Raw genomic sequence first — 72,089 nt, forward strand, 5'->3', positions numbered from 1 at the left:
TCCACATCTGTTTCATTGACCAAACCTGAGCATTGACTTGATGTTCAGAAACAGTAAGTGCTTCTTGTTGGGGCAGTCGTACAGACACAATCTACATGACCATTAATGTAAAACTTTCAAAGGGACAAAATGTCGATACTCGTAATTGAACATTTTTGGAAACGTCACCTTGAAATCACCTCAAATAGAGACGCTGATGCTTGGGCAGTCCATAAGTGCTTCTCTTTGGGGTTGTTTCGGGTGTGGACTCTTACAAAACATTTGCCCTTGTGTTTAATGCTCTGAATTGTTCACCAATACTTCCCAAACAAAAGCGCTGACTTGATTTTTACTGCAGTAAGTGCTTCTTGTTGGGGTAGTGTTCTTGAGTACCTCATCAAGATAATAACCAGTCCTCAGTCCACGTCTGTTTCATTGACCCAACCTGAGCATTGACTTGATGTTCAGAAGCAGTAAGTTCTTCTTGTTGGGGCAGTCGTACAGACACAATCTACATGACCACTAATATAATACTTTCAAAGGGACAAATTGTCGATAATTGTAATAAAAAATTGTTGGAAATATCCCCTTGAAATCACCTCAAATAGAGACGCTGATGCTTGGGCAGTCCATAAGTGCTTCTCTTTGGGGTTGTTTCGGGTGTGGACTCTTACAACTTATGCAATTGTGTTTAATGCTCTGAATTGTTCACCAATACTTCCCAAACAAAAGCGCTGACTTGATTTTTACTGCAGTAAGTGCTTCTTGTTGGGGTAGTGTTCTTGAGTATGTCCTCAAGATAATAACCGGTCCTCAGTCCACGTCTGTTTCATTGACCCAACCTGTGCATTGACTTGTTGTTCAGAAACAGTAAGTGCTTCTTGTTGGGGTAGTCGTACAGACATATTCTACATGACCACTAATGTAATACTTTCAAAATTATACTGCTAATGCAAATCTGGCCAGAGCAGCTCGGTGGAAATGTGTCTATTCATAGGAAAACAACCACATTTTCATCGGTCGTTAACACCCGGGAATTACCTATAGAATTGATGGTTGTTGTCCAAAAATGGAGAAGGGGGATGTAGAAAATTTTAGACCATTCCAAACCAATTGAAACTACTTGACAAAGAAGGTGGAGTCAAGTTTAAATGGAAAAAACATATTTAAAAGGACATTTGTTCCACTCGGTAGCACTTCGCCGTCTCACAAGACAGAAGTAAGAGGGAGGACTCATCCATGCGCTTATGGGAAATAAATGGACGACTCCCAGTCCTCGTCTGTTTCATTGACTCAACCTGAGCATTGACTTGATGTTCAGCAACGGTAAGTGCTTCTTGTTGGGGTATTTGGACATACATATTCTGCATGAACACTGATGTTTTTCAACTGACTGCTGAAAAACTTTAGAGACAGTTTATTGATACCTGAAATTATTTTTGATCTGTCTTGATTTCAGACAAGCAAAATGTGATGGTTTGCCAGTCAGACTACCTAAACATCAGCACTGACTTGTCTTTGTATAGAGTAAGTACTATTTGTTGGGGTAACCTTGTTGAATTAATAAATTCCTATTAACTTTGTTTTGAACATCACATTAAAATCCCCTTAAATAGACACTGATACTTTGGTAATTCATAAGTGTTTCTCTTCGGGGTAGTTTTTGTTGTGGACTCACATAAGTTATATGCCCTTGTGTTTAATGCTCTGAATTGTTCACCAATACTTCCCAAACAAAAGCGCTGACTTGATTTTTACTGCAGTAAGTGCTTCTTGTTGGGGTAGTGTTCTTGAGTATGTCATCAAGATAATAACCGGTCCTCAGTCCACGTCTGTTTCATTGAACCAACCTGAGCATTGACTTGATGTTCAGAAACAGTAAGTGCTTCTTGTTGGGGCAGTCGTACAGACCCAATCTACATGACCACTAATGTAATACTTTCAAAGGGATAAATTGTCGATAAATGTAATGAAAAATTGTTCGAAATATTCCCTTGAAATCACCTCAAATAGAGACGCTGATGCTTGGGCAGTCCATAAGTGCTTCTCTTTGGGGTTGTTTCGGGTGTGGACTCTCACAAAACATTTGCCCTTGTGTTTAGTGCTCTGAATTGTTCACCAATACTTCCCAAACAAAAGCGCTGACTTGATTTTTACTGCAGTAAGTGCTTCTTGTTGGGGTAGTGTTCTTGAGTACCTCATCAAGATAATAACCAGTCCTCAGTCCACGTCTGTTTCATTGACCCAACCTGAGCATTGACTTGATGTTCAGAAACAGTAAGTGCTTCTTGTTGGGGCAGTCGTACAGACACAATCTACATGACCACTAATGTAATACCTTCAAAGTGACAAATTGTTGATACTTGTAATTGAAAATTGTTAGAAACGTCACCTTGAAATCACCTCAAACAGAGACGCTGATGCTTGGGCAGTTCATAAGTGCTTCTCTTTGGGGTTGTTTCGGGTGTGGACTCTCACAAAACATTTGCCCTTGTGTTTAATGCTCTGCATTGTTCACCAATACTTCCCAAACAAAGGCGCTGACTTGATTTTTACTGCAGTAAGTGTTTTTTGTTGGGGTAGTGTTCTTGATTACCTCATCAAGAAAATAACCAGTCCTCAGTCCACGTCTGTTTCATTGACCCAACCTGAGCATTGACTTGATGTTCAGAAACAGTAAGTGCTTCTTGTTGGGGCAGTCGTACAGACACAATCTACATGACCATTAATGTAAAACTTTCAAAGGGACAAAATGTCGATACTCGTAATTGAACATTTTTGGAAACGTCACCTTGAAATCACCTCAAATAGAGACGCTGATGCTTGGGCAGTCCATAAGTGCTTCTCTTTGGGGTTGTTTCGGGTGTGGACTCTTACAACTTATGCAATTGTGTTTAATGCTCTGAATTGTTCACCAATACTTCCCAAACAAAAGCGCTGACTTGATTTTTACTGCAGTAAGTGCTTCTTGTTGGGGTAGTGTTCTTGAGTATGTCATCAAGATAATAACCGGTCCTCAGTCCACGTCTGTTTCATTGACCCAACCTGTGCATTGACTTGTTGTTCAGAAACAGTAAGTGCTTCTTGTTGGGGTAGTCGTACAGACATATTCTACATGACCACTAATGTAATACTTTCAAAATTATACTGCTAATGCAAATCTGGCCAGAGCAGCTCGGTGGAAATGTGTCTATTCATAGGAAAACAACCACATTTTCATCGGTCGTTAACACCCGGGAATTACCTATAGAATTGATGGTTGTTGTCCAAAAATGGAGAAGGGGGATGTAGAAAATTTTAGACCATTCCAAACCAATTGAAACTACTTGACAAAGAAGGTGGAGTCAAGTTTAAATGGAAAAAACATATTTAAAAGGACATTTGTTCCACTCGGTAGCACTTCGCCGTCTCACAAGACAGAAGTAAGAGGGAGGACTCATCCATGCGCTTATGGGAAATAAATGGACGACTCCCAGTCCTCGTCTGTTTCATTGACTCAACCTGAGCATTGACTTGATGTTCAGCAACGGTAAGTGCTTCTTGTTGGGGTATTTGGACATACATATTCTGCATGAACACTGATGTTTTTCAACTGACTGCTGAAAAACTTTAGAGACAGTTTATTGATACCTGAAATTATTTTTGATCCGTCTTGATTTCAGACAAGCAAAATGTGATGGTTTGCCAGTCAGACTACCTAAACATCAGCACTGACTTGTCTTTGTATAGAGTAAGTACTATTTGTTGGGGTAACCTTGTTGAATTAATAAATTCCTATTAACTTTGTTTTGAACATCACATTAAAATCCCCTTAAATAGACACTGATACTTTGGTAATTCATAAGTGTTTCTCTTCGGGGTAGTTTTTGTTGTGGACTCACATAAGTTATATGCCCTTGTGTTTAATGCTCTACATGACCAATACTTCCCAAACAAAGGCGCTGACTAGAATTTTACTGCAGTAAGTGCTTTTTGTTGGGGTAGTGTTCTTGAGTACCTTATCAAGAATATAACCCACAGTCCACGTCTGTTTCATTGACCAAACCTGAGCATTGACTTGATGTTCAGAAACAGTAAGTGCTTCTTGTTGGGGCAGTCGTACAGACACAATCTACATGACCACTAATGTAATACCTTCAAAGTGACAAATTGTTGATACTTGTAATTGAAAATTGTTAGAAACGTCACCTTGAAATCACCTCAAACAGAGACGCTGATGCTTGGGCAGTTCATAAGTGCTTCTCTTTGGGGTTGTTTCGGGTGTGGACTCTCACAAAACATTTACCCTTGTGTTTAATGCTCTGAATTGTTCACCAATACTTCCCAAACAAAGGCGCTGACTTGATTTTTACTGCAGTAAGTGCTTTTTGTTGGGGTAGTGTTCTTGATGACCTCATCAAGAAAATAACCAGTCCTCAGTCCACGTCTGTTTCATTGACCCAACCTGAGCATTGACTTGATGTTCAGAAACAGTAAGTGCTTCTTGTTGGGGCAGTCGTACAGACACAATCTACATGACCATTAATGTAAAACTTTCAAAGGGACAAAATGTCGATACTCGTAATTGAACATTTTTGGAAATGTCACCTTGAAATCACCTCAAATAGAGACGCTGATGCTTGGGCAGTCCATAAGTGCTTCTCTTTGGGGTTGTTTCGGGTGTGGACTCTTACAACTTATGCAATTGTGTTTAATGCTCTGAATTGTTCACCAATACTTCCCAAAAAAAAGCGCTGCCTTGATTTTTACTGCAGTAAGTGCTTCTTGTTGGGGGAGTGTTCTTGAGTACCTCATCAAGAAAATAACCCATCCTCAGTCCACGTCTGTTTCATTGACCCAACCTGAGCATTGACTTGATGTTCAGAAACAGTAAGTGCTTCTTGTTGGGGCAGTCGTACAGACACAATCTACATGAGCACTAATGTAATACTTTCAAAGTGACAAATTGTCGATACTTGTAATTGAAAATTGTTGGAAACGTCACCTTGAAATCACCTCAAACAGAGACGCTGATGCTTGGGCAGTTCATAAGTGCTTCTCTTTGGGGTTGTTTCGGGTGTGGACTCTCACAAAACATTTGCCCTTGTGTTTAATGCTCTGAATTATTCACCAATACTTCCCAAACAAAGGCGCTGACTTGATTTTTACTGCAGTAAGTGCTTCTTGTTGGGGTAGTGTTCTTGAGTACCTCATCAAGAAAATAACCCATCCTCAGTCCACGTCTGTTTCATTGACCCAACCTGAGCATTGACTTGATGTTCAGAAACAGTAAGTGCTTCTTGTTGGGGCAGTCGTACAGACACAATCTACATGACCACTAATGTAATACTTTCAAAGTGACAAATTGTCGATAAATGTAATGAAAAATAGTTCGAAATGTCCCCTTGAAATCACCCCAAATAGAGACGCTGATGCTTGGGCAGTCCATAAGTGCTTCTCTTTGGGGTTGTTTCGGGTGTGGACTCTTACAACTTATGCAATTTTGTTTAATGCTCTGAATTGTTCACCAATACTTCCCAAACAAAAGCGCTGACTTTATTTTTACTGCAGTAAGTGCTTCTTGTTGGGGTAGTGTTCTTGAGGACCTCATCAAGAAAATAACCAGTCCTCAGTCCACGTCTGTTTCATTGACCCAACCTGAGCATTGACTTGATGTTCAGAAACAGTAAGTGCTTCTTGTTGGGGCAGTCGTACAGACACAATCTACATGACCACTAATGTAATACTTTCAAAGGGATAAATTGTCGATAAATGTAATGAAAAATTGTTCGAAATATTCCCTTGAAATCACCTCAAACAGAGACGCTGATGCTTGGGCAGTCCATAAGTGCTTCTCTTTGGGGTTGTTTCGGGTGTGGACTCTCCCAAAACATTTGCCCTTGTGTTTAATGCTCTGAATTGTTCACCAATACTTCCCAAACAAAAGCGCTGACTTTATTTTTACTGCAGTAAGTGCTTCTTGTTGGGGTAGTGTTCTTGAGGACCTCATCAAGAAAATAACCAGTCCTCAGTCCACGTCTGTTTCATTGACCCAACCTGAGCATTGACTTGATGTTCAGAAACAGTAAGTGCTTCTTGTTGGGGCAGTCGTACAGACACAATCTACATGACCACTAATGTAATACTTTCAAAGTGACAAATTGTCGATACTTGTAATTGAAAATTGTTGGAAATATCCCCTTGAAATCACCTCAAATAGAGACGCTGATGTTTGGGCAGTCCATAAGTGCTTCTCTTTGGGGTTGTTTCGGGTGTGGACTCTTACAAAACATTTGCCCTTGTGTTTAATGCTCTGAATTGTTCACCAATACTTCCCAAACAAAAGCGCTGACTTGATTTTTACTGCAGTAAGTGCTTCTTGTTGGGGTAGTGTTCTTGAGTACCTTATCAAGAAAATAACCCACAGTCCACATCTGTTTCATTGACCAAACCTGAGCATTGACTTGATGTTCAGAAACAGTAAGTGCTTCTTGTTGGGGCAGTCGTACAGACACAATCTACATGACCATTAATGTAAAACTTTCAAAGGGACAAAATGTCGATACTCGTAATTGAACATTTTTGGAAACGTCACCTTGAAATCACCTCAAATAGAGACGCTGATGCTTGGGCAGTCCATAAGTGCTTCTCTTTGGGGTTGTTTCGGGTGTGGACTCTTACAAAACATTTGCCCTTGTGTTTAATGCTCTGAATTGTTCACCAATACTTCCCAAACAAAAGCGCTGACTTGATTTTTACTGCAGTAAGTGCTTCTTGTTGGGGTAGTGTTCTTGAGTACCTCATCAAGAAAATAACCAGTCCTCAGTCCACGTCTGTTTCATTGACCCAACCTGAGCATTGACTTGATGTTCAGAAGCAGTAAGTTCTTCTTGTTGGGGCAGTCGTACAGACACAATCTACATGACCACTAATATAATACTTTCAAAGGGACAAATTGTCGATAATTGTAATAAAAAATTGTTGGAAATATCCCCTTGAAATCACCTCAAATAGAGACGCTGATGCTTGGGCAGTCCATAAGTGCTTCTCTTTGGGGTTGTTTCGGGTGTGGACTCTTACAACTTATGCAATTGTGTTTAATGCTCTGAATTGTTCACCAATACTTCCCAAACAAAAGCGCTGACTTGATTTTTACTGCAGTAAGTGCTTCTTGTTGGGGTAGTGTTCTTGAGTATGTCATCAAGATAATAACCGGTCCTCAGTCCACGTCTGTTTCATTGACCCAACCTGTGCATTGACTTGTTGTTCAGAAACAGTAAGTGCTTCTTGTTGGGGTAGTCGTACAGACATATTCTACATGACCACTAATGTAATACTTTCAAAATTATACTGCTAATGCAAATCTGGCCAGAGCAGCTCGGTGGAAATGTGTCTATTCATAGGAAAACAACCACATTTTCATCGGTCGTTAACACCCGGGAATTACCTATAGAATTGATGGTTGTTGTCCAAAAATGGAGAAGGGGGATGTAGAAAATTTTAGACCATTCCAAACCAATTGAAACTACTTGACAAAGAAGGTGGAGTCAAGTTTAAATGGAAAAAACATATTTAAAAGGACATTTGTTCCACTCGGTAGCACTTCGCCGTCTCACAAGACAGAAGTAAGAGGGAGGACTCATCCATGCGCTTATGGGAAATAAATGGACGACTCCCAGTCCTCGTCTGTTTCATTGACTCAACCTGAGCATTGACTTGATGTTCAGCAACGGTAAGTGCTTCTTGTTGGGGTATTTGGACATACATATTCTGCATGAACACTGATGTTTTTCAACTGACTGCTGAAAAACTTTAGAGACAGTTTATTGATACCTGAAATTATTTTTGATCCGTCTTGATTTCAGACAAGCAAAATGTGATGGTTTGCCAGTCAGACTACCTAAACATCAGCACTGACTTGTCTTTGTATAGAGTAAGTACTATTTGTTGGGGTAACCTTGTTGAATTAATAAATTCCTATTAACTTTGTTTTGAACATCACATTAAAATCCCCTTAAATAGACACTGATACTTTGGTAATTCATAAGTGTTTCTCTTCGGGGTAGTTTTTGTTGTGGACTCACATAAGTTATATGCCCTTGTGTTTAATGCTCTACATGACCAATACTTCCCAAACAAAGGCGCTGACTAGAATTTTACTGCAGTAAGTGCTTTTTGTTGGGGTAGTGTTCTTGAGTACCTTATCAAGAATATAACCCACAGTCCACGTCTGTTTCATTGACCAAACCTGAGCATTGACTTGATGTTCAGAAACAGTAAGTGCTTCTTGTTGGGGCAGTCGTACAGACACAATCTACATGACCACTAATGTAATACCTTCAAAGTGACAAATTGTTGATACTTGTAATTGAAAATTGTTAGAAACGTCACCTTGAAATCACCTCAAACAGAGACGCTGATGCTTGGGCAGTTCATAAGTGCTTCTCTTTGGGGTTGTTTCGGGTGTGGACTCTCACAAAACATTTACCCTTGTGTTTAATGCTCTGAATTGTTCACCAATACTTCCCAAACAAAGGCGCTGACTTGATTTTTACTGCAGTAAGTGCTTTTTGTTGGGGTAGTGTTCTTGATGACCTCATCAAGAAAATAACCAGTCCTCAGTCCACGTCTGTTTCATTGACCCAACCTGAGCATTGACTTGATGTTCAGAAACAGTAAGTGCTTCTTGTTGGGGCAGTCGTACAGACACAATCTACATGACCATTAATGTAAAACTTTCAAAGGGACAAAATGTCGATACTCGTAATTGAACATTTTTGGAAACGTCACCTTGAAATCACCTCAAATAGAGACGCTGATGCTTGGGCAGTCCATAAGTGCTTCTCTTTGGGGTTGTTTCGGGTGTGGACTCTTACAACTTATGCAATTGTGTTTAATGCTCTGAATTGTTCACCAATACTTCCCAAACAAAAGTGCTGACTTTATTTTTACTGCAGTAAGTGCTTCTTGTTGGGGTAGTGTTCTTGAGTATGTCATCAAGATAATAACCGGTCCTCAGTCCACGTCTGTTTCATTGAACCAACCTGAGCATTGACTTGAAGTTCAGAAACAGTAAGTGCTTCTTGTTGGGGCAGTCGTACAGACACAATCTACATGACCACTAATGTAATACTTTCAAAGGGATAAATTGTCGATAAATGTAATGAAAAATTGTTCGAAATATTCCCTTGAAATCACCTCAAATAGAGACGCTGATGTTTGGGCAGTCCATAAGTGCTTCTCTTTGGGGTTGTTTCGGGTGTGGACTCTTACAACTTATGCAATTTTGTTTAATGCTCTGAATTGTTCACCAATACTTCCCAAACAAAAGCGCTGACTTTATTTTTACTGCAGTAAGTGCTTCTTGTTGGGGTAGTGTTCTTGAGGACCTCATCAAGAAAATAACCAGTCCTCAGTCCACGTCTGTTTCATTGACCCAACCTGAGCATTGACTTGATGTTCAGAAACAGTAAGTGCTTCTTGTTGGGGCAGTCGTACAGACACAATCTACATGACCACTAATGTAATACTTTCAAAGTGACAAATTGTCGATACTCGTAATTGAACATTTTTGGAAACGTCACCTTGAAATCACCTCAAATAGAGACGCTGATGCTTGGGCAGTCCATAAGTGCTTCTCTTTGGGGTTGTTTCGGGTGTGGACTCTTACAAAACATTTGCCCTTGTGTTTAATGCTCTGAATTGTTCACCAATACTTCCCAAACAAAAGCGCTGACTTGATTTTTACTGCAGTAAGTGCTTCTTGTTGGGGTAGTGTTCTTGAGTACCTTATCAAGAAAATAACCCACAGTCCACATCTGTTTCATTGACCAAACCTGAGCATTGACTTGATGTTCAGAAACAGTAAGTGCTTCTTGTTGGGGCAGTCGTACAGACACAATCTACATGACCATTAATGTAAAACTTTCAAAGGGACAAAATGTCGATACTCGTAATTGAACATTTTTGGAAACGTCACCTTGAAATCACCTCAAATAGAGACGCTGATGCTTGGGCAGTCCATAAGTGCTTCTCTTTGGGGTTGTTTCGGGTGTGGACTCTTACAACTTATGCAATTGTGTTTAATGCTCTGAATTGTTCACCAATACTTCCCAAACAAAAGCGCTGACTTGATTTTTACTGCAGTAAGTGCTTCTTGTTGGGGTAGTGTTCTTGAGTATGTCATCAAGATAATAACCGGTCCTCAGTCCACGTCTGTTTCATTGACCCAACCTGTGCATTGACTTGTTGTTCAGAAACAGTAAGTGCTTCTTGTTGGGGTAGTCGTACAGACATATTCTACATGACCACTAATGTAATACTTTCAAAATTATACTGCTAATGCAAATCTGGCCAGAGCAGCTCGGTGGAAATGTGTCTATTCATAGGAAAACAACCACATTTTCATCGGTCGTTAACACCCGGGAATTACCTATAGAATTGATGGTTGTTGTCCAAAAATGGAGAAGGGGGATGTAGAAAATTTTAGACCATTCCAAACCAATTGAAACTACTTGACAAAGAAGGTGGAGTCAAGTTTAAATGGAAAAAACATATTTAAAAGGACATTTGTTCCACTCGGTAGCACTTCGCCGTCTCACAAGACAGAAGTAAGAGGGAGGACTCATCCATGCGCTTATGGGAAATAAATGGACGACTCCCAGTCCTCGTCTGTTTCATTGACTCAACCTGAGCATTGACTTGATGTTCAGCAACGGTAAGTGCTTCTTGTTGGGGTATTTGGACATACATATTCTGCATGAACACTGATGTTTTTCAACTGACTGCTGAAAAACTTTAGAGACAGTTTATTGATACCTGAAATTATTTTTGATCTGTCTTGATTTCAGACAAGCAAAATGTGATGGTTTGCCAGTCAGACTACCTAAACATCAGCACTGACTTGTCTTTGTATAGAGTAAGTACTATTTGTTGGGGTAACCTTGTTGAATTAATAAATTCCTATTAACTTTGTTTTGAACATCACATTAAAATCCCCTTAAATAGACACTGATACTTTGGTAATTCATAAGTGTTTCTCTTCGGGGTAGTTTTTGTTGTGGACTCACATAAGTTATATGCCCTTGTGTTTAATGCTCTGAATTGTTCACCAATACTTCCCAAACAAAAGCGCTGACTTGATTTTTACTGCAGTAAGTGCTTCTTGTTGGGGTAGTGTTCTTGAGTATGTCATCAAGATAATAACCGGTCCTCAGTCCACGTCTGTTTCATTGAACCAACCTGAGCATTGACTTGATGTTCAGAAACAGTAAGTGCTTCTTGTTGGGGCAGTCGTACAGACCCAATCTACATGACCACTAATGTAATACTTTCAAAGGGATAAATTGTCGATAAATGTAATGAAAAATTGTTCGAAATATTCCCTTGAAATCACCTCAAATAGAGACGCTGATGCTTGGGCAGTCCATAAGTGCTTCTCTTTGGGGTTGTTTCGGGTGTGGACTCTCACAAAACATTTGCCCTTGTGTTTAGTGCTCTGAATTGTTCACCAATACTTCCCAAACAAAAGCGCTGACTTGATTTTTACTGCAGTAAGTGCTTCTTGTTGGGGTAGTGTTCTTGAGTACCTCATCAAGATAATAACCAGTCCTCAGTCCACGTCTGTTTCATTGACCCAACCTGAGCATTGACTTGATGTTCAGAAACAGTAAGTGCTTCTTGTTGGGGCAGTCGTACAGACACAATCTACATGACCACTAATGTAATACCTTCAAAGTGACAAATTGTTGATACTTGTAATTGAAAATTGTTAGAAACGTCACCTTGAAATCACCTCAAACAGAGACGCTGATGCTTGGGCAGTTCATAAGTGCTTCTCTTTGGGGTTGTTTCGGGTGTGGACTCTCACAAAACATTTGCCCTTGTGTTTAATGCTCTGCATTGTTCACCAATACTTCCCAAACAAAGGCGCTGACTTGATTTTTACTGCAGTAAGTGTTTTTTGTTGGGGTAGTGTTCTTGATTACCTCATCAAGAAAATAACCAGTCCTCAGTCCACGTCTGTTTCATTGACCCAACCTGAGCATTGACTTGATGTTCAGAAACAGTAAGTGCTTCTTGTTGGGGCAGTCGTACAGACACAATCTACATGACCATTAATGTAAAACTTTCAAAGGGACAAAATGTCGATACTCGTAATTGAACATTTTTGGAAACGTCACCTTGAAATCACCTCAAATAGAGACGCTGATGCTTGGGCAGTCCATAAGTGCTTCTCTTTGGGGTTGTTTCGGGTGTGGACTCTTACAACTTATGCAATTGTGTTTAATGCTCTGAATTGTTCACCAATACTTCCCAAACAAAAGCGCTGACTTGATTTTTACTGCAGTAAGTGCTTCTTGTTGGGGTAGTGTTCTTGAGTATGTCATCAAGATAATAACCGGTCCTCAGTCCACGTCTGTTTCATTGACCCAACCTGTGCATTGACTTGTTGTTCAGAAACAGTAAGTGCTTCTTGTTGGGGTAGTCGTACAGACATATTCTACATGACCACTAATGTAATACTTTCAAAATTATACTGCTAATGCAAATCTGGCCAGAGCAGCTCGGTGGAAATGTGTCTATTCATAGGAAAACAACCACATTTTCATCGGTCGTTAACACCCGGGAATTACCTATAGAATTGATGGTTGTTGTCCAAAAATGGAGAAGGGGGATGTAGAAAATTTTAGACCATTCCAAACCAATTGAAACTACTTGACAAAGAAGGTGGAGTCAAGTTTAAATGGAAAAAACATATTTAAAAGGACATTTGTTCCACTCGGTAGCACTTCGCCGTCTCACAAGACAGAAGTAAGAGGGAGGACTCATCCATGCGCTTATGGGAAATAAATGGACGACTCCCAGTCCTCGTCTGTTTCATTGACTCAACCTGAGCATTGACTTGATGTTCAGCAACGGTAAGTGCTTCTTGTTGGGGTATTTGGACATACATATTCTGCATGAACACTGATGTTTTTCAACTGACTGCTGAAAAACTTTAGAGACAGTTTATTGATACCTGAAATTATTTTTGATCCGTCTTGATTTCAGACAAGCAAAATGTGATGGTTTGCCAGTCAGACTACCTAAACATCAGCACTGACTTGTCTTTGTATAGAGTAAGTACTATTTGTTGGGGTAACCTTGTTGAATTAATAAATTCCTATTAACTTTGTTTTGAACATCACATTAAAATCCCCTTAAATAGACACTGATACTTTGGTAATTCATAAGTGTTTCTCTTCGGGGTAGTTTTTGTTGTGGACTCACATAAGTTATATGCCCTTGTGTTTAATGCTCTACATGACCAATACTTCCCAAACAAAGGCGCTGACTAGAATTTTACTGCAGTAAGTGCTTTTTGTTGGGGTAGTGTTCTTGAGTACCTTATCAAGAATATAACCCACAGTCCACGTCTGTTTCATTGACCAAACCTGAGCATTGACTTGATGTTCAGAAACAGTAAGTGCTTCTTGTTGGGGCAGTCGTACAGACACAATCTACATGACCACTAATGTAATACCTTCAAAGTGACAAATTGTTGATACTTGTAATTGAAAATTGTTAGAAACGTCACCTTGAAATCACCTCAAACAGAGACGCTGATGCTTGGGCAGTTCATAAGTGCTTCTCTTTGGGGTTGTTTCGGGTGTGGACTCTCACAAAACATTTACCCTTGTGTTTAATGCTCTGAATTGTTCACCAATACTTCCCAAACAAAGGCGCTGACTTGATTTTTACTGCAGTAAGTGCTTTTTGTTGGGGTAGTGTTCTTGATGACCTCATCAAGAAAATAACCAGTCCTCAGTCCACGTCTGTTTCATTGACCCAACCTGAGCATTGACTTGATGTTCAGAAACAGTAAGTGCTTCTTGTTGGGGCAGTCGTACAGACACAATCTACATGACCATTAATGTAAAACTTTCAAAGGGACAAAATGTCGATACTCGTAATTGAACATTTTTGGAAATGTCACCTTGAAATCACCTCAAATAGAGACGCTGATGCTTGGGCAGTCCATAAGTGCTTCTCTTTGGGGTTGTTTCGGGTGTGGACTCTTACAACTTATGCAATTGTGTTTAATGCTCTGAATTGTTCACCAATACTTCCCAAAAAAAAGCGCTGCCTTGATTTTTACTGCAGTAAGTGCTTCTTGTTGGGGGAGTGTTCTTGAGTACCTCATCAAGAAAATAACCCATCCTCAGTCCACGTCTGTTTCATTGACCCAACCTGAGCATTGACTTGATGTTCAGAAACAGTAAGTGCTTCTTGTTGGGGCAGTCGTACAGACACAATCTACATGAGCACTAATGTAATACTTTCAAAGTGACAAATTGTCGATACTTGTAATTGAAAATTGTTGGAAACGTCACCTTGAAATCACCTCAAACAGAGACGCTGATGCTTGGGCAGTTCATAAGTGCTTCTCTTTGGGGTTGTTTCGGGTGTGGACTCTCACAAAACATTTGCCCTTGTGTTTAATGCTCTGAATTATTCACCAATACTTCCCAAACAAAGGCGCTGACTTGATTTTTACTGCAGTAAGTGCTTCTTGTTGGGGTAGTGTTCTTGAGTACCTCATCAAGAAAATAACCCATCCTCAGTCCACGTCTGTTTCATTGACCCAACCTGAGCATTGACTTGATGTTCAGAAACAGTAAGTGCTTCTTGTTGGGGCAGTCGTACAGACACAATCTACATGACCACTAATGTAATACTTTCAAAGTGACAAATTGTCGATAAATGTAATGAAAAATAGTTCGAAATGTCCCCTTGAAATCACCCCAAATAGAGACGCTGATGCTTGGGCAGTCCATAAGTGCTTCTCTTTGGGGTTGTTTCGGGTGTGGACTCTTACAACTTATGCAATTTTGTTTAATGCTCTGAATTGTTCACCAATACTTCCCAAACAAAAGCGCTGACTTTATTTTTACTGCAGTAAGTGCTTCTTGTTGGGGTAGTGTTCTTGAGGACCTCATCAAGAAAATAACCAGTCCTCAGTCCACGTCTGTTTCATTGACCCAACCTGAGCATTGACTTGATGTTCAGAAACAGTAAGTGCTTCTTGTTGGGGCAGTCGTACAGACACAATCTACATGACCACTAATGTAATACTTTCAAAGGGATAAATTGTCGATAAATGTAATGAAAAATTGTTCGAAATATTCCCTTGAAATCACCTCAAACAGAGACGCTGATGCTTGGGCAGTCCATAAGTGCTTCTCTTTGGGGTTGTTTCGGGTGTGGACTCTCCCAAAACATTTGCCCTTGTGTTTAATGCTCTGAATTGTTCACCAATACTTCCCAAACAAAAGCGCTGACTTTATTTTTACTGCAGTAAGTGCTTCTTGTTGGGGTAGTGTTCTTGAGGACCTCATCAAGAAAATAACCAGTCCTCAGTCCACGTCTGTTTCATTGACCCAACCTGAGCATTGACTTGATGTTCAGAAACAGTAAGTGCTTCTTGTTGGGGCAGTCGTACAGACACAATCTACATGACCACTAATGTAATACTTTCAAAGTGACAAATTGTCGATACTTGTAATTGAAAATTGTTGGAAATATCCCCTTGAAATCACCTCAAATAGAGACGCTGATGTTTGGGCAGTCCATAAGTGCTTCTCTTTGGGGTTGTTTCGGGTGTGGACTCTTACAAAACATTTGCCCTTGTGTTTAATGCTCTGAATTGTTCACCAATACTTCCCAAACAAAAGCGCTGACTTGATTTTTACTGCAGTAAGTGCTTCTTGTTGGGGTAGTGTTCTTGAGTACCTTATCAAGAAAATAACCCACAGTCCACATCTGTTTCATTGACCAAACCTGAGCATTGACTTGATGTTCAGAAACAGTAAGTGCTTCTTGTTGGGGCAGTCGTACAGACACAATCTACATGACCATTAATGTAAAACTTTCAAAGGGACAAAATGTCGATACTCGTAATTGAACATTTTTGGAAACGTCACCTTGAAATCACCTCAAATAGAGACGCTGATGCTTGGGCAGTCCATAAGTGCTTCTCTTTGGGGTTGTTTCGGGTGTGGACTCTTACAAAACATTTGCCCTTGTGTTTAATGCTCTGAATTGTTCACCAATACTTCCCAAACAAAAGCGCTGACTTGATTTTTACTGCAGTAAGTGCTTCTTGTTGGGGTAGTGTTCTTGAGTACCTCATCAAGAAAATAACCAGTCCTCAGTCCACGTCTGTTTCATTGACCCAACCTGAGCATTGACTTGATGTTCAGAAGCAGTAAGTTCTTCTTGTTGGGGCAGTCGTACAGACACAATCTACATGACCACTAATATAATACTTTCAAAGGGACAAATTGTCGATAATTGTAATAAAAAATTGTTGGAAATATCCCCTTGAAATCACCTCAAATAGAGACGCTGATGCTTGGGCAGTCCATAAGTGCTTCTCTTTGGGGTTGTTTCGGGTGTGGACTCTTACAACTTATGCAATTGTGTTTAATGCTCTGAATTGTTCACCAATACTTCCCAAACAAAAGCGCTGACTTGATTTTTACTGCAGTAAGTGCTTCTTGTTGGGGTAGTGTTCTTGAGTATGTCATCAAGATAATAACCGGTCCTCAGTCCACGTCTGTTTCATTGACCCAACCTGTGCATTGACTTGTTGTTCAGAAACAGTAAGTGCTTCTTGTTGGGGTAGTCGTACAGACATATTCTACATGACCACTAATGTAATACTTTCAAAATTATACTGCTAATGCAAATCTGGCCAGAGCAGCTCGGTGGAAATGTGTCTATTCATAGGAAAACAACCACATTTTCATCGGTCGTTAACACCCGGGAATTACCTATAGAATTGATGGTTGTTGTCCAAAAATGGAGAAGGGGGATGTAGAAAATTTTAGACCATTCCAAACCAATTGAAACTACTTGACAAAGAAGGTGGAGTCAAGTTTAAATGGAAAAAACATATTTAAAAGGACATTTGTTCCACTCGGTAGCACTTCGCCGTCTCACAAGACAGAAGTAAGAGGGAGGACTCATCCATGCGCTTATGGGAAATAAATGGACGACTCCCAGTCCTCGTCTGTTTCATTGACTCAACCTGAGCATTGACTTGATGTTCAGCAACGGTAAGTGCTTCTTGTTGGGGTATTTGGACATACATATTCTGCATGAACACTGATGTTTTTCAACTGACTGCTGAAAAACTTTAGAGACAGTTTATTGATACCTGAAATTATTTTTGATCCGTCTTGATTTCAGACAAGCAAAATGTGATGGTTTGCCAGTCAGACTACCTAAACATCAGCACTGACTTGTCTTTGTATAGAGTAAGTACTATTTGTTGGGGTAACCTTGTTGAATTAATAAATTCCTATTAACTTTGTTTTGAACATCACATTAAAATCCCCTTAAATAGACACTGATACTTTGGTAATTCATAAGTGTTTCTCTTCGGGGTAGTTTTTGTTGTGGACTCACATAAGTTATATGCCCTTGTGTTTAATGCTCTACATGACCAATACTTCCCAAACAAAGGCGCTGACTAGAATTTTACTGCAGTAAGTGCTTTTTGTTGGGGTAGTGTTCTTGAGTACCTTATCAAGAATATAACCCACAGTCCACGTCTGTTTCATTGACCAAACCTGAGCATTGACTTGATGTTCAGAAACAGTAAGTGCTTCTTGTTGGGGCAGTCGTACAGACACAATCTACATGACCACTAATGTAATACCTTCAAAGTGACAAATTGTTGATACTTGTAATTGAAAATTGTTAGAAACGTCACCTTGAAATCACCTCAAACAGAGACGCTGATGCTTGGGCAGTTCATAAGTGCTTCTCTTTGGGGTTGTTTCGGGTGTGGACTCTCACAAAACATTTACCCTTGTGTTTAATGCTCTGAATTGTTCACCAATACTTCCCAAACAAAGGCGCTGACTTGATTTTTACTGCAGTAAGTGCTTTTTGTTGGGGTAGTGTTCTTGATGACCTCATCAAGAAAATAACCAGTCCTCAGTCCACGTCTGTTTCATTGACCCAACCTGAGCATTGACTTGATGTTCAGAAACAGTAAGTGCTTCTTGTTGGGGCAGTCGTACAGACACAATCTACATGACCATTAATGTAAAACTTTCAAAGGGACAAAATGTCGATACTCGTAATTGAACATTTTTGGAAATGTCACCTTGAAATCACCTCAAATAGAGACGCTGATGCTTGGGCAGTCCATAAGTGCTTCTCTTTGGGGTTGTTTCGGGTGTGGACTCTTACAACTTATGCAATTGTGTTTAATGCTCTGAATTGTTCACCAATACTTCCCAAAAAAAAGCGCTGCCTTGATTTTTACTGCAGTAAGTGCTTCTTGTTGGGGGAGTGTTCTTGAGTACCTCATCAAGAAAATAACCCATCCTCAGTCCACGTCTGTTTCATTGACCCAACCTGAGCATTGACTTGATGTTCAGAAACAGTAAGTGCTTCTTGTTGGGGCAGTCGTACAGACACAATCTACATGAGCACTAATGTAATACTTTCAAAGTGACAAATTGTCGATACTTGTAATTGAAAATTGTTGGAAACGTCACCTTGAAATCACCTCAAACAGAGACGCTGATGCTTGGGCAGTTCATAAGTGCTTCTCTTTGGGGTTGTTTCGGGTGTGGACTCTCACAAAACATTTGCCCTTGTGTTTAATGCTCTGAATTATTCACCAATACTTCCCAAACAAAGGCGCTGACTTGATTTTTACTGCAGTAAGTGCTTCTTGTTGGGGTAGTGTTCTTGAGTACCTCATCAAGAAAATAACCCATCCTCAGTCCACGTCTGTTTCATTGACCCAACCTGAGCATTGACTTGATGTTCAGAAACAGTAAGTGCTTCTTGTTGGGGCAGTCGTACAGACACAATCTACATGACCACTAATGTAATACTTTCAAAGTGACAAATTGTCGATAAATGTAATGAAAAATAGTTCGAAATGTCCCCTTGAAATCACCCCAAATAGAGACGCTGATGCTTGGGCAGTCCATAAGTGCTTCTCTTTGGGGTTGTTTCGGGTGTGGACTCTTACAACTTATGCAATTTTGTTTAATGCTCTGAATTGTTCACCAATACTTCCCAAACAAAAGCGCTGACTTTATTTTTACTGCAGTAAGTGCTTCTTGTTGGGGTAGTGTTCTTGAGGACCTCATCAAGAAAATAACCAGTCCTCAGTCCACGTCTGTTTCATTGACCCAACCTGAGCATTGACTTGATGTTCAGAAACAGTAAGTGCTTCTTGTTGGGGCAGTCGTACAGACACAATCTACATGACCACTAATGTAATACTTTCAAAGGGATAAATTGTCGATAAATGTAATGAAAAATTGTTCGAAATATTCCCTTGAAATCACCTCAAACAGAGACGCTGATGCTTGGGCAGTCCATAAGTGCTTCTCTTTGGGGTTGTTTCGGGTGTGGACTCTCCCAAAACATTTGCCCTTGTGTTTAATGCTCTGAATTGTTCACCAATACTTCCCAAACAAAAGCGCTGACTTTATTTTTACTGCAGTAAGTGCTTCTTGTTGGGGTAGTGTTCTTGAGGACCTCATCAAGAAAATAACCAGTCCTCAGTCCACGTCTGTTTCATTGACCCAACCTGAGCATTGACTTGATGTTCAGAAACAGTAAGTGCTTCTTGTTGGGGCAGTCGTACAGACACAATCTACATGACCACTAATGTAATACTTTCAAAGTGACAAATTGTCGATACTTGTAATTGAAAATTGTTGGAAATATCCCCTTGAAATCACCTCAAATAGAGACGCTGATGTTTGGGCAGTCCATAAGTGCTTCTCTTTGGGGTTGTTTCGGGTGTGGACTCTTACAAAACATTTGCCCTTGTGTTTAATGCTCTGAATTGTTCACCAATACTTCCCAAACAAAAGCGCTGACTTGATTTTTACTGCAGTAAGTGCTTCTTGTTGGGGTAGTGTTCTTGAGTACCTTATCAAGAAAATAACCCACAGTCCACATCTGTTTCATTGACCAAACCTGAGCATTGACTTGATGTTCAGAAACAGTAAGTGCTTCTTGTTGGGGCAGTCGTACAGACACAATCTACATGACCATTAATGTAAAACTTTCAAAGGGACAAAATGTCGATACTCGTAATTGAACATTTTTGGAAACGTCACCTTGAAATCACCTCAAATAGAGACGCTGATGCTTGGGCAGTCCATAAGTGCTTCTCTTTGGGGTTGTTTCGGGTGTGGACTCTTACAAAACATTTGCCCTTGTGTTTAATGCTCTGAATTGTTCACCAATACTTCCCAAACAAAAGCGCTGACTTGATTTTTACTGCAGTAAGTGCTTCTTGTTGGGGTAGTGTTCTTGAGTACCTCATCAAGAAAATAACCAGTCCTCAGTCCACGTCTGTTTCATTGACCCAACCTGAGCATTGACTTGATGTTCAGAAGCAGTAAGTTCTTCTTGTTGGGGCAGTCGTACAGACACAATCTACATGACCACTAATATAATACTTTCAAAGGGACAAATTGTCGATAATTGTAATAAAAAATTGTTGGAAATATCCCCTTGAAATCACCTCAAATAGAGACGCTGATGCTTGGGCAGTCCATAAGTGCTTCTCTTTGGGGTTGTTTCGGGTGTGGACTCTTACAACTTATGCAATTGTGTTTAATGCTCTGAATTGTTCACCAATACTTCCCAAACAAAAGCGCTGACTTGATTTTTACTGCAGTAAGTGCTTCTTGTTGGGGTAGTGTTCTTGAGTATGTCATCAAGATAATAACCGGTCCTCAGTCCACGTCTGTTTCATTGACCCAACCTGTGCATTGACTTGTTGTTCAGAAACAGTAAGTGCTTCTTGTTGGGGTAGTCGTACAGACATATTCTACATGACCACTAATGTAATACTTTCAAAATTATACTGCTAATGCAAATCTGGCCAGAGCAGCTCGGTGGAAATGTGTCTATTCATAGGAAAACAACCACATTTTCATCGGTCGTTAACACCCGGGAATTACCTATAGAATTGATGGTTGTTGTCCAAAAATGGAGAAGGGGGATGTAGAAAATTTTAGACCATTCCAAACCAATTGAAACTACTTGACAAAGAAGGTGGAGTCAAGTTTAAATGGAAAAAACATATTTAAAAGGACATTTGTTCCACTCGGTAGCACTTCGCCGTCTCACAAGACAGAAGTAAGAGGGAGGACTCATCCATGCGCTTATGGGAAATAAATGGACGACTCCCAGTCCTCGTCTGTTTCATTGACTCAACCTGAGCATTGACTTGATGTTCAGCAACGGTAAGTGCTTCTTGTTGGGGTATTTGGACATACATATTCTGCATGAACACTGATGTTTTTCAACTGACTGCTGAAAAACTTTAGAGACAGTTTATTGATACCTGAAATTATTTTTGATCCGTCTTGATTTCAGACAAGCAAAATGTGATGGTTTGCCAGTCAGACTACCTAAACATCAGCACTGACTTGTCTTTGTATAGAGTAAGTACTATTTGTTGGGGTAACCTTGTTGAATTAATAAATTCCTATTAACTTTGTTTTGAACATCACATTAAAATCCCCTTAAATAGACACTGATACTTTGGTAATTCATAAGTGTTTCTCTTCGGGGTAGTTTTTGTTGTGGACTCACATAAGTTATATGCCCTTGTGTTTAATGCTCTACATGACCAATACTTCCCAAACAAAGGCGCTGACTAGAATTTTACTGCAGTAAGTGCTTTTTGTTGGGGTAGTGTTCTTGAGTACCTTATCAAGAATATAACCCACAGTCCACGTCTGTTTCATTGACCAAACCTGAGCATTGACTTGATGTTCAGAAACAGTAAGTGCTTCTTGTTGGGGCAGTCGTACAGACACAATCTACATGACCACTAATGTAATACCTTCAAAGTGACAAATTGTTGATACTTGTAATTGAAAATTGTTAGAAACGTCACCTTGAAATCACCTCAAACAGAGACGCTGATGCTTGGGCAGTTCATAAGTGCTTCTCTTTGGGGTTGTTTCAGGTGTGGACTCTCACAAAACATTTACCCTTGTGTTTAATGCTCTGAATTGTTCACCAATACTTCCCAAACAAAGGCGCTGACTTGATTTTTACTGCAGTAAGTGCTTTTTGTTGGGGTAGTGTTCTTGAGTACCTTATCAAGAAAATAACCCACAGTCCACATCTGTTTCATTGACCAAACCTGAGCATTGACTTGATGTTCAGAAACAGTAAGTGCTTCTTGTTGGGGCAGTCGTACAGACACAATCTACATGACCATTAATGTAAAACTTTCAAAGGGACAAAATGTCGATACTCGTAATTGAACATTTTTGGAAACGTCACCTTGAAATCACCTCAAATAGAGACGCTGATGCTTGGGCAGTCCATAAGTGCTTCTCTTTGGGGTTGTTTCGGGTGTGGACTCTTACAAAACATTTGCCCTTGTGTTTAATGCTCTGAATTGTTCACCAATACTTCCCAAACAAAGGCGCTGACTTGATTTTTACTGCAGTAAGTGCTTTTTGTTGGGGTAGTGTTCTTGATTACCTCATCAAGAAAATAACCAGTCCTCAGTCCACGTCTGTTTCATTGACCCAACCTGAGCATTGACTTGATGTTCAGAAGCAGTAAGTTCTTCTTGTTGGGGCAGTCGTACAGACACAATCTACATGACCACTAATATAATACTTTCAAAGGGACAAATTGTCGATAATTGTAATAAAAAATTGTTGGAAATATCCCCTTGAAATCACCTCAAATAGAGACGCTGATGCTTGGGCAGTTCATAAGTGCTTCTCTTTGGGGTTGTTTCGGATGTGGACTCTCACAAAACATTTGCCCTTGTGTTTAATGCTCTGAATTGTTCACCAATACTTCCCAAACAAAAGCGCTGACTTGATTTTTACTGCAGTAAGTGCTTTTTGTTGGGGTAGTGTTCTTGACCACTAATGTAATACTTTCACAGGGACAAATTGTCGATAATTATAATAAAAAATTGTTGAAAATATCCCCTTGAAATCACCTCAAATAGAGACGCTGATGCTTGGGCAGTCCATAAGTGCTTCTCTTTGGGGTTGTTTCGGGTGTGGACTCTTACAACTTATGCAATTGTGTTTAATGCTCTGAATTGTTCACCAATACTTCCCAAACAAAAGCGCTGACTTTATTTTTACTGCAGTAAGTGCTTCTTGTTGGGGTAGTGTTCTTGAGTATGTCATCAAGATAATAACCGGTCCTCAGTCCACGTCTGTTTCATTGAACCAACCTGAGCATTGACTTGAAGTTCAGAAACAGTAAGTGCTTCTTGTTGGGGCAGTCGTACAGACACAATCTACATGACCACTAATGTAATACCTTCAAAGGGATAAATTGTCGATAAATGTAATGAAAAATTGTTCGAAATATTCCCTTGAAATCACCTCAAATAGAGACGCTGATGCTTGGGCAGTCCATAAGTGCTTCTCTTTGGGGTTGTTTCGGGTGTGGACTCTCACAAAACATTTGCCCTTGTGTTTAATGCTCTGAATTGTTCACCAATACTTCCCAAACAAAAGCGCTGACTTGATTTTTACTGCAGTAAGTGCTTCTTGTTGGGGTAGTGTTCTTGAGTACCTCATCAAGAAAATAACCAGTCCTCAGTCAGTCTGTTTCATTGACCCAACCTGAGCATTGACTTGATGTTCAGAAACAGTAAGTGCTTCTTGTTGGGGCAGTCGTACAGACACAATCTACATGACCATTAATGTAAAACTTTCAAAGGGACAAAATGTCGATACTCGTAATTGAACATTTTTGGAAACGTCACCTTGAAATCACCCCAAATAGAGACGCTGATGCTTGGGCAGTCCATAAGTGCTTCTCTTTGGGGTTGTTTCGGGTGTGGACTCTTACAACTTATGCAATTGTGTTTAATGCTCTGAATTGTTCACCAATACTTCCCAAACAAAAGCGCTGACTTGATTTTTACTGCAGTAAGTGCTTCTTGTTGGGGTAGTGTTCTTGAGTATGTCATCAAGATAATAACCGGTCCTCAGTCCACGTCTGTTTCATTGACCCAACCTGAGCATTGACTTGTTGTTCAGAAACAGTAAGTGCTTCTTGTTGGGGTAGTCGTACAGACATATTCTACATGACCACTAATGTAATACTTTCAAAATTATACTGCTAATGCAAATCTGGCCAGAGCAGCTCGGTGGAAATGTGTCTATTCATAGGAAAACAACCACATTTTCATCGGTCGTTAACACCCGGGAATTACCTATAGAATTGATGGTTGTTGTCCAAAAATGGAGAAGGGGGATGTAGAAAATTTTAGACCATTCCAAACCAATTGAAACTACTTGACAAAGAAGGTGGAGTCAAGTTTAAATGGAAAAAACATATTTAAAAGGACATTTGTTCCACTCGGTAGCACTTCGCCGTCTCACAAGACAGAAGTAAGAGGGAGGACTCATCCATGCGCTTATGGGAAATAAATGGACGACTCCCAGTCCTCGTCTGTTTCATTGACTCAACCTGAGCATTGACTTGATGTTCAGCAACGGTAAGTGCTTCTTGTTGGGGTATTTGGACATACATATTCTGCATGAACACTGATGTTTTTCAACTGACTGCTGAAAAACTTTAGAGACAGTTTATTGATACCTGAAATTATTTTTGATCCGTCTTGATTTCAGACAAGCAAAATGTGATGGTTTGCCAGTCAGACTACCTAAACATCAGCACTGACTTGTCTTTGTATAGAGTAAGTACTATTTGTTGGGGTAACCTTGTTGAATTAATAAATTCCTATTAACTTTGTTTTGAACATCACATTAAAATCCCCTTAAATAGACACTGATACTTTGGTAATTCATAAGTGTTTCTCTTCGGGGTAGTTTTTGTTGTGGACTCACATAAGTTATATGCCCTTGTGTTTAATGCTCTACATGACCAATACTTCCCAAACAAAGGCGCTGACTAGAATTTTACTGCAGTAAGTGCTTTTTGTTGGGGTAGTGTTCTTGAGTACCTTATCAAGAATATAACCCACAGTCCACGTCTGTTTCATTGACCAAACCTGAGCATTGACTTGATGTTCAGAAACAGTAAGTGCTTCTTGTTGGGGCAGTCGTACAGACACAATCTACATGACCACTAATGTAATACCTTCAAAGTGACAAATTGTTGATACTTGTAATTGAAAATTGTTAGAAACGTCACCTTGAAATCACCTCAAACAGAGACGCTGATGCTTGGGCAGTTCATAAGTGCTTCTCTTTGGGGTTGTTTCGGGTGTGGACTCTCACAAAACATTTACCCTTGTGTTTAATGCTCTGAATTGTTCACCAATACTTCCCAAACAAAGGCGCTGACTTGATTTTTACTGCAGTAAGTGCTTTTTGTTGGGGTAGTGTTCTTGATGACCTCATCAAGAAAATAACCAGTCCTCAGTCCACGTCTGTTTCATTGACCCAACCTGAGCATTGACTTGATGTTCAGAAACAGTAAGTGCTTCTTGTTGGGGCAGTCGTACAGACACAATCTACATGACCATTAATGTAAAACTTTCAAAGGGACAAAATGTCGATACTCGTAATTGAACATTTTTGGAAACGTCACCTTGAAATCACCTCAAATAGAGACGCTGATGCTTGGGCAGTCCATAAGTGCTTCTCTTTGGGGTTGTTTCGGGTGTGGACTCTTACAACTTATGCAATTGTGTTTAATGCTCTGAATTGTTCACCAATACTTCCCAAACAAAAGTGCTGACTTTATTTTTACTGCAGTAAGTGCTTCTTGTTGGGGTAGTGTTCTTGAGTATGTCATCAAGATAATAACCGGTCCTCAGTCCACGTCTGTTTCATTGAACCAACCTGAGCATTGACTTGAAGTTCAGAAACAGTAAGTGCTTCTTGTTGGGGCAGTCGTACAGACACAATCTACATGACCACTAATGTAATACTTTCAAAGGGATAAATTGTCGATAAATGTAATGAAAAATTGTTCGAAATATTCCCTTGAAATCACCTCAAATAGAGACGCTGATGTTTGGGCAGTCCATAAGTGCTTCTCTTTGGGGTTGTTTCGGGTGTGGACTCTTACAACTTATGCAATTTTGTTTAATGCTCTGAATTGTTCACCAATACTTCCCAAACAAAAGCGCTGACTTTATTTTTACTGCAGTAAGTGCTTCTTGTTGGGGTAGTGTTCTTGAGGACCTCATCAAGAAAATAACCAGTCCTCAGTCCACGTCTGTTTCATTGACCCAACCTGAGCATTGACTTGATGTTCAGAAACAGTAAGTGCTTCTTGTTGGGGCAGTCGTACAGACACAATCTACATGACCACTAATGTAATACTTTCAAAGTGACAAATTGTCGATACTCGTAATTGAACATTTTTGGAAACGTCACCTTGAAATCACCTCAAATAGAGACGCTGATGCTTGGGCAGTCCATAAGTGCTTCTCTTTGGGGTTGTTTCGGGTGTGGACTCTTACAAAACATTTGCCCTTGTGTTTAATGCTCTGAATTGTTCACCAATACTTCCCAAACAAAAGCGCTGACTTGATTTTTACTGCAGTAAGTGCTTCTTGTTGGGGTAGTGTTCTTGAGTACCTTATCAAGAAAATAACCCACAGTCCACATCTGTTTCATTGACCAAACCTGAGCATTGACTTGATGTTCAGAAACAGTAAGTGCTTCTTGTTGGGGCAGTCGTACAGACACAATCTACATGACCATTAATGTAAAACTTTCAAAGGGACAAAATGTCGATACTCGTAATTGAACATTTTTGGAAACGTCACCTTGAAATCACCTCAAATAGAGACGCTGATGCTTGGGCAGTCCATAAGTGCTTCTCTTTGGGGTTGTTTCGGGTGTGGACTCTTACAACTTATGCAATTGTGTTTAATGCTCTGAATTGTTCACCAATACTTCCCAAACAAAAGCGCTGACTTGATTTTTACTGCAGTAAGTGCTTCTTGTTGGGGTAGTGTTCTTGAGTATGTCATCAAGATAATAACCGGTCCTCAGTCCACGTCTGTTTCATTGACCCAACCTGTGCATTGACTTGTTGTTCAGAAACAGTAAGTGCTTCTTGTTGGGGTAGTCGTACAGACATATTCTACATGACCACTAATGTAATACTTTCAAAATTATACTGCTAATGCAAATCTGGCCAGAGCAGCTCGGTGGAAATGTGTCTATTCATAGGAAAACAACCACATTTTCATCGGTCGTTAACACCCGGGAATTACCTATAGAATTGATGGTTGTTGTCCAAAAATGGAGAAGGGGGATGTAGAAAATTTTAGACCATTCCAAACCAATTGAAACTACTTGACAAAGAAGGTGGAGTCAAGTTTAAATGGAAAAAACATATTTAAAAGGACATTTGTTCCACTCGGTAGCACTTCGCCGTCTCACAAGACAGAAGTAAGAGGGAGGACTCATCCATGCGCTTATGGGAAATAAATGGACGACTCCCAGTCCTCGTCTGTTTCATTGACTCAACCTGAGCATTGACTTGATGTTCAGCAACGGTAAGTGCTTCTTGTTGGGGTATTTGGACATACATATTCTGCATGAACACTGATGTTTTTCAACTGACTGCTGAAAAACTTTAGAGACAGTTTATTGATACCTGAAATTATTTTTGATCTGTCTTGATTTCAGACAAGCAAAATGTGATGGTTTGCCAGTCAGACTACCTAAACATCAGCACTGACTTGTCTTTGTATAGAGTAAGTACTATTTGTTGGGGTAACCTTGTTGAATTAATAAATTCCTATTAACTTTGTTTTGAACATCACATTAAAATCCCCTTAAATAGACACTGATACTTTGGTAATTCATAAGTGTTTCTCTTCGGGGTAGTTTTTGTTGTGGACTCACATAAGTTATATGCCCTTGTGTTTAATGCTCTGAATTGTTCACCAATACTTCCCAAACAAAAGCGCTGACTTGATTTTTACTGCAGTAAGTGCTTCTTGTTGGGGTAGTGTTCTTGAGTATGTCATCAAGATAATAACCGGTCCTCAGTCCACGTCTGTTTCATTGAACCAACCTGAGCATTGACTTGATGTTCAGAAACAGTAAGTGCTTCTTGTTGGGGCAGTCGTACAGACACAATCTACATGACCACTAATGTAATACTTTCAAAGGGATAAATTGTCGATAAATGTAATGAAAAATTGTTCGAAATATTCCCTTGAAATCACCTCAAATAGAGACGCTGATGCTTGGGCAGTCCATAAGTGCTTCTCTTTGGGGTTGTTTCGGGTGTGGACTCTCACAAAACATTTGCCCTTGTGTTTAATGCTCTGAATTGTTCACCAATACTTCCCAAACAAAAGCGCTGACTTGATTTTTACTGCAGTAAGTGCTTCTTGTTGGGGTAGTGTTCTTGAGTACCTCATCAAGATAATAACCAGTCCTCAGTCCACGTCTGTTTCATTGACCCAACCTGAGCATTGACTTGATGTTCAGAAACAGTAAGTGCTTCTTGTTGGGGCAGTCGTACAGACACAATCTACATGACCACTAATGTAATACCTTCAAAGTGACAAATTGTTGATACTTGTAATTGAAAATTGTTAGAAACGTCACCTTGAAATCACCTCAAATAGAGACGCTGATGCTTGGGCAGTTCATAAGTGCTTCTCTTTGGGGTTGTTTCGGGTGTGGACTCTCACAAAACATTTGCCCTTGTGTTTAATGCTCTGCATTGTTCACCAATACTTCCCAAACAAAGGCGCTGACTTGATTTTTACTGCAGTAAGTGTTTTTTGTTGGGGTAGTGTTCTTGATTACCTCATCAAGAAAATAACCAGTCCTCAGTCCACGTCTGTTTCATTGACCCAACCTGAGCATTGACTTGATGTTCAGAAACAGTAAGTGCTTCTTGTTGGGGCAGTCGTACAGACACAATCTACATGACCACTAATGTAATACCTTCAAAGTGACAAATTGTTGATTACGTCACCTTGAAATCACCTCAAACAGAGACGCTGATGCTTGGGCAGTTCATAAGTGCTTCTCTTTGGGGTTGTTTCGGGTGTGGACTCTCACAAAACATTTGCCCTTGTGTTTAATGCTCTGAATTGTTCAGCAATACTTCCCAAACAAAAGCGCTGACTTGATTTTTACTGCAGTAAGTACTTTTTGTTGGGGTAGTGTTCTTGAGTACCTCATCAAGAAAATAACCCACAGTCCACGTCTGTTTAATTGACCCAACCTGAGCATTGACTTGATGTTCAGAAAGAGTAAGTGCTTCTTGTTGGGGCAGTCGTACAGACACAATCTACATGACCACTAATGTAATACTTTCAAAGTGAAAAATTGTCGATACTTGTAATTGAAAATTGTTGGAAACGTCACCTTGAAATCACCTCAAACAGAGACGCTGATGCTTGGGCAGTTCATAAGTGCTTCTCTTTGGGGTTGTTTCGGATGTGGACTCTCACAAAACATTTGCCCTTGTGTTTAATGCTCTGAATTGTTCACCAATACTTCCCAAACAAAAGCGCTGACTTGATTTTTACTGCAGTAAGTGCTTTTTGTTGGGGTAGTGTTCTTGACCACTAATGTAATACTTTCACAGGGACAAATTGTCGATAATTATAATAAAAAATTGTTGAAAATATCCCCTTGAAATCACCTCAAATAGAGACGCTGATGCTTGGGCAGTCCATAAGTGCTTCTCTTTGGGGTTGTTTCGGGTGTGGACTCTTACAACTTATGCAATTGTGTTTAATGCTCTGAATTGTTCACCAATACTTCCCAAACAAAAGCGCTGACTTTATTTTTACTGCAGTAAGTGCTTCTTGTTGGGGTAGTGTTCTTGAGTATGTCATCAAGATAATAACCGGTCCTCAGTCCACGTCTGTTTCATTGAACCAACCTGAGCATTGACTTGAAGTTCAGAAACAGTAAGTGCTTCTTGTTGGGGCAGTCGTACAGACACAATCTACATGACCACTAATGTAATACCTTCAAAGGGATAAATTGTCGATAAATGTAATGAAAAATTGTTCGAAATATTCCCTTGAAATCACCTCAAATAGAGACGCTGATGCTTGGGCAGTCCATAAGTGCTTCTCTTTGGGGTTGTTTCGGGTGTGGACTCTCACAAAACATTTGCCCTTGTGTTTAATGCTCTGAATTGTTCACCAATACTTCCCAAACAAAAGCGCTGACTTGATTTTTACTGCAGTAAGTGCTTCTTGTTGGGGTAGTGTTCTTGAGTACCTCATCAAGAAAATAACCAGTCCTCAGTCAGTCTGTTTCATTGACCCAACCTGAGCATTGACTTGATGTTCAGAAACAGTAAGTGCTTCTTGTTGGGGCAGTCGTACAGACACAATCTACATGACCATTAATGTAAAACTTTCAAAGGGACAAAATGTCGATACTCGTAATTGAACATTTTTGGAAACGTCACCTTGAAATCACCCCAAATAGAGACGCTGATGCTTGGGCAGTCCATAAGTGCTTCTCTTTGGGGTTGTTTCGGGTGTGGACTCTTACAACTTATGCAATTGTGTTTAATGCTCTGAATTGTTCACCAATACTTCCCAAACAAAAGCGCTGACTTGATTTTTACTGCAGTAAGTGCTTCTTGTTGGGGTAGTGTTCTTGAGTATGTCATCAAGATAATAACCGGTCCTCAGTCCACGTCTGTTTCATTGACCCAACCTGAGCATTGACTTGTTGTTCAGAAACAGTAAGTGCTTCTTGTTGGGGTAGTCGTACAGACATATTCTACATGACCACTAATGTAATACTTTCAAAATTATACTGCTAATGCAAATCTGGCCAGAGCAGCTCGGTGGAAATGTGTCTATTCATAGGAAAACAACCACATTTTCATCGGTCGTTAACACCCGGGAATTACCTATAGAATTGATGGTTGTTGTCCAAAAATGGAGAAGGGGGATGTAGAAAATTTTAGACCATTCCAAACCAATTGAAACTACTTGACAAAGAAGGTGGAGTCAAGTTTAAATGGAAAAAACATATTTAAAAGGACATTTGTTCCACTCGGTAGCACTTCGCCGTCTCACAAGACAGAAGTAAGAGGGAGGACTCATCCATGCGCTTATGGGAAATAAATGGACGACTCCCAGTCCTCGTCTGTTTCATTGACTCAACCTGAGCATTGACTTGATGTTCAGCAACGGTAAGTGCTTCTTGTTGGGGTATTTGGACATACATATTCTGCATGAACACTGATGTTTTTCAACTGACTGCTGAAAAACTTTAGAGACAGTTTATTGATACCTGAAATTATTTTTGATCCGTCTTGATTTCAGACAAGCAAAATGTGATGGTTTGCCAGTCAGACTACCTAAACATCAGCACTGACTTGTCTTTGTATAGAGTAAGTACTATTTGTTGGGGTAACCTTGTTGAATTAATAAATTCCTATTAACTTTGTTTTGAACATCACATTAAAATCCCCTTAAATAGACACTGATACTTTGGTAATTCATAAGTGTTTCTCTTCGGGGTAGTTTTTGTTGTGGACTCACATAAGTTATATGCCCTTGTGTTTAATGCTCTACATGACCAATACTTCCCAAACAAAGGCGCTGACTAGAATTTTACTGCAGTAAGTGCTTTTTGTTGGGGTAGTGTTCTTGAGTACCTTATCAAGAATATAACCCACAGTCCACGTCTGTTTCATTGACCAAACCTGAGCATTGACTTGATGTTCAGAAACAGTAAGTGCTTCTTGTTGGGGCAGTCGTACAGACACAATCTACATGACCACTAATGTAATACCTTCAAAGTGACAAATTGTTGATACTTGTAATTGAAAATTGTTAGAAACGTCACCTTGAAATCACCTCAAACAGAGACGCTGATGCTTGGGCAGTTCATAAGTGCTTCTCTTTGGGGTTGTTTCGGGTGTGGACTCTCACAAAACATTTACCCTTGTGTTTAATGCTCTGAATTGTTCACCAATACTTCCCAAACAAAGGCGCTGACTTGATTTTTACTGCAGTAAGTGCTTTTTGTTGGGGTAGTGTTCTTGATGACCTCATCAAGAAAATAACCAGTCCTCAGTCCACGTCTGTTTCATTGACCCAACCTGAGCATTGACTTGATGTTCAGAAACAGTAAGTGCTTCTTGTTGGGGCAGTCGTACAGACACAATCTACATGACCATTAATGTAAAACTTTCAAAGGGACAAAATGTCGATACTCGTAATTGAACATTTTTGGAAACGTCACCTTGAAATCACCTCAAATAGAGACGCTGATGCTTGGGCAGTCCATAAGTGCTTCTCTTTGGGGTTGTTTCGGGTGTGGACTCTTACAACTTATGCAATTGTGTTTAATGCTCTGAATTGTTCACCAATACTTCCCAAAAAAAAGCGCTGCCTTGATTTTTACTGCAGTAAGTGCTTCTTGTTGGGGGAGTGTTCTTGAGTATGTCATCAAGATAATAACCGGTCCTCAGTCCACGTCTGTTTCATTGACCCAACCTGAGCATTGACTTGATGTTCAGAAACAGTAAGTGCTTCTTGTTGGGGCAGTCGTACAGACACAATCTACATGACCACTAATGTAATACTTTCAAAGTGACAAATTGTCGATTAATGTAATGAAAAATAGTTCGAAATGTCCCCTTGAAATCACCCCAAATAGAGACGCTGATGCTTGGGCAGTCCATAAGTGCTTCTCTTTGGGGTTGTTTCGGGTGTGGACTCTTACAACTTATGCAATTTTGTTTAATGCTCTGAATTGTTCACCAATACTTCCCAAACAAAAGCGCTGACTTTATTTTTACTGCAGTAAGTGCTTCTTGTTGGGGTAGTGTTCTTGAGGACCTCATCAAGAAAATAACCAGTCCTCAGTCCACGTCTGTTTCATTGACCCAACCTGAGCATTGACTTGATGTTCAGAAACAGTAAGTGCTTCTTGTTGGGGCAGTCGTACAGACACAATCTACATGACCACTAATGTAATACTTTCAAAGTGACAAATTGTCGATAAATGTAATGAAAAATAGTTCGAAATGTCCCCTTGAAATCACCCCAAATAGAGACGCTGATGCTTGGGCAGTCCATAAGTGCTTCTCTTTGGGGTTGTTTCGGGTGTGGACTCTTACAACTTATGCAATTTTGTTTAATGCTCTGAATTGTTCACCAATACTTCCCAAACAAAAGCGCTGACTTTATTTTTACTGCAGTAAGTGCTTCTTGTTGGGGTAGTGTTCTTGAGGACCTCATCAAGAAAATAACCAGTCCTCAGTCCACGTCTGTTTCATTGACCCAACCTGAGCATTGACTTGATGTTCAGAAACAGTAAGTGCTTCTTGTTGGGGCAGTCGTACAGCCACAATCTACATGACCACTAATGTAATACTTTCAAAGGGATAAATTGTCGATAAATGTAATGAAAAATTGTTCGAAATATTCCCTTGAAATCACCTCAAATAGAGACGCTGATGCTTGGGCAGTCCATAAGTGCTTCTCTTTGGGGTTGTTTCGGGTGTGGACTCTCCCAAAACATTTGCCCTTGTGTTTAATGTTCTGAATTGTTCACCAATACTTCCCAAACAAAAGCGCTGACTTGATTTTTACTGCAGTAAGTGCTTCTTGTTGGGGTAGTGTTCTTGAGTACCTTATCAAGAAAATAACCCACAGTCCACATCTGTTTCATTGACCAAACCTGAGCATTGACTTGATGTTCAGAAACAGTAAGTGCTTCTTGTTGGGGCAGTCGTACAGACACAATCTACATGACCACTAATGTAATACTTTCAAAGGGATAAATTGTCGATAAATGTAATGAAAAATTGTTCGAAATATTCCCTTGAAATCACCTCAAATAGAGACGCTGATGCTTGGGCAGTCCATAAGTGCTTCTCTTTGGGGTTGTTTCGGGTGTGGACTCTCACAAAACATTTGCCCTTGTGTTTAATGCTCTGAATTGTTCACCAATACTTCCCAAACAAAAGCGCTGACTTGATTTTTACTGCAGTAAGTGCTTCTTGTTGGGGTAGTGTTCTTGAGTACCTCATCAAGATAATAACCAGTCCTCAGTCCACGTCTGTTTCATTGACCCAACCTGAGCATTGACTTGATGTTCAGAAACAGTAAGTGCTTCTTGTTGGGGCAGTCGTACAGACACAATCTACATGACCACTAATGTAATACCTTCAAAGTGACAAATTGTTGATACTTGTAATTGAAAATTGTTAGAAACGTCACCTTGAAATCACCTCAAACAGAGACGCTGATGCTTGGGCAGTTCATAAGTGCTTCTCTTTGGGGTTGTTTCGGGTGTGGACTCTCACAAAACATTTGCCCTTGTGTTTAATGCTCTGCATTGTTCACCAATACTTCCCAAACAAAGGCGCTGACTTGATTTTTACTGCAGTAAGTGTTTTTTGTTGGGGTAGTGTTCTTGATTACCTCATCAAGAAAATAACCAGTCCTCAGTCCACGTCTGTTTCATTGACCCAACCTGAGCATTGACTTGATGTTCAGAAACAGTAAGTGCTTCTTGTTGGGGCAGTCGTACAGACACAATCTACATGACCACTAATGTAATACCTTCAAAGTGACAAATTGTTGATTACGTCACCTTGAAATCACCTCAAACAGAGACGCTGATGCTTGGGCAGTTCATAAGTGCTTCTCTTTGGGGTTGTTTCGGGTGTGGACTCTCACAAAACATTTGCCCTTGTGTTTAATGCTCTGAATTGTTCAGCAATACTTCCCAAACAAAAGCGCTGACTTGATTTTTACTGCAGTAAGTACTTTTTGTTGGGGTAGTGTTCTTGAGTACCTCATCAAGAAAATAACCCACAGTCCACGTCTGTTTAATTGACCCAACCTGAGCATTGACTTGATGTTCAGAAAGAGTAAGTGCTTCTTGTTGGGGCAGTCGTACAGACACAATCTACATGACCACTAATGTAATACTTTCAAAGTGAAAAATTGTCGATACTTGTAATTGAAAATTGTTGGAAACGTCACCTTGAAATCACCTCAAACAGAGACGCTGATGCTTGGGCAGTTCATAAGTGCTTCTCTTTGGGGTTGTTTCGGATGTGGACTCTCACAAAACATTTGCCCTTGTGTTTAATGCTCTGAATTGTTCACCAATACTTCCCAAACAAAAGCGCTGACTTGATTTTTACTGCAGTAAGTGCTTTTTGTTGGGGTAGTGTTCTTGACCACTAATGTAATACTTTCACAGGGACAAATTGTCGATAATTATAATAAAAAATTGTTGAAAATATCCCCTTGAAATCACCTCAAATAGAGACGCTGATGCTTGGGCAGTCCATAAGTGCTTCTCTTTGGGGTTGTTTCGGGTGTGGACTCTTACAACTTATGCAATTGTGTTTAATGCTCTGAATTGTTCACCAATACTTCCCAAACAAAAGCGCTGACTTTATTTTTACTGCAGTAAGTGCTTCTTGTTGGGGTAGTGTTCTTGAGTATGTCATCAAGATAATAACCGGTCCTCAGTCCACGTCTGTTTCATTGAACCAACCTGAGCATTGACTTGAAGTTCAGAAACAGTAAGTGCTTCTTGTTGGGGCAGTCGTACAGACACAATCTACATGACCACTAATGTAATACCTTCAAAGGGATAAATTGTCGATAAATGTAATGAAAAATTGTTCGAAATATTCCCTTGAAATCACCTCAAATAGAGACGCTGATGCTTGGGCAGTCCATAAGTGCTTCTCTTTGGGGTTGTTTCGGGTGTGGACTCTCACAAAACATTTGCCCTTGTGTTTAATGCTCTGAATTGTTCACCAATACTTCCCAAACAAAAGCGCTGACTTGATTTTTACTGCAGTAAGTGCTTCTTGTTGGGGTAGTGTTCTTGAGTACCTCATCAAGAAAATAACCAGTCCTCAGTCAGTCTGTTTCATTGACCCAACCTGAGCATTGACTTGATGTTCAGAAACAGTAAGTGCTTCTTGTTGGGGCAGTCGTACAGACACAATCTACATGACCATTAATGTAAAACTTTCAAAGGGACAAAATGTCGATACTCGTAATTGAACATTTTTGGAAACGTCACCTTGAAATCACCCCAAATAGAGACGCTGATGCTTGGGCAGTCCATAAGTGCTTCTCTTTGGGGTTGTTTCGGGTGTGGACTCTTACAACTTATGCAATTGTGTTTAATGCTCTGAATTGTTCACCAATACTTCCCAAACAAAAGCGCTGACTTGATTTTTACTGCAGTAAGTGCTTCTTGTTGGGGTAGTGTTCTTGAGTATGTCATCAAGATAATAACCGGTCCTCAGTCCACGTCTGTTTCATTGACCCAACCTGAGCATTGACTTGTTGTTCAGAAACAGTAAGTGCTTCTTGTTGGGGTAGTCTTACAGACATATTCTACATGACCACTAATGTAATACTTTCAAAATTATACTGCTAATGCAAATCTGGCCAGAGCAGCTCGGTGGAAATGTGTCTATTCATAGGAAAACAACCACATTTTCATCGGTCGTTAACACCCGGGAATTACCTATAGAATTGATGGTTGTTGTCCAAAAATGGAGAAGGGGGATGTAGAAAATTTTAGACCATTCCAAACCAATTGAAACTACTTGACAAAGAAGGTGGAGTCAAGTTTAAATGGAAAAAACATATTTAAAAGGACATTTGTTCCACTCGGTAGCACTTCGCCGTCTCACAAGACAGAAGTAAGAGGGAGGACTCATCCATGCGCTTATGGGAAATAAATGGACGACTCCCAGTCCTCGTCTGTTTCATTGACTCAACCTGAGCATTGACTTGATGTTCAGCAACGGTAAGTGCTTCTTGTTGGGGTATTTGGACATACATATTCTGCATGAACACTGATGTTTTTCAACTGACTGCTGAAAAACTTTAGAGACAGTTTATTGATACCTGAAATTATTTTTGATCCGTCTTGATTTCAGACAAGCAAAATGTGATGGTTTGCCAGTCAGACTACCTAAACATCAGCACTGACTTGTCTTTGTATAGAGTAAGTACTATTTGTTGGGGTAACCTTGTTGAATTAATAAATTCCTATTAACTTTGTTTTGAACATCACATTAAAATCCCCTTAAATAGACACTGATACTTTGGTAATTCATAAGTGTTTCTCTTCGGGGTAGTTTTTGTTGTGGACTCACATAAGTTATATGCCCTTGTGTTTAATGCTCTACATGACCAATACTTCCCAAACAAAGGCGCTGACTAGAATTTTACTGCAGTAAGTGCTTTTTGTTGGGGTAGTGTTCTTGAGTACCTTATCAAGAATATAACCCACAGTCCACGTCTGTTTCATTGACCAAACCTGAGCATTGACTTGATGTTCAGAAACAGTAAGTGCTTCTTGTTGGGGCAGTCGTACAGACACAATCTACATGACCACTAATGTAATACCTTCAAAGTGACAAATTGTTGATACTTGTAATTGAAAATTGTTAGAAACGTCACCTTGAAATCACCTCAAACAGAGACGCTGATGCTTGGGCAGTTCATAAGTGCTTCTCTTTGGGGTTGTTTCGGGTGTGGACTCTCACAAAACATTTACCCTTGTGTTTAATGCTCTGAATTGTTCACCAATACTTCCCAAACAAAGGCGCTGACTTGATTTTTACTGCAGTAAGTGCTTTTTGTTGGGGTAGTGTTCTTGATGACCTCATCAAGAAAATAACCAGTCCTCAGTCCACGTCTGTTTCATTGACCCAACCTGAGCATTGATTTGATGTTCAGAAACAGTAAGTGCTTCTTGTTGGGGCAGTCGTACAGACACAATCTACATGACCATTAATGTAAAACTTTCAAAGGGACAAAATGTCGATACTCGTAATTGAACATTTTTGGAAACGTCACCTTGAAATCACCTCAAATAGAGACGCTGATGCTTGGGCAGTCCATAAGTGCTTCTCTTTGGGGTTGTTTCGGGTGTGGACTCTTACAACTTATGCAATTGTGTTTAATGCTCTGAATTGTTCACCAATACTTCCCAAAAAAAAGCGCTGCCTTGATTTTTACTGCAGTAAGTGCTTCTTGTTGGGGGAGTGTTCTTGAGTATGTCATCAAGATAATAACCGGTCCTCAGTCCACGTCTGTTTCATTGACCCAACCTGAGCATTGACTTGATGTTCAGAAACAGTAAGTGCTTCTTGTTGGGGCAGTCGTACAGACACAATCTACATGACCACTAATGTAATACTTTCAAAGTGACAAATTGTCGATTAATGTAATGAAAAATAGTTCGAAATGTCCCCTTGAAATCACCCCAAATAGAGACGCTGATGCTTGGGCAGTCCATAAGTGCTTCTCTTTGGGGTTGTTTCGGGTGTGGACTCTTACAACTTATGCAATTTTGTTTAATGCTCTGAATTGTTCACCAATACTTCCCAAACAAAAGCGCTGACTTTATTTTTACTGCAGTAAGTGCTTCTTGTTGGGGTAGTGTTCTTGAGGACCTCATCAAGAAAATAACCAGTCCTCAGTCCACGTCTGTTTCATTGACCCAACCTGAGCATTGACTTGATGTTCAGAAACAGTAAGTGCTTCTTGTTGGGGCAGTCGTACAGACACAATCTACATGACCACTAATGTAATACTTTCAAAGTGACAAATTGTCGATAAATGTAATGAAAAATAGTTCGAAATGTCCCCTTGAAATCACCCCAAATAGAGACGCTGATGCTTGGGCAGTCCATAAGTGCTTCTCTTTGGGGTTGTTTCGGGTGTGGACTCTTACAACTTATGCAATTTTGTTTAATGCTCTGAATTGTTCACCAATACTTCCCAAACAAAAGCGCTGACTTGATTTTTACTGCAGTAAGTGCTTCTTGTTGGGGTAGTGTTCTTGAGTACCTCATCAAGATAATAACCAGTCCTCAGTCCACGTCTGTTTCATTGACCCAACCTGAGCATTGACTTGATGTTCAGAAACAGTAAGTGCTTCTTGTTGGGGCAGTCGTACAGACACAATCTACATGACCACTAATGTAATACTTTCAAAGTGACAAATTGTCGATACTTGAAAATTGTTGGAAATATCCCCTTGAAATCACCTCAAATAGAGACGCTGATGTTTGGGCAGTCCATAAGTGCTTCTCTTTGGGGTTGTTTCGGGTGTGGACTCTTACAAAACATTTGCCCTTGTGTTTAATGCTCTGAATTGTTCACCAATACTTCCCAAACAAAAGCGCTGACTTGATTTTTACTGCAGTAAGTGCTTCTTGTTGGGGTAGTGTTCTTGAGTACCTTATCAAGAAAATAACCCACAGTCCACATCTGTTTCATTGACCAAACCTGAGCATTGACTTGATGTTCAGAAACAGTAAGTGCTTCTTGTTGGGGCAGTCGTACAGACACAATCTACATGACCATTAATGTAAAACTTTCAAAGGGACAAAATGTCGATACTCGTAATTGAACATTTTTGGAAACGTCACCTTGAAATCACCTCAAATAGAGACGCTGATGCTTGGGCAGTCCATAAGTGCTTCTCTTTGGGGTTGTTTCGGGTGTGGACTCTTACAAAACATTTGCCCTTGTGTTTAATGCTCTGAATTGTTCACCAATACTTCCCAAACAAAAGCGCTGACTTGATTTTTACTGCAGTAAGTGCTTCTTGTTGGGGTAGTGTTCTTGAGTACCTCATCAAGATAATAACCAGTCCTCAGTCCACGTCTGTTTCATTGACCCAACCTGAGCATTGACTTGATGTTCAGAAGCAGTAAGTTCTTCTTGTTGGGGCAGTCGTACAGACACAATCTACATGACCACTAATATAATACTTTCAAAGGGACAAATTGTCGATAATTGTAATAAAAAATTGTTGGAAATATCCCCTTGAAATCACCTCAAATAGAGACGCTGATGCTTGGGCAGTCCATAAGTGCTTCTCTTTGGGGTTGTTTCGGGTGTGGACTCTTACAAAACATTTGCCCTTGTGTTTAATGCTCTGAATTGTTCACCAATACTTCCCAAACAAAAGCGCTGACTTGATTTTTACTGCAGTAAGTGCTTCTTGTTGGGGTAGTGTTCTTGAGTACCTTATCAAGAAAATAACCCACAGTCCACATCTGTTTCATTGACCAAACCTGAGCATTGACTTGATGTTCAGAAACAGTAAGTGCTTCTTGTTGGGGCAGTCGTACAGACACAATCTACATGACCATTAATGTAAAACTTTCAAAGGGACAAAATGTCGATACTCGTAATTGAACATTTTTGGAAACGTCACCTTGAAATCACCTCAAATAGAGACGCTGATGCTTGGGCAGTCCATAAGTGCTTCTCTTTGGGGTTGTTTCGGGTGTGGACTCTTACAAAACATTTGCCCTTGTGTTTAATGCTCTGAATTGTTCACCAATACTTCCCAAACAAAGGCGCTGACTTGATTTTTACTGCAGTAAGTGCTTTTTGTTGGGGTAGTGTTCTTGATTACCTCATCAAGAAAATAACCAGTCCTCAGTCCACGTCTGTTTCATTGACCCAACCTGAGCATTGACTTGATGTTCAGAAGCAGTAAGTTCTTCTTGTTGGGGCAGTCGTACAGACACAATCTACATGACCACTAATATAATACTTTCAAAGGGACAAATTGTCGATAATTGTAATAAAAAATTGTTGGAAATATCCCCTTGAAATCACCTCAAATAGAGACGCTGATGCTTGGGCAGTTCATAAGTGCTTCTCTTTGGGGTTGTTTCGGATGTGGACTCTCACAAAACATTTGCCCTTGTGTTTAATGCTCTGAATTGTTCACCAATACTTCCCAAACAAAAGCGCTGACTTGATTTTTACTGCAGTAAGTGCTTTTTGTTGGGGTAGTGTTCTTGACCACTAATGTAATACTTTCACAGGGACAAATTGTCGATAATTATAATAAAAAATTGTTGAAAATATCCCCTTGAAATCACCTCAAATAGAGACGCTGATGCTTGGGCAGTCCATAAGTGCTTCTCTTTGGGGTTGTTTCGGGTGTGGACTCTTACAACTTATGCAATTGTGTTTAATGCTCTGAATTGTTCACCAATACTTCCCAAACAAAAGCGCTGACTTTATTTTTACTGCAGTAAGTGCTTCTTGTTGGGGTAGTGTTCTTGAGTATGTCATCAAGATAATAACCGGTCCTCAGTCCACGTCTGTTTCATTGAACCAACCTGAGCATTGACTTGAAGTTCAGAAACAGTAAGTGCTTCTTGTTGGGGCAGTCGTACAGACACAATCTACATGACCACTAATGTAATACCTTCAAAGGGATAAATTGTCGATAAATGTAATGAAAAATTGTTCGAAATATTCCCTTGAAATCACCTCAAATAGAGACGCTGATGCTTGGGCAGTCCATAAGTGCTTCTCTTTGGGGTTGTTTCGGGTGTGGACTCTCACAAAACATTTGCCCTTGTGTTTAATGCTCTGAATTGTTCACCAATACTTCCCAAACAAAAGCGCTGACTTGATTTTTACTGCAGTAAGTGCTTCTTGTTGGGGTAGTGTTCTTGAGTACCTCATCAAGAAAATAACCAGTCCTCAGTCAGTCTGTTTCATTGACCCAACCTGAGCATTGACTTGATGTTCAGAAACAGTAAGTGCTTCTTGTTGGGGCAGTCGTACAGACACAATCTACATGACCATTAATGTAAAACTTTCAAAGGGACAAAATGTCGATACTCGTAATTGAACATTTTTGGAAACGTCACCTTGAAATCACCCCAAATAGAGACGCTGATGCTTGGGCAGTCCATAAGTGCTTCTCTTTGGGGTTGTTTCGGGTGTGGACTCTTACAACTTATGCAATTGTGTTTAATGCTCTGAATTGTTCACCAATACTTCCCAAACAAAAGCGCTGACTTGATTTTTACTGCAGTAAGTGCTTCTTGTTGGGGTAGTGTTCTTGAGTATGTCATCAAGATAATAACCGGTCCTCAGTCCACGTCTGTTTCATTGACCCAACCTGTGCATTGACTTGTTGTTCAGAAACAGTAAGTGCTTCTTGTTGGGGTAGTCGTACAGACATATTCTACATGACCACTAATGTAATACTTTCAAAATTATACTGCTAATGCAAATCTGGCCAGAGCAGCTCGGTGGAAATGTGTCTATTCATAGGAAAACAACCACATTTTCATCGGTCGTTAACACCCGGGAATTACCTATAGAATTGATGGTTGTTGTCCAAAAATGGAGAAGGGGGATGTAGAAAATTTTAGACCATTCCAAACCAATTGAAACTACTTGACAAAGAAGGTGGAGTCAAGTTTAAATGGAAAAAACATATTTAAAAGGACATTTGTTCCACTCGGTAGCACTTCGCCGTCTCACAAGACAGAAGTAAGAGGGAGGACTCATCCATGCGCTTATGGGAAATAAATGGACGACTCCCAGTCCTCGTCTGTTTCATTGACTCAACCTGAGCATTGACTTGATGTTCAGCAACGGTAAGTGCTTCTTGTTGGGGTATTTGGACATACATATTCTGCATGAACACTGATGTTTTTCAACTGACTGCTGAAAAACTTTAGAGACAGTTTATTGATACCTGAAATTATTTTTGATCCGTCTTGATTTCAGACAAGCAAAATGTGATGGTTTGCCAGTCAGACTACCTAAACATCAGCACTGACTTGTCTTTGTATAGAGTAAGTACTATTTGTTGGGGTAACCTTGTTGAATTAATAAATTCCTATTAACTTTGTTTTGAACATCACATTAAAATCCCCTTAAATAGACACTGATACTTTGGTAATTCATAAGTGTTTCTCTTCGGGGTAGTTTTTGTTGTGGACTCACATAAGTTATATGCCCTTGTGTTTAATGCTCTACATGACCAATACTTCCCAAACAAAGGCGCTGACTAGAATTTTACTGCAGTAAGTGCTTTTTGTTGGGGTAGTGTTCTTGAGTACCTTATCAAGAATATAACCCACAGTCCACGTCTGTTTCATTGACCAAACCTGAGCATTGACTTGATGTTCAGAAACAGTAAGTGCTTCTTGTTGGGGCAGTCGTACAGACACAATCTACATGACCACTAATGTAATACCTTCAAAGTGACAAATTGTTGATACTTGTAATTGAAAATTGTTAGAAACGTCACCTTGAAATCACCTCAAACAGAGACGCTGATGCTTGGGCAGTTCATAAGTGCTTCTCTTTGGGGTTGTTTCGGGTGTGGACTCTCACAAAACATTTACCCTTGTGTTTAATGCTCTGAATTGTTCACCAATACTTCCCAAACAAAGGCGCTGACTTGATTTTTACTGCAGTAAGTGCTTTTTGTTGGGGTAGTGTTCTTGATGACCTCATCAAGAAAATAACCAGTCCTCAGTCCACGTCTGTTTCATTGACCCAACCTGAGCATTGACTTGATGTTCAGAAACAGTAAGTGCTTCTTGTTGGGGCAGTCGTACAGACACAATCTACATGACCATTAATGTAAAACTTTCAAAGGGACAAAATGTCGATACTCGTAATTGAACATTTTTGGAAACGTCACCTTGAAATCACCTCAAATAGAGACGCTGATGCTTGGGCAGTCCATAAGTGCTTCTCTTTGGGGTTGTTTCGGGTGTGGACTCTTACAACTTATGCAATTGTGTTTAATGCTCTGAATTGTTCACCAATACTTCCCAAAAAAAAGCGCTGCCTTGATTTTTACTGCAGTAAGTGCTTCTTGTTGGGGGAGTGTTCTTGAGTATGTCATCAAGATAATAACCGGTCCTCAGTCCACGTCTGTTTCATTGACCCAACCTGAGCATTGACTTGATGTTCAGAAACAGTAAGTGCTTCTTGTTGGGGCAGTCGTACAGACACAATCTACATGACCACTAATGTAATACTTTCAAAGTGACAAATTGTCGATTAATGTAATGAAAAATAGTTCGAAATGTCCCCTTGAAATCACCCCAAATAGAGACGCTGATGCTTGGGCAGTCCATAAGTGCTTCTCTTTGGGGTTGTTTCGGGTGTGGACTCTTACAACTTATGCAATTTTGTTTAATGCTCTGAATTGTTCACCAATACTTCCCAAACAAAAGCGCTGACTTTATTTTTACTGCAGTAAGTGCTTCTTGTTGGGGTAGTGTTCTTGAGGACCTCATCAAGAAAATAACCAGTCCTCAGTCCACGTCTGTTTCATTGACCCAACCTGAGCATTGACTTGATGTTCAGAAACAGTAAGTGCTTCTTGTTGGGGCAGTCGTACAGACACAATCTACATGACCACTAATGTAATACTTTCAAAGTGACAAATTGTCGATAAATGTAATGAAAAATAGTTCGAAATGTCCCCTTGAAATCACCCCAAATAGAGACGCTGATGCTTGGGCAGTCCATAAGTGCTTCTCTTTGGGGTTGTTTCGGGTGTGGACTCTTACAACTTATGCAATTTTGTTTAATGCTCTGAATTGTTCACCAATACTTCCCAAACAAAAGCGCTGACTTGATTTTTACTGCAGTAAGTGCTTCTTGTTGGGGTAGTGTTCTTGAGTACCTCATCAAGATAATAACCAGTCCTCAGTCCACGTCTGTTTCATTGACCCAACCTGAGCATTGACTTGATGTTCAGAAACAGTAAGTGCTTCTTGTTGGGGCAGTCGTACAGACACAATCTACATGACCACTAATGTAATACTTTCAAAGTGACAAATTGTCGATACTTGAAAATTGTTGGAAATATCCCCTTGAAATCACCTCAAATAGAGACGCTGATGTTTGGGCAGTCCATAAGTGCTTCTCTTTGGGGTTGTTTCGGGTGTGGACTCTTACAAAACATTTGCCCTTGTGTTTAATGCTCTGAATTGTTCACCAATACTTCCCAAACAAAAGCGCTGACTTGATTTTTACTGCAGTAAGTGCTTCTTGTTGGGGTAGTGTTCTTGAGTACCTTATCAAGAAAATAACCCACAGACCACATCTGTTTCATTGACCAAACCTGAGCATTGACTTGATGTTCAGAAACAGTAAGTGCTTCTTGTTGGGGCAGTCGTACAGACACAATCTACATGACCATTAATGTAAAACTTTCAAAGGGACAAAATGTCGATACTCGTAATTGAACATTTTTGGAAACGTCACCTTGAAATCACCTCAAATAGAGACGCTGATGCTTGGGCAGTCCATAAGTGCTTCTCTTTGGGGTTGTTTCGGGTGTGGACTCTTACAAAACATTTGCCCTTGTGTTTAATGCTCTGAATTGTTCACCAATACTTCCCAAACAAAAGCGCTGACTTGATTTTTACTGCAGTAAGTGCTTCTTGTTGGGGTAGTGTTCTTGAGTACCTTATCAAGAAAATAACCCACAGTCCACATCTGTTTCATTGACCAAACCTGAGCATTGACTTGATGTTCAGAAACAGTAAGTGCTTCTTGTTGGGGCAGTCGTACAGACACAATCTACATGACCATTAATGTAAAACTTTCAAAGGGACAAAATGTCGATACTCGTAATTGAACATTTTTGGAAACGTCACCTTGAAATCACCTCAAATAGAGACGCTGATGCTTGGGCAGTCCATAAGTGCTTCTCTTTGGGGTTGTTTCGGGTGTGGACTCTTACAAAACATTTGCCCTTGTGTTTAATGCTCTGAATTGTTCACCAATACTTCCCAAACAAAGGCGCTGACTTGATTTTTACTGCAGTAAGTGCTTTTTGTTGGGGTAGTGTTCTTGATTACCTCATCAAGAAAATAACCAGTCCTCAGTCCACGTCTGTTTCATTGACCCAACCTGAGCATTGACTTGATGTTCAGAAGCAGTAAGTTCTTCTTGTTGGGGCAGTCGTACAGACACAATCTACATGACCACTAATATAATACTTTCAAAGGGACAAATTGTCGATAATTGTAATAAAAAATTGTTGGAAATATCCCCTTGAAATCACCTCAAATAGAGACGCTGATGCTTGGGCAGTTCATAAGTGCTTCTCTTTGGGGTTGTTTCGGATGTGGACTCTCACAAAACATTTGCCCTTGTGTTTAATGCTCTGAATTGTTCACCAATACTTCCCAAACAAAAGCGCTGACTTGATTTTTACTGCAGTAAGTGCTTTTTGTTGGGGTAGTGTTCTTGACCACTAATGTAATACTTTCACAGGGACAAATTGTCGATAATTATAATAAAAAATTGTTGAAAATATCCCCTTGAAATCACCTCAAATAGAGACGCTGATGCTTGGGCAGTCCATAAGTGCTTCTCTTTGGGGTTGTTTCGGGTGTGGACTCTTACAACTTATGCAATTGTGTTTAATGCTCTGAATTGTTCACCAATACTTCCCAAACAAAAGCGCTGACTTTATTTTTACTGCAGTAAGTGCTTCTTGTTGGGGTAGTGTTCTTGAGTATGTCATCAAGATAATAACCGGTCCTCAGTCCACGTCTGTTTCATTGAACCAACCTGAGCATTGACTTGAAGTTCAGAAACAGTAAGTGCTTCTTGTTGGGGCAGTCGTACAGACACAATCTACATGACCACTAATGTAATACCTTCAAAGGGATAAATTGTCGATAAATGTAATGAAAAATTGTTCGAAATATTCCCTTGAAATCACCTCAAATAGAGACGCTGATGCTTGGGCAGTCCATAAGTGCTTCTCTTTGGGGTTGTTTCGGGTGTGGACTCTCACAAAACATTTGCCCTTGTGTTTAATGCTCTGAATTGTTCACCAATACTTCCCAAACAAAAGCGCTGACTTGATTTTTACTGCAGTAAGTGCTTCTTGTTGGGGTAGTGTTCTTGAGTACCTCATCAAGAAAATAACCAGTCCTCAGTCAGTCTGTTTCATTGACCCAACCTGAGCATTGACTTGATGTTCAGAAACAGTAAGTGCTTCTTGTTGGGGCAGTCGTACAGACACAATCTACATGACCATTAATGTAAAACTTTCAAAGGGACAAAATGTCGATACTCGTAATTGAACATTTTTGGAAACGTCACCTTGAAATCACCCCAAATAGAGACGCTGATGCTTGGGCAGTCCATAAGTGCTTCTCTTTGGGGTTGTTTCGGGTGTGGACTCTTACAACTTATGCAATTGTGTTTAATGCTCTGAATTGTTCACCAATACTTCCCAAACAAAAGCGCTGACTTGATTTTTACTGCAGTAAGTGCTTCTTGTTGGGGTAGTGTTCTTGAGTATGTCATCAAGATAATAACCGGTCCTCAGTCCACGTCTGTTTCATTGACCCAACCTGTGCATTGACTTGTTGTTCAGAAACAGTAAGTGCTTCTTGTTGGGGTAGTCGTACAGACATATTCTACATGACCACTAATGTAATACTTTCAAAATTATACTGCTAATGCAAATCTGGCCAGAGCAGCTCGGTGGAAATGTGTCTATTCATAGGAAAACAACCACATTTTCATCGGTCGTTAACACCCGGGAATTACCTATAGAATTGATGGTTGTTGTCCAAAAATGGAGAAGGGGGATGTAGAAAATTTTAGACCATTCCAAACCAATTGAAACTACTTGACAAAGAAGGTGGAGTCAAGTTTAAATGGAAAAAACATATTTAAAAGGACATTTGTTCCACTCGGTAGCACTTCGCCGTCTCACAAGACAGAAGTAAGAGGGAGGACTCATCCATGCGCTTATGGGAAATAAATGGACGACTCCCAGTCCTCGTCTGTTTCATTGACTCAACCTGAGCATTGACTTGATGTTCAGCAACGGTAAGTGCTTCTTGTTGGGGTATTTGGACATACATATTCTGCATGAACACTGATGTTTTTCAACTGACTGCTGAAAAACTTTAGAGACAGTTTATTGATACCTGAAATTATTTTTGATCCGTCTTGATTTCAGACAAGCAAAATGTGATGGTTTGCCAGTCAGACTACCTAAACATCAGCACTGACTTGTCTTTGTATAGAGTAAGTACTATTTGTTGGGGTAACCTTGTTGAATTAATAAATTCCTATTAACTTTGTTTTGAACATCACATTAAAATCCCCTTAAATAGACACTGATACTTTGGTAATTCATAAGTGTTTCTCTTCGGGGTAGTTTTTGTTGTGGACTCACATAAGTTATATGCCCTTGTGTTTAATGCTCTGAATTGTTCACCAATACTTCCCAAACAAAAGCGCTGACTTGATTTTTACTGCAGTAAGTGCTTCTTGTTGGGGTAGTGTTCTTGAGTACCTCATCAAGATAATAACCAGTCCTCAGTCCACGTCTGTTTCATTGACCCAACCTGAGCATTGACTTGATGTTCAGAAACAGTAAGTGCTTCTTGTTGGGGCAGTCGTACAGACACAATCTACATGACCACTAATGTAATACCTTCAAAGTGACAAATTGTTGATACTTGTAATTGAAAATTGTTAGAAACGTCACCTTGAAATCACCTCAAACAGAGACGCTGATGCTTGGGCAGTTCATAAGTGCTTCTCTTTGGGGTTGTTTCGGGTGTGGACTCTCACAAAACATTTGCCCTTGTGTTTAATGCTCTGCATTGTTCACCAATACTTCCCAAACAAAGGCGCTGACTTGATTTTTACTGCAGTAAGTGTTTTTTGTTGGGGTAGTGTTCTTGATTACCTCATCAAGAAAATAACCAGTCCTCAGTCCACGTCTGTTTCATTGACCCAACCTGAGCATTGACTTGATGTTCAGAAACAGTAAGTGCTTCTTGTTGGGGCAGTCGTACAGACACAATCTACATGACCACTAATGTAATACCTTCAAAGTGACAAATTGTTGATTACGTCACCTTGAAATCACCTCAAACAGAGACGCTGATGCTTGGGCAGTTCATAAGTGCTTCTCTTTGGGGTTGTTTCGGGTGTGGACTCTCACAAAACATTTGCCCTTGTGTTTAATGCTCTGAATTGTTCAGCAATACTTCCCAAACAAAAGCGCTGACTTGATTTTTACTGCAGTAAGTACTTTTTGTTGGGGTAGTGTTCTTGAGTACCTCATCAAGAAAATAACCCACAGTCCACGTCTGTTTAATTGACCCAACCTGAGCATTGACTTGATGTTCAGAAACAGTAAGTGCTTCTTGTTGGGGCAGTCGTACAGACACATCGTCGGCGGTCACTCGAAACGAGTATGACTGTCCTCCGTAGGGAGGACGCCTGTGCGTGGAATCTTTTAATGTGGGGAGACTGGTGCACGGTCAGCCACCACACAGTCCTTGGCATTGAGCGGGCCAGGGTCCAGTGGCATGGAGACCAAGACGACTGGGGACCCGTCTTTGCTGCAGCCTTCATCCGCCTTCCCAGCCGTTGTGGTGCATTCCGCTGCCGCCATCTTCCGCCTGGTCCACCGTTGAGGCGGTTTTCACTATTCGCCCATAGCTGGGGTTATTTACCCATAGCTGGGACAGGGGTTGACTGGGCACCAGGGCATGTCCACACACCGGTGGGCCTGCATGCCCCGTCTCTGGGGCCCCCTGCTGCTCCGAGATCCCGTACAACTTAGCCTGGAACCGCGAGGTTCCAGTTACCGTGTGTGGCCACGAGGAGGCATGTACGAGTCTTGACAATGGAGAGGCTATGTACCGGCTGAGGAGGCTTATGCACTCGGCTCCTCTTTTCGCCCTCTGAGACAGAGGGCTAGCCGGCGGCACTAGCTGAAAGCAATGAGTATCAGGCAGAAGCAGCATGCAGCATAGCAAGCAAAAGCGGCATGCAGCATGCACTAACTACAGGTACTACTACTCCAAGGCTACTGCACTAGACGCATCACATCGCCCTGTGCGATGTTTTCTGCACACACACACAGACACAATCTACATGACCACTAATGTAATACTTTCAAAGTGAAAAATTGTCGATACTTGTAATTGAAAATTGTTGGAAACGTCACCTTGAAATCACCTCAAACAGAGACGCTGATGCTTGGGCAGTTCATAAGTGCTTCTCTTTGGGGTTGTTTCGGATGTGGACTCTCACAAAACATTTGCCCTTGTGTTTAATGCTCTGAATTGTTCACCAATACTTCCCAAACAAAAGCGCTGACTTGATTTTTACTGCAGTAAGTGCTTTTTGTTGGGGTAGTGTTCTTGACCACTAATGTAATACTTTCACAGGGACAAATTGTCGATAATTATAATAAAAAATTGTTGAAAATATCCCCTTGAAATCACCTCAAATAGAGACGCTGATGCTTGGGCAGTCCATAAGTGCTTCTCTTTGGGGTTGTTTCGGGTGTGGACTCTTACAACTTATGCAATTGTGTTTAATGCTCTGAATTGTTCACCAATACTTCCCAAACAAAAGCGCTGACTTTATTTTTACTGCAGTAAGTGCTTCTTGTTGGGGTAGTGTTCTTGAGTACCTCATCAAGATAATAACCAGTCCTCAGTCCACGTCTGTTTCATTGACCCAACCTGAGCATTGACTTGATGTTCAGAAACAGTAAGTGCTTCTTGTTGGGGCAGTCGTACAGACACAATCTACATGACCACTAATGTAATACTTTCAAAGTGACAAATTGTCGATACTTGAAAATTGTTGGAAATATCCCCTTGAAATCACCTCAAATAGAGACGCTGATGTTTGGGCAGTCCATAAGTGCTTCTCTTTGGGGTTGTTTCGGGTGTGGACTCTTACAAAACATTTGCCCTTGTGTTTAATGCTCTGAATTGTTCACCAATACTTCCCAAACAAAAGCGCTGACTTGATTTTTACTGCAGTAAGTGCTTCTTGTTGGGGTAGTGTTCTTGAGTACCTTATCAAGAAAATAACCCACAGTCCACATCTGTTTCATTGACCAAACCTGAGCATTGACTTGATGTTCAGAAACAGTAAGTGCTTCTTGTTGGGGCAGTCGTACAGACACAATCTACATGACCATTAATGTAAAACTTTCAAAGGGACAAAATGTCGATACTCGTAATTGAACATTTTTGGAAACGTCACCTTGAAATCACCTCAAATAGAGACGCTGATGCTTGGGCAGTCCATAAGTGCTTCTCTTTGGGGTTGTTTCGGGTGTGGACTCTTACAAAACATTTGCCCTTGTGTTTAATGCTCTGAATTGTTCACCAATACTTCCCAAACAAAAGCGCTGACTTGATTTTTACTGCAGTAAGTGCTTCTTGTTGGGGTAGTGTTCTTGAGTACCTCATCAAGATAATAACCAGTCCTCAGTCCACGTCTGTTTCATTGACCCAACCTGAGCATTGACTTGATGTTCAGAAGCAGTAAGTTCTTCTTGTTGGGGCAGTCGTACAGACACAATCTACATGACCATTAATGTAAAACTTTCAAAGGGACAAAATGTCGATACTCGTAATTGAACATTTTTGGAAACGTCACCTTGAAATCACCTCAAATAGAGACGCTGATGCTTGGGCAGTCCATAAGTGCTTCTCTTTGGGGTTGTTTCGGGTGTGGACTCTTACAACTTATGCAATTGTGTTTAATGCTCTGAATTGTTCACCAATACTTCCCAAACAAAAGCGCTGACTTGATTTTTACTGCAGTAAGTGCTTCTTGTTGGGGTAGTGTTCTTGAGTATGTCATCAAGATAATAACCGGTCCTCAGTCCACGTCTGTTTCATTGACCCAACCTGTGCATTGACTTGTTGTTCAGAAACAGTAAGTGCTTCTTGTTGGGGTAGTCGTACAGACATATTCTACATGACCACTAATGTAATACTTTCAAAATTATACTGCTAATGCAAATCTGGCCAGAGCAGCTCGGTGGAAATGTGTCTATTCATAGGAAAACAACCACATTTTCATCGGTCGTTAACACCCGGGAATTACCTATAGAATTGATGGTTGTTGTCCAAAAATGGAGAAGGGGGATGTAGAAAATTTTAGACCATTCCAAACCAATTGAAACTACTTGACAAAGAAGGTGGAGTCAAGTTTAAATGGAAAAAACATATTTAAAAGGACATTTGTTCCACTCGGTAGCACTTCGCCGTCTCACAAGACAGAAGTAAGAGGGAGGACTCATCCATGCGCTTATGGGAAATAAATGGACGACTCCCAGTCCTCGTCTGTTTCATTGACTCAACCTGAGCATTGACTTGATGTTCAGCAACGGTAAGTGCTTCTTGTTGGGGTATTTGGACATACATATTCTGCATGAACACTGATGTTTTTCAACTGACTGCTGAAAAACTTTAGAGACAGTTTATTGATACCTGAAATTATTTTTGATCCGTCTTGATTTCAGACAAGCAAAATGTGATGGTTTGCCAGTCAGACTACCTAAACATCAGCACTGACTTGTCTTTGTATAGAGTAAGTACTATTTGTTGGGGTAACCTTGTTGAATTAATAAATTCCTATTAACTTTGTTTTGAACATCACATTAAAATCCCCTTAAATAGACACTGATACTTTGGTAATTCATAAGTGTTTCTCTTCGGGGTAGTTTTTGTTGTGGACTCACATAAGTTATATGCCCTTGTGTTTAATGCTCTACATGACCAATACTTCCCAAACAAAGGCGCTGACTAGAATTTTACTGCAGTAAGTGCTTTTTGTTGGGGTAGTGTTCTTGAGTACCTTATCAAGAATATAACCCACAGTCCACGTCTGTTTCATTGACCAAACCTGAGCATTGACTTGATGTTCAGAAACAGTAAGTGCTTCTTGTTGGGGCAGTCGTACAGACACAATCTACATGACCACTAATGTAATACCTTCAAAGTGACAAATTGTTGATACTTGTAATTGAAAATTGTTAGAAACGTCACCTTGAAATCACCTCAAACAGAGACGCTGATGCTTGGGCAGTTCATAAGTGCTTCTCTTTGGGGTTGTTTCGGGTGTGGACTCTCACAAAACATTTACCCTTGTGTTTAATGCTCTGAATTGTTCACCAATACTTCCCAAACAAAGGCGCTGACTTGATTTTTACTGCAGTAAGTGCTTTTTGTTGGGGTAGTGTTCTTGATGACCTCATCAAGAAAATAACCAGTCCTCAGTCCACGTCTGTTTCATTGACCCAACCTGAGCATTGACTTGATGTTCAGAAACAGTAAGTGCTTCTTGTTGGGGCAGTCGTACAGACACAATCTACATGACCATTAATGTAAAACTTTCAAAGGGACAAAATGTCGATACTCGTAATTGAACATTTTTGGAAATGTCACCTTGAAATCACCTCAAATAGAGACGCTGATGCTTGGGCAGTCCATAAGTGCTTCTCTTTGGGGTTGTTTCGGGTGTGGACTCTTACAACTTATGCAATTGTGTTTAATGCTCTGAATTGTTCACCAATACTTCCCAAAAAAAAGCGCTGCCTTGATTTTTACTGCAGTAAGTGCTTCTTGTTGGGGGAGTGTTCTTGAGTACCTCATCAAGAAAATAACCCATCCTCAGTCCACGTCTGTTTCATTGACCCAACCTGAGCATTGACTTGATGTTCAGAAACAGTAAGTGCTTCTTGTTGGGGCAGTCGTACAGACACAATCTACATGACCACTAATGTAATACTTTCAAAGTGACAAATTGTCGATAAATGTAATGAAAAATAGTTCGAAATGTCCCCTTGAAATCACCCCAAATAGAGACGCTGATGCTTGGGCAGTCCATAAGTGCTTCTCTTTGGGGTTGTTTCGGGTGTGGACTCTTACAACTTATGCAATTTTGTTTAATGCTCTGAATTGTTCACCAATACTTCCCAAACAAAAGCGCTGACTTTATTTTTACTGCAGTAAGTGCTTCTTGTTGGGGTAGTGTTCTTGAGGACCTCATCAAGAAAATAACCAGTCCTCAGTCCACGTCTGTTTCATTGACCCAACCTGAGCATTGACTTGATGTTCAGAAACAGTAAGTGCTTCTTGTTGGGGCAGTCGTACAGACACAATCTACATGACCACTAATGTAATACTTTCAAAGGGATAAATTGTCGATAAATGTAATGAAAAATTGTTCGAAATATTCCCTTGAAATCACCTCAAACAGAGACGCTGATGCTTGGGCAGTCCATAAGTGCTTCTCTTTGGGGTTGTTTCGGGTGTGGACTCTCCCAAAACATTTGCCCTTGTGTTTAATGCTCTGAATTGTTCACCAATACTTCCCAAACAAAAGCGCTGACTTTATTTTTACTGCAGTAAGTGCTTCTTGTTGGGGTAGTGTTCTTGAGGACCTCATCAAGAAAATAACCAGTCCTCAGTCCACGTCTGTTTCATTGACCCAACCTGAGCATTGACTTGATGTTCAGAAACAGTAAGTGCTTCTTGTTGGGGCAGTCGTACAGACACAATCTACATGACCACTAATGTAATACTTTCAAAGTGACAAATTGTCGATACTTGTAATTGAAAATTGTTGGAAATATCCCCTTGAAATCACCTCAAATAGAGACGCTGATGTTTGGGCAGTCCATAAGTGCTTCTCTTTGGGGTTGTTTCGGGTGTGGACTCTTACAAAACATTTGCCCTTGTGTTTAATGCTCTGAATTGTTCACCAATACTTCCCAAACAAAAGCGCTGACTTGATTTTTACTGCAGTAAGTGCTTCTTGTTGGGGTAGTGTTCTTGAGTACCTTATCAAGAAAATAACCCACAGTCCACATCTGTTTCATTGACCAAACCTGAGCATTGACTTGATGTTCAGAAACAGTAAGTGCTTCTTGTTGGGGCAGTCGTACAGACACAATCTACATGACCATTAATGTAAAACTTTCAAAGGGACAAAATGTCGATACTCGTAATTGAACATTTTTGGAAACGTCACCTTGAAATCACCTCAAATAGAGACGCTGATGCTTGGGCAGTCCATAAGTGCTTCTCTTTGGGGTTGTTTCGGGTGTGGACTCTTACAAAACATTTGCCCTTGTGTTTAATGCTCTGAATTGTTCACCAATACTTCCCAAACAAAAGCGCTGACTTGATTTTTACTGCAGTAAGTGCTTCTTGTTGGGGTAGTGTTCTTGAGTACCTCATCAAGAAAATAACCAGTCCTCAGTCCACGTCTGTTTCATTGACCCAACCTGAGCATTGACTTGATGTTCAGAAGCAGTAAGTTCTTCTTGTTGGGGCAGTCGTACAGACACAATCTACATGACCACTAATATAATACTTTCAAAGGGACAAATTGTCGATAATTGTAATAAAAAATTGTTGGAAATATCCCCTTGAAATCACCTCAAATAGAGACGCTGATGCTTGGGCAGTCCATAAGTGCTTCTCTTTGGGGTTGTTTCGGGTGTGGACTCTTACAACTTATGCAATTGTGTTTAATGCTCTGAATTGTTCACCAATACTTCCCAAACAAAAGCGCTGACTTGATTTTTACTGCAGTAAGTGCTTCTTGTTGGGGTAGTGTTCTTGAGTATGTCATCAAGATAATAACCGGTCCTCAGTCCACGTCTGTTTCATTGACCCAACCTGTGCATTGACTTGTTGTTCAGAAACAGTAAGTGCTTCTTGTTGGGGTAGTCGTACAGACATATTCTACATGACCACTAATGTAATACTTTCAAAATTATACTGCTAATGCAAATCTGGCCAGAGCAGCTCGGTGGAAATGTGTCTATTCATAGGAAAACAACCACATTTTCATCGGTCGTTAACACCCGGGAATTACCTATAGAATTGATGGTTGTTGTCCAAAAATGGAGAAGGGGGATGTAGAAAATTTTAGACCATTCCAAACCAATTGAAACTACTTGACAAAGAAGGTGGAGTCAAGTTTAAATGGAAAAAACATATTTAAAAGGACATTTGTTCCACTCGGTAGCACTTCGCCGTCTCACAAGACAGAAGTAAGAGGGAGGACTCATCCATGCGCTTATGGGAAATAAATGGACGACTCCCAGTCCTCGTCTGTTTCATTGACTCAACCTGAGCATTGACTTGATGTTCAGCAACGGTAAGTGCTTCTTGTTGGGGTATTTGGACATACATATTCTGCATGAACACTGATGTTTTTCAACTGACTGCTGAAAAACTTTAGAGACAGTTTATTGATACCTGAAATTATTTTTGATCTGTCTTGATTTCAGACAAGCAAAATGTGATGGTTTGCCAGTCAGACTACCTAAACATCAGCACTGACTTGTCTTTGTATAGAGTAAGTACTATTTGTTGGGGTAACCTTGTTGAATTAATAAATTCCTATTAACTTTGTTTTGAACATCACATTAAAATCCCCTTAAATAGACACTGATACTTTGGTAATTCATAAGTGTTTCTCTTCGGGGTAGTTTTTGTTGTGGACTCACATAAGTTATATGCCCTTGTGTTTAATGCTCTGAATTGTTCACCAATACTTCCCAAACAAAAGCGCTGACTTGATTTTTACTGCAGTAAGTGCTTCTTGTTGGGGTAGTGTTCTTGAGGACCTCATCAAGAAAATAACCAGTCCTCAGTCCACGTCTGTTTCATTGACCCAACCTGAGCATTGACTTGATGTTCAGAAACAGTAAGTGCTTCTTGTTGGGGCAGTCGTACAGACACAATCTACATGACCACTAATGTAATACTTTCAAAGTGACAAATTGTCGATACTTGTAATTGAAAATTGTTGGAAATATCCCCTTGAAATCACCTCAAATAGAGACGCTGATGTTTGGGCAGTCCATAAGTGCTTCTCTTTGGGGTTGTTTCGGGTGTGGACTCTTACAAAACATTTGCCCTTGTGTTTAATGCTCTGAATTGTTCACCAATACTTCCCAAACAAAAGCGCTGACTTGATTTTTACTGCAGTAAGTGCTTCTTGTTGGGGTAGTGTTCTTGAGTACCTTATCAAGAAAATAACCCACAGTCCACATCTGTTTCATTGACCAAACCTGAGCATTGACTTGATGTTCAGAAACAGTAAGTGCTTCTTGTTGGGGCAGTCGTACAGACACAATCTACATGACCATTAATGTAAAACTTTCAAAGGGACAAAATGTCGATACTCGTAATTGAACATTTTTGGAAACGTCACCTTGAAATCACCTCAAATAGAGACGCTGATGCTTGGGCAGTCCATAAGTGCTTCTCTTTGGGGTTGTTTCGGGTGTGGACTCTTACAAAACATTTGCCCTTGTGTTTAATGCTCTGAATTGTTCACCAATACTTCCCAAACAAAAGCGCTGACTTGATTTTTACTGCAGTAAGTGCTTCTTGTTGGGGTAGTGTTCTTGAGTACCTCATCAAGAAAATAACCAGTCCTCAGTCCACGTCTGTTTCATTGACCCAACCTGAGCATTGACTTGATGTTCAGAAGCAGTAAGTTCTTCTTGTTGGGGCAGTCGTACAGACACAATCTACATGACCACTAATATAATACTTTCAAAGGGACAAATTGTCGATAATTGTAATAAAAAATTGTTGGAAATATCCCCTTGAAATCACCTCAAATAGAGACGCTGATGCTTGGGCAGTCCATAAGTGCTTCTCTTTGGGGTTGTTTCGGGTGTGGACTCTTACAACTTATGCAATTGTGTTTAATGCTCTGAATTGTTCACCAATACTTCCCAAACAAAAGCGCTGACTTGATTTTTACTGCAGTAAGTGCTTCTTGTTGGGGTAGTGTTCTTGAGTATGTCATCAAGATAATAACCGGTCCTCAGTCCACGTCTGTTTCATTGACCCAACCTGTGCATTGACTTGTTGTTCAGAAACAGTAAGTGCTTCTTGTTGGGGTAGTCGTACAGACATATTCTACATGACCACTAATGTAATACTTTCAAAATTATACTGCTAATGCAAATCTGGCCAGAGCAGCTCGGTGGAAATGTGTCTATTCATAGGAAAACAACCACATTTTCATCGGTCGTTAACACCCGGGAATTACCTATAGAATTGATGGTTGTTGTCCAAAAATGGAGAAGGGGGATGTAGAAAATTTTAGACCATTCCAAACCAATTGAAACTACTTGACAAAGAAGGTGGAGTCAAGTTTAAATGGAAAAAACATATTTAAAAGGACATTTGTTCCACTCGGTAGCACTTCGCCGTCTCACAAGACAGAAGTAAGAGGGAGGACTCATCCATGCGCTTATGGGAAATAAATGGACGACTCCCAGTCCTCGTCTGTTTCATTGACTCAACCTGAGCATTGACTTGATGTTCAGCAACGGTAAGTGCTTCTTGTTGGGGTATTTGGACATACATATTCTGCATGAACACTGATGTTTTTCAACTGACTGCTGAAAAACTTTAGAGACAGTTTATTGATACCTGAAATTATTTTTGATCTGTCTTGATTTCAGACAAGCAAAATGTGATGGTTTGCCAGTCAGACTACCTAAACATCAGCACTGACTTGTCTTTGTATAGAGTAAGTACTATTTGTTGGGGTAACCTTGTTGAATTAATAAATTCCTATTAACTTTGTTTTGAACATCACATTAAAATCCCCTTAAATAGACACTGATACTTTGGTAATTCATAAGTGTTTCTCTTCGGGGTAGTTTTTGTTGTGGACTCACATAAGTTATATGCCCTTGTGTTTAATGCTCTGAATTGTTCACCAATACTTCCCAAACAAAAGCGCTGACTTGATTTTTACTGCAGTAAGTGCTTCTTGTTGGGGTAGTGTTCTTGAGTATGTCATCAAGATAATAACCGGTCCTCAGTCCACGTCTGTTTCATTGAACCAACCTGAGCATTGACTTGAAGTTCAGAAACAGTAAGTGCTTCTTGTTGGGGCAGTCGTACAGACACAATCTACATGACCACTAATGTAATACTTTCAAAGGGATAAATTGTCGATAAATGTAATGAAAAATTGTTCGAAATATTCCCTTGAAATCACCTCAAATAGAGACGCTGATGCTTGGGCAGTCCATAAGTGCTTCTCTTTGGGGTTGTTTCGGGTGTGGACTCTCACAAAACATTTGCCCTTGTGTTTAATGCTCTGAATTGTTCACCAATACTTCCCAAACAAAAGCGCTGACTTGATTTTTACTGCAGTAAGTGCTTCTTGTTGGGGTAGTGTTCTTGAGTACCTCATCAAGAAAATAACCAGTCCTCAGTCAGTCTGTTTCATTGACCCAACCTGAGCATTGACTTGATGTTCAGAAACAGTAAGTGCTTCTTGTTGGGGCAGTCGTACAGACACAATCTACATGACCATTAATGTAAAACTTTCAAAGGGACAAAATGTCGATACTCGTAATTGAACATTTTTGGAAACGTCACCTTGAAATCACCTCAAATAGAGACGCTGATGCTTGGGCAGTCCATAAGTGCTTCTCTTTGGGGTTGTTTCGGGTGTGGACTCTTACAACTTATGCAATTGTGTTTAATGCTCTGAATTGTTCACCAATACTTCCCAAACAAAAGCGCTGACTTGATTTTTACTGCAGTAAGTGCTTCTTGTTGGGGTAGTGTTCTTGAGTATGTCATCAAGATAATAACCGGTCCTCAGTCCAGGTCTGTTTCATTGACCCAACCTGTGCATTGACTTGTTGTTCAGAAACAGTAAGTGCTTCTTGTTGGGGTAGTCGTACAGACATATTCTACATGACCACTAATGTAATACTTTCAAAATTATACTGCTAATGCAAATCTGGCCAGAGCAGCTCGGTGGAAATGTGTCTATTCATAGGAAAACAACCACATTTTCATCGGTCGTTAACACCCGGGAATTACCTATAGAATTGATGGTTGTTGTCCAAAAATGGAGAAGGGGGATGTAGAAAATTTTAGACCATTCCAAACCAATTGAAACTACTTGACAAAGAAGGTGGAGTCAAGTTTAAATGGAAAAAACATATTTAAAAGGACATTTGTTCCACTCGGTAGCACTTCGCCGTCTCACAAGACAGAAGTAAGAGGGAGGACTCATCCATGCGCTTATGGGAAATAAATGGACGACTCCCAGTCCTCGTCTGTTTCATTGACTCAACCTGAGCATTGACTTGATGTTCAGCAACGGTAAGTGCTTCTTGTTGGGGTATTTGGACATACATATTCTGCATGAACACTGATGTTTTTCAACTGACTGCTGAAAAACTTTAGAGACAGTTTATTGATACCTGAAATTATTTTTGATCCGTCTTGATTTCAGACAAGCAAAATGTGATGGTTTGCCAGTCAGACTACCTAAACATCAGCACTGACTTGTCTTTGTATAGAGTAAGTACTATTTGTTGGGGTAACCTTGTTGAATTAATAAATTCCTATTAACTTTGTTTTGAACATCACATTAAAATCCCCTTAAATAGACACTGATACTTTGGTAATTCATAAGTGTTTCTCTTCGGGGTAGTTTTTGTTGTGGACTCACATAAGTTATATGCCCTTGTGTTTAATGCTCTACATGACCAATACTTCCCAAACAAAGGCGCTGACTAGAATTTTACTGCAGTAAGTGCTTTTTGTTGGGGTAGTGTTCTTGAGTACCTTATCAAGAATATAACCCACAGTCCACGTCTGTTTCATTGACCAAACCTGAGCATTGACTTGATGTTCAGAAACAGTAAGTGCTTCTTGTTGGGGCAGTCGTACAGACACAATCTACATGACCACTAATGTAATACCTTCAAAGTGACAAATTGTTGATACTTGTAATTGAAAATTGTTAGAAACGTCACCTTGAAATCACCTCAAACAGAGACGCTGATGCTTGGGCAGTTCATAAGTGCTTCTCTTTGGGGTTGTTTCAGGTGTGGACTCTCACAAAACATTTACCCTTGTGTTTAATGCTCTGAATTGTTCACCAATACTTCCCAAACAAAGGCGCTGACTTGATTTTTACTGCAGTAAGTGCTTTTTGTTGGGGTAGTGTTCTTGATGACCTCATCAAGAAAATAACCAGTCCTCAGTCCACGTCTGTTTCATTGACCCAACCTGAGCATTGACTTGATGTTCAGAAACAGTAAGTGCTTCTTGTTGGGGCAGTCGTACAGACACAATCTACATGACCATTAATGTAAAACTTTCAAAGGGACAAAATGTCGATACTCGTAATTGAACATTTTTGGAAACGTCACCTTGAAATCACCTCAAATAGAGACGCTGATGCTTGGGCAGTCCATAAGTGCTTCTCTTTGGGGTTGTTTCGGGTGTGGACTCTTACAACTTATGCAATTGTGTTTAATGCTCTGAATTGTTCACCAATACTTCCCAAACAAAAGTGCTGACTTTATTTTTACTGCAGTAAGTGCTTCTTGTTGGGGTAGTGTTCTTGAGTATGTCATCAAGATAATAACCGGTCCTCAGTCCACGTCTGTTTCATTGAACCAACCTGAGCATTGACTTGAAGTTCAGAAACAGTAAGTGCTTCTTGTTGGGGCAGTCGTACAGACACAATCTACATGACCACTAATGTAATACTTTCAAAGGGATAAATTGTCGATAAATGTAATGAAAAATTGTTCGAAATATTCCCTTGAAATCACCTCAAATAGAGACGCTGATGTTTGGGCAGTCCATAAGTGCTTCTCTTTGGGGTTGTTTCGGGTGTGGACTCTTACAACTTATGCAATTTTGTTTAATGCTATGAATTGTTCACCAATACTTCCCAAACAAAAGCGCTGACTTTATTTTTACTGCAGTAAGTGCTTCTTGTTGGGGTAGTGTTCTTGAGGACCTCATCAAGAAAATAACCAGTCCTCAGTCCACGTCTGTTTCATTGACCCAACCTGAGCATTGACTTGATGTTCAGAAACAGTAAGTGCTTCTTGTTGGGGCAGTCGTACAGACACAATCTACATGACCACTAATGTAATACTTTCAAAGTGACAAATTGTCGATACTCGTAATTGAACATTTTTGGAAACGTCACCTTGAAATCACCTCAAATAGAGACGCTGATGCTTGGGCAGTCCATAAGTGCTTCTCTTTGGGGTTGTTTCGGGTGTGGACTCTTACAAAACATTTGCCCTTGTGTTTAATGCTCTGAATTGTTCACCAATACTTCCCAAACAAAAGCGCTGACTTGATTTTTACTGCAGTAAGTGCTTCTTGTTGGGGTAGTGTTCTTGAGTACCTTATCAAGAAAATAACCCACAGTCCACATCTGTTTCATTGACCAAACCTGAGCATTGACTTGATGTTCAGAAACAGTAAGTGCTTCTTGTTGGGGCAGTCGTACAGACACAATCTACATGACCATTAATGTAAAACTTTCAAAGGGACAAAATGTCGATACTCGTAATTGAACATTTTTGGAAACGTCACCTTGAAATCACCTCAAATAGAGACGCTGATGCTTGGGCAGTCCATAAGTGCTTCTCTTTGGGGTTGTTTCGGGTGTGGACTCTTACAAAACATTTGCCCTTGTGTTTAATGCTCTGAATTGTTCACCAATACTTCCCAAACAAAGGCGCTGACTTGATTTTTACTGCAGTAAGTGCTTTTTGTTGGGGTAGTGTTCTTGATTACCTCATCAAGAAAATAACCAGTCCTCAGTCCACGTCTGTTTCATTGACCCAACCTGAGCATTGACTTGATGTTCAGAAGCAGTAAGTTCTTCTTGTTGGGGCAGTCGTACAGACACAATCTACATGACCACTAATATAATACTTTCAAAGGGACAAATTGTCGATAATTGTAATAAAAAATTGTTGGAAATATCCCCTTGAAATCACCTCAAATAGAGACGCTGATGCTTGGGCAGTTCATAAGTGCTTCTCTTTGGGGTTGTTTCGGATGTGGACTCTCACAAAACATTTGCCCTTGTGTTTAATGCTCTGAATTGTTCACCAATACTTCCCAAACAAAAGCGCTGACTTGATTTTTACTGCAGTAAGTGCTTTTTGTTGGGGTAGTGTTCTTGACCACTAATGTAATACTTTCACAGGGACAAATTGTCGATAATTATAATAAAAAATTGTTGAAAATATCCCCTTGAAATCACCTCAAATAGAGACGCTGATGCTTGGGCAGTCCATAAGTGCTTCTCTTTGGGGTTGTTTCGGGTGTGGACTCTTACAACTTATGCAATTGTGTTTAATGCTCTGAATTGTTCACCAATACTTCCCAAACAAAAGCGCTGACTTTATTTTTACTGCAGTAAGTGCTTCTTGTTGGGGTAGTGTTCTTGAGTATGTCATCAAGATAATAACCGGTCCTCAGTCCACGTCTGTTTCATTGAACCAACCTGAGCATTGACTTGAAGTTCAGAAACAGTAAGTGCTTCTTGTTGGGGCAGTCGTACAGACACAATCTACATGACCACTAATGTAATACCTTCAAAGGGATAAATTGTCGATAAATGTAATGAAAAATTGTTCGAAATATTCCCTTGAAATCACCTCAAATAGAGACGCTGATGCTTGGGCAGTCCATAAGTGCTTCTCTTTGGGGTTGTTTCGGGTGTGGACTCTCACAAAACATTTGCCCTTGTGTTTAATGCTCTGAATTGTTCACCAATACTTCCCAAACAAAAGCGCTGACTTGATTTTTACTGCAGTAAGTGCTTCTTGTTGGGGTAGTGTTCTTGAGTACCTCATCAAGAAAATAACCAGTCCTCAGTCAGTCTGTTTCATTGACCCAACCTGAGCATTGACTTGATGTTCAGAAACAGTAAGTGCTTCTTGTTGGGGCAGTCGTACAGACACAATCTACATGACCATTAATGTAAAACTTTCAAAGGGACAAAATGTCGATACTCGTAATTGAACATTTTTGGAAACGTCACCTTGAAATCACCCCAAATAGAGACGCTGATGCTTGGGCAGTCCATAAGTGCTTCTCTTTGGGGTTGTTTCGGGTGTGGACTCTTACAACTTATGCAATTGTGTTTAATGCTCTGAATTGTTCACCAATACTTCCCAAACAAAAGCGCTGACTTGATTTTTACTGCAGTAAGTGCTTCTTGTTGGGGTAGTGTTCTTGAGTATGTCATCAAGATAATAACCGGTCCTCAGTCCACGTCTGTTTCATTGACCCAACCTGAGCATTGACTTGTTGTTCAGAAACAGTAAGTGCTTCTTGTTGGGGTAGTCGTACAGACATATTCTACATGACCACTAATGTAATACTTTCAAAATTATACTGCTAATGCAAATCTGGCCAGAGCAGCTCGGTGGAAATGTGTCTATTCATAGGAAAACAACCACATTTTCATCGGTCGTTAACACCCGGGAATTACCTATAGAATTGATGGTTGTTGTCCAAAAATGGAGAAGGGGGATGTAGAAAATTTTAGACCATTCCAAACCAATTGAAACTACTTGACAAAGAAGGTGGAGTCAAGTTTAAATGGAAAAAACATATTTAAAAGGACATTTGTTCCACTCGGTAGCACTTCGCCGTCTCACAAGACAGAAGTAAGAGGGAGGACTCATCCATGCGCTTATGGGAAATAAATGGACGACTCCCAGTCCTCGTCTGTTTCATTGACTCAACCTGAGCATTGACTTGATGTTCAGCAACGGTAAGTGCTTCTTGTTGGGGTATTTGGACATACATATTCTGCATGAACACTGATGTTTTTCAACTGACTGCTGAAAAACTTTAGAGACAGTTTATTGATACCTGAAATTATTTTTGATCCGTCTTGATTTCAGACAAGCAAAATGTGATGGTTTGCCAGTCAGACTACCTAAACATCAGCACTGACTTGTCTTTGTATAGAGTAAGTACTATTTGTTGGGGTAACCTTGTTGAATTAATAAATTCCTATTAACTTTGTTTTGAACATCACATTAAAATCCCCTTAAATAGACACTGATACTTTGGTAATTCATAAGTGTTTCTCTTCGGGGTAGTTTTTGTTGTGGACTCACATAAGTTATATGCCCTTGTGTTTAATGCTCTACATGACCAATACTTCCCAAACAAAGGCGCTGACTAGAATTTTACTGCAGTAAGTGCTTTTTGTTGGGGTAGTGTTCTTGAGTACCTTATCAAGAATATAACCCACAGTCCACGTCTGTTTCATTGACCAAACCTGAGCATTGACTTGATGTTCAGAAACAGTAAGTGCTTCTTGTTGGGGCAGTCGTACAGACACAATCTACATGACCACTAATGTAATACCTTCAAAGTGACAAATTGTTGATACTTGTAATTGAAAATTGTTAGAAACGTCACCTTGAAATCACCTCAAACAGAGACGCTGATGCTTGGGCAGTTCATAAGTGCTTCTCTTTGGGGTTGTTTCGGGTGTGGACTCTCACAAAACATTTACCCTTGTGTTTAATGCTCTGAATTGTTCACCAATACTTCCCAAACAAAGGCGCTGACTTGATTTTTACTGCAGTAAGTGCTTTTTGTTGGGGTAGTGTTCTTGAGTACCTTATCAAGAATATAACCCACAGTCCACGTCTGTTTCATTGACCAAACCTGAGCATTGACTTGATGTTCAGAAACAGTAAGTGCTTCTTGTTGGGGCAGTCGTACAGACACAATCTACATGACCATTAATGTAAAACTTTCAAAGGGACAAAATGTCGATACTCGTAATTGAACATTTTTGGAAACGTCACCTTGAAATCACCTCAAATAGAGACGCTGATGCTTGGGCAGTCCATAAGTGCTTCTCTTTGGGGTTGTTTCGGGTGTGGACTCTTACAACTTATGCAATTGTGTTTAATGCTCTGAATTGTTCACCAATACTTCCCAAACAAAAGTGCTGACTTTATTTTTACTGCAGTAAGTGCTTCTTGTTGGGGTAGTGTTCTTGAGTATGTCATCAAGATAATAACCGGTCCTCAGTCCACGTCTGTTTCATTGAACCAACCTGAGCATTGACTTGAAGTTCAGAAACAGTAAGTGCTTCTTGTTGGGGCAGTCGTACAGACACAATCTACATGACCACTAATGTAATACTTTCAAAGGGATAAATTGTCGATAAATGTAATGAAAAATTGTTCGAAATATTCCCTTGAAATCACCTCAAATAGAGACGCTGATGTTTGGGCAGTCCATAAGTGCTTCTCTTTGGGGTTGTTTCGGGTGTGGACTCTTACAACTTATGCAATTTTGTTTAATGCTCTGAATTGTTCACCAATACTTCCCAAACAAAAGCGCTGACTTTATTTTTACTGCAGTAAGTGCTTCTTGTTGGGGTAGTGTTCTTGAGGACCTCATCAAGAAAATAACCAGTCCTCAGTCCACGTCTGTTTCATTGACCCAACCTGAGCATTGACTTGATGTTCAGAAACAGTAAGTGCTTCTTGTTGGGGCAGTCGTACAGACACAATCTACATGACCACTAATGTAATACTTTCAAAGTGACAAATTGTCGATACTCGTAATTGAACATTTTTGGAAACGTCACCTTGAAATCACCTCAAATAGAGACGCTGATGCTTGGGCAGTCCATAAGTGCTTCTCTTTGGGGTTGTTTCGGGTGTGGACTCTTACAAAACATTTGCCCTTGTGTTTAATGCTCTGAATTGTTCACCAATACTTCCCAAACAAAAGCGCTGACTTGATTTTTACTGCAGTAAGTGCTTCTTGTTGGGGTAGTGTTCTTGAGTACCTTATCAAGAAAATAACCCACAGTCCACATCTGTTTCATTGACCAAACCTGAGCATTGACTTGATGTTCAGAAACAGTAAGTGCTTCTTGTTGGGGCAGTCGTACAGACACAATCTACATGACCATTAATGTAAAACTTTCAAAGGGACAAAATGTCGATACTCGAAATTGAACATTTTTGGAAACGTCACCTTGAAATCACCTCAAATAGAGACGCTGATGCTTGGGCAGTCCATAAGTGCTTCTCTTTGGGGTTGTTTCGGGTGTGGACTCTTACAACTTATGCAATTGTGTTTAATGCTCTGAATTGTTCACCAATACTTCCCAAACAAAAGCGCTGACTTGATTTTTACTGCAGTAAGTGCTTCTTGTTGGGGTAGTGTTCTTGAGTATGTCATCAAGATAATAACCGGTCCTCAGTCCACGTCTGTTTCATTGACCCAACCTGTGCATTGACTTGTTGTTCAGAAACAGTAAGTGCTTCTTGTTGGGGTAGTCGTACAGACATATTCTACATGACCACTAATGTAATACTTTCAAAATTATACTGCTAATGCAAATCTGGCCAGAGCAGCTCGGTGGAAATGTGTCTATTCATAGGAAAACAACCACATTTTCATCGGTCGTTAACACCCGGGAATTACCTATAGAATTGATGGTTGTTGTCCAAAAATGGAGAAGGGGGATGTAGAAAATTTTAGACCATTCCAAACCAATTGAAACTACTTGACAAAGAAGGTGGAGTCAAGTTTAAATGGAAAAAACATATTTAAAAGGACATTTGTTCCACTCGGTAGCACTTCGCCGTCTCACAAGACAGAAGTAAGAGGGAGGACTCATCCATGCGCTTATGGGAAATAAATGGACGACTCCCAGTCCTCGTCTGTTTCATTGACTCAACCTGAGCATTGACTTGATGTTCAGCAACGGTAAGTGCTTCTTGTTGGGGTATTTGGACATACATATTCTGCATGAACACTGATGTTTTTCAACTGACTGCTGAAAAACTTTAGAGACAGTTTATTGATACCTGAAATTATTTTTGATCTGTCTTGATTTCAGACAAGCAAAATGTGATGGTTTGCCAGTCAGACTACCTAAACATCAGCACTGACTTGTCTTTGTATAGAGTAAGTACTATTTGTTGGGGTAACCTTGTTGAATTAATAAATTCCTATTAACTTTGTTTTGAACATCACATTAAAATCCCCTTAAATAGACACTGATACTTTGGTAATTCATAAGTGTTTCTCTTCGGGGTAGTTTTTGTTGTGGACTCACATAAGTTATATGCCCTTGTGTTTAATGCTCTGAATTGTTCACCAATACTTCCCAAACAAAAGCGCTGACTTGATTTTTACTGCAGTAAGTGCTTCTTGTTGGGGTAGTGTTCTTGAGTATGTCATCAAGATAATAACCGGTCCTCAGTCCACGTCTGTTTCATTGAACCAACCTGAGCATTGACTTGAAGTTCAGAAACAGTAAGTGCTTCTTGTTGGGGCAGTCGTACAGACACAATCTACATGACCACTAATGTAATACCTTCAAAGGGATAAATTGTCGATAAATGTAATGAAAAATTGTTCGAAATATTCCCTTGAAATCACCTCAAATAGAGACGCTGATGCTTGGGCAGTCCATAAGTGCTTCTCTTTGGGGTTGTTTCGGGTGTGGACTCTCACAAAACATTTGCCCTTGTGTTTAATGCTCTGAATTGTTCACCAATACTTCCCAAACAAAAGCGCTGACTTGATTTTTACTGCAGTAAGTGCTTCTTGTTGGGGTAGTGTTCTTGAGTACCTCATCAAGAAAATAACCAGTCCTCAGTCAGTCTGTTTCATTGACCCAACCTGAGCATTGACTTGATGTTCAGAAACAGTAAGTGCTTCTTGTTGGGGCAGTCGTACAGACACAATCTACATGACCATTAATGTAAAACTTTCAAAGGGACAAAATGTCGATACTCGTAATTGAACATTTTTGGAAACGTCACCTTGAAATCACCCCAAATAGAGACGCTGATGCTTGGGCAGTCCATAAGTGCTTCTCTTTGGGGTTGTTTCGGGTGTGGACTCTTACAACTTATGCAATTGTGTTTAATGCTCTGAATTGTTCACCAATACTTCCCAAACAAAAGCGCTGACTTGATTTTTACTGCAGTAAGTGCTTCTTGTTGGGGTAGTGTTCTTGAGTATGTCATCAAGATAATAACCGGTCCTCAGTCCACGTCTGTTTCATTGACCCAACCTGAGCATTGACTTGTTGTTCAGAAACAGTAAGTGCTTCTTGTTGGGGTAGTCGTACAGACATATTCTACATGACCACTAATGTAATACTTTCAAAATTATACTGCTAATGCAAATCTGGCCAGAGCAGCTCGGTGGAAATGTGTCTATTCATAGGAAAACAACCACATTTTCATCGGTCGTTAACACCCGGGAATTACCTATAGAATTGATGGTTGTTGTCCAAAAATGGAGAAGGGGGATGTAGAAAATTTTAGACCATTCCAAACCAATTGAAACTACTTGACAAAGAAGGTGGAGTCAAGTTTAAATGGAAAAAACATATTTAAAAGGACATTTGTTCCACTCGGTAGCACTTCGCCGTCTCACAAGACAGAAGTAAGAGGGAGGACTCATCCATGCGCTTATGGGAAATAAATGGACGACTCCCAGTCCTCGTCTGTTTCATTGACTCAACCTGAGCATTGACTTGATGTTCAGCAACGGTAAGTGCTTCTTGTTGGGGTATTTGGACATACATATTCTGCATGAACACTGATGTTTTTCAACTGACTGCTGAAAAACTTTAGAGACAGTTTATTGATACCTGAAATTATTTTTGATCCGTCTTGATTTCAGACAAGCAAAATGTGATGGTTTGCCAGTCAGACTACCTAAACATCAGCACTGACTTGTCTTTGTATAGAGTAAGTACTATTTGTTGGGGTAACCTTGTTGAATTAATAAATTCCTATTAACTTTGTTTTGAACATCACATTAAAATCCCCTTAAATAGACACTGATACTTTGGTAATTCATAAGTGTTTCTCTTCGGGGTAGTTTTTGTTGTGGACTCACATAAGTTATATGCCCTTGTGTTTAATGCTCTACATGACCAATACTTCCCAAACAAAGGCGCTGACTAGAATTTTACTGCAGTAAGTGCTTTTTGTTGGGGTAGTGTTCTTGAGTACCTTATCAAGAATATAACCCACAGTCCACGTCTGTTTCATTGACCAAACCTGAGCATTGACTTGATGTTCAGAAACAGTAAGTGCTTCTTGTTGGGGCAGTCGTACAGACACAATCTACATGACCACTAATGTAATACCTTCAAAGTGACAAATTGTTGATACTTGTAATTGAAAATTGTTAGAAACGTCACCTTGAAATCACCTCAAACAGAGACGCTGATGCTTGGGCAGTTCATAAGTGCTTCTCTTTGGGGTTGTTTCGGGTGTGGACTCTCACAAAACATTTACCCTTGTGTTTAATGCTCTGAATTGTTCACCAATACTTCCCAAACAAAGGCGCTGACTTGATTTTTACTGCAGTAAGTGCTTTTTGTTGGGGTAGTGTTCTTGAGTACCTTATCAAGAATATAACCCACAGTCCACGTCTGTTTCATTGACCAAACCTGAGCATTGACTTGATGTTCAGAAACAGTAAGTGCTTCTTGTTGGGGCAGTCGTACAGACACAATCTACATGACCATTAATGTAAAACTTTCAAAGGGACAAAATGTCGATACTCGTAATTGAACATTTTTGGAAACGTCACCTTGAAATCACCTCAAATAGAGACGCTGATGCTTGGGCAGTCCATAAGTGCTTCTCTTTGGGGTTGTTTCGGGTGTGGACTCTTACAACTTATGCAATTGTGTTTAATGCTCTGAATTGTTCACCAATACTTCCCAAACAAAAGTGCTGACTTTATTTTTACTGCAGTAAGTGCTTCTTGTTGGGGTAGTGTTCTTGAGTATGTCATCAAGATAATAACCGGTCCTCAGTCCACGTCTGTTTCATTGAACCAACCTGAGCATTGACTTGAAGTTCAGAAACAGTAAGTGCTTCTTGTTGGGGCAGTCGTACAGACACAATCTACATGACCACTAATGTAATACTTTCAAAGGGATAAATTGTCGATAAATGTAATGAAAAATTGTTCGAAATATTCCCTTGAAATCACCTCAAATAGAGACGCTGATGTTTGGGCAGTCCATAAGTGCTTCTCTTTGGGGTTGTTTCGGGTGTGGACTCTTACAACTTATGCAATTTTGTTTAATGCTCTGAATTGTTCACCAATACTTCCCAAACAAAAGCGCTGACTTTATTTTTACTGCAGTAAGTGCTTCTTGTTGGGGTAGTGTTCTTGAGGACCTCATCAAGAAAATAACCAGTCCTCAGTCCACGTCTGTTTCATTGACCCAACCTGAGCATTGACTTGATGTTCAGAAACAGTAAGTGCTTCTTGTTGGGGCAGTCGTACAGACACAATCTACATGACCACTAATGTAATACTTTCAAAGTGACAAATTGTCGATACTCGTAATTGAACATTTTTGGAAACGTCACCTTGAAATCACCTCAAATAGAGACGCTGATGCTTGGGCAGTCCATAAGTGCTTCTCTTTGGGGTTGTTTCGGGTGTGGACTCTTACAAAACATTTGCCCTTGTGTTTAATGCTCTGAATTGTTCACCAATACTTCCCAAACAAAAGCGCTGACTTGATTTTTACTGCAGTAAGTGCTTCTTGTTGGGGTAGTGTTCTTGAGTACCTTATCAAGAAAATAACCCACAGTCCACATCTGTTTCATTGACCAAACCTGAGCATTGACTTGATGTTCAGAAACAGTAAGTGCTTCTTGTTGGGGCAGTCGTACAGACACAATCTACATGACCATTAATGTAAAACTTTCAAAGGGACAAAATGTCGATACTCGAAATTGAACATTTTTGGAAACGTCACCTTGAAATCACCTCAAATAGAGACGCTGATGCTTGGGCAGTCCATAAGTGCTTCTCTTTGGGGTTGTTTCGGGTGTGGACTCTTACAACTTATGCAATTGTGTTTAATGCTCTGAATTGTTCACCAATACTTCCCAAACAAAAGCGCTGACTTGATTTTTACTGCAGTAAGTGCTTCTTGTTGGGGTAGTGTTCTTGAGTATGTCATCAAGATAATAACCGGTCCTCAGTCCACGTCTGTTTCATTGACCCAACCTGTGCATTGACTTGTTGTTCAGAAACAGTAAGTGCTTCTTGTTGGGGTAGTCGTACAGACATATTCTACATGACCACTAATGTAATACTTTCAAAATTATACTGCTAATGCAAATCTGGCCAGAGCAGCTCGGTGGAAATGTGTCTATTCATAGGAAAACAACCACATTTTCATCGGTCGTTAACACCCGGGAATTACCTATAGAATTGATGGTTGTTGTCCAAAAATGGAGAAGGGGGATGTAGAAAATTTTAGACCATTCCAAACCAATTGAAACTACTTGACAAAGAAGGTGGAGTCAAGTTTAAATGGAAAAAACATATTTAAAAGGACATTTGTTCCACTCGGTAGCACTTCGCCGTCTCACAAGACAGAAGTAAGAGGGAGGACTCATCCATGCGCTTATGGGAAATAAATGGACGACTCCCAGTCCTCGTCTGTTTCATTGACTCAACCTGAGCATTGACTTGATGTTCAGCAACGGTAAGTGCTTCTTGTTGGGGTATTTGGACATACATATTCTGCATGAACACTGATGTTTTTCAACTGACTGCTGAAAAACTTTAGAGACAGTTTATTGATACCTGAAATTATTTTTGATCTGTCTTGATTTCAGACAAGCAAAATGTGATGGTTTGCCAGT

This window comes from Entelurus aequoreus, linkage group LG08 (genome assembly GCF_033978785.1).
Source record: "Entelurus aequoreus isolate RoL-2023_Sb linkage group LG08, RoL_Eaeq_v1.1, whole genome shotgun sequence".
Taxonomy (NCBI): Eukaryota; Metazoa; Chordata; class Actinopteri; order Syngnathiformes; family Syngnathidae; genus Entelurus; species Entelurus aequoreus.